Source organism: Pempheris klunzingeri, chromosome 12, assembly GCF_042242105.1.
Source record: "Pempheris klunzingeri isolate RE-2024b chromosome 12, fPemKlu1.hap1, whole genome shotgun sequence".
NCBI classification, from domain to species: domain Eukaryota; kingdom Metazoa; phylum Chordata; class Actinopteri; order Acropomatiformes; family Pempheridae; genus Pempheris; species Pempheris klunzingeri.
In genome coordinates this window covers 13,153,221-13,209,694 of record NC_092023.1, presented here as the reverse complement: position 1 = coordinate 13,209,694, position 56,474 = coordinate 13,153,221, and the positions used below count along the sequence as shown (strand labels likewise).

The window sequence follows — 56,474 nt, the reverse complement described above, 5'->3', positions numbered from 1 at the left end:
TCGCAGAACATAAAAACTATAGAGAACTGTTTTTAAATTGTGTATTCTTATCAAAAAACATTAGTATAAGGAGCAACTTAAGTGTTTGCTCTAAATTCAAGTGTAACTGTAACACAGAGAGATGTCCTCAACAAAGTGAAAAAGGTTTTTTCAGATTTGGATCAGTTACAGAATATTTTACAGGTATCTCACAATGAACCTATTTCAACGTAAATTTCAAGATTTATTTTTTTGTAAAATGTACGTGTTTTATAGCCCAACAGTGTAGCAAAGTTCAGGGTTTTCACAAGTGAGGAGTGGAGTCACTTTTAGCCGAGCTGCTCTCAACACAAATGGTTGATGGTTCCACTGTGTCGAGAATGTCAAAAAGACCCAAATGTTGTGCCAAATGTTATTTGAATTCGCTTTTCACTTTCCAATAGCTAAATGAAATTAAGTGTTTTTTTGGCCAGCAGTGTGAGGCAGTCTTATGAATATTGAAAATTTTAAAGGGCTTTCTGTAGGTCTCAGGATGAGAAATGTTTTGCTCTCCTCTTCTTTGACCAAAAAAAAAAAGTTAAAGAAAAAAAACTACTCCAAATGTGCTGAGATTTTTTTTAAATGAACATTTTGTGCATAATACAAGTTGTTTGTGGAATGTGTGAAAATGTAATAAATCTGAAACGTCTGTTTACTATTGCGTTTTTCAGTTTAGGATTACATTCAGAATCAATTGCAGGAATGTATTGACAAAGCGAAACACGTCAAGTTTTGGATGCAAACAGTAGTTTATTTGTGCCTTTCTTATAGTCACACACTCACTGACCCTGATTGATTTACAGTAACACACTTAAAACATCCACATTTACACTGATCCCATCTACCAACAACACAGTTACACCTCCTCTCCCTCCCGTCCTCTCTCTGTACTTTTTCCACATACACACACAAACTCAAAAAAAGACATATTTTTTTGTTCATGCACACACACACACACACACACACACATTCACATTAGCACAGGCAGCCACTCGACTCATTTTAACAACTCAGTAAACACAAGGATCTCATGTGAACTGCATGAACATAAATGTGGTTTCAGTTGGCAGAAGACAAAGAGACAGACGTATATGCCCACAGATTCTTACTGGGAGGTTTGTGATGCAGAGAAGGGATCCAGAGTAACATCAGTGAGCCCCTTGTCTCTGTTCAAATGTTCATATGTCACCATCCATGCATCTTCTGCAACTCTACAAACACACTGTAAACTTCATAGTAACAATATCACAAATCAGCAGCAATGTAACAGGCAAACAATAGCTGTAGTTTAGTTGTAGTTTAGGGTGCCAAACAACATGTAAACAGTTCAGTAGTGGTTATGACTTACAGCCTAGACTCTATCCCAGTCAGTTACATGTACAATATAATATAAGCTAGTTTAGGATTGTAATAGTCTTATGAAACTGAAAACATAAAACGAAATATTCAAACAGATGTGTTTTATATAGAAGGCTCAATCACTCAAATTCAACTACTCCAAAATCAACTACACATTTTTGCGTTCTTGAGGTTTTAAGAAACTTAATTTTAGGTTTATTTGGGATCAGTCACAGAAAAAAAACTGAGTAGAAAAGAAACTGCTTAAGTTCAGGTCTAGACTAGGCTGAATTCTTCAGTCAAGCCAGTGCCAGTTTTGGCTGGAAAGACAACGGTGCTAATTTTCCACCATGCCTGAGTTTAGTGACTCAACCACAACCAGTCCCAAACAAATGGTTCAACTTGACAGTGGCAACACAATAATACAGTGCAAAGATAACAAACATCTTCCGCAGCGTCATCACAAGAGTCCCGTGAGTTGCATAATTTAAAAAACGTGACAAATGTTATTATTCAGTCAGTGCAAAAGGTTGAGTGCAGAGCAGAAGTCTGTACTGCTCCAGGTCATGCAAGTAGTCAACGTAGACCAGAGTGGTTAAAAGACACAGCGTGCAAACTATCAAATATTGAATTAACAGGCAGATTCAAAATGATTTTCATCTGAAAAAAAAAAAAGATAAAACTGCATAAAACAGAACAAGCAGGCAAGAACGTCACTGGCCTTTAGTGAGCAGCCCTTCAGCTTATTGGCTAAGAGCAAACATACAGTACTATTGTTTTACTGCTCTGCTCTTATTGGCCTCTGACCACTTGCACACAAATGTCACATAAATAATGACTGTCAGCATGTCCTTTAAAAACAAAAGAATATTTGTCCATCACGTGAATCTGAGAAGTTCACTGATTCACAGAAATCCTGAAGAAGAAAAAAAAACAAAAAACACTTCCCTGTCACAGTCTGGAGAGCGACTCAGTCCTGCTATGATATGATCTTGAAGCTATGATCAAAGCCAGCTCGGTGCAGAGCGGTGAAAACATTTTTTTTACAAAAATGTTGGAAAAAAAAAAACACAGAACACTTGTTCCAGAGTCCGGAGAGATGAAGTACAAACAGGGAGATCTTGTTTTCTCTTTTTTCTCCTCCTTTCTCAACTGCCTCCACAACAACCTTGGACAAGCAGGCCGCAACCACCACAAATAGCCTAAGACACCTGTCAGTCAAAGCAAACAACTTCCAAAATCTGTCAACGCATCCACCGACACACACATTACAAGAGGCATTAGCAAAGGAGAGGACTTTCTATGGAGAAGCTGCAGGTCTGTTTCATTGACAATTCGAGCGAATATCTCATGGTCGTTGGGAAAACTGCCCCATAAGGCACTTCTGCTTTGGCACTTAGCCGTGGTGGTTGCTGCTTGGTACATCCTCCTTTTCTGTCTCCTCTTTCTCACCTTCCGTTTCTCCTCCTCCCTATCTTTCTCCCTCCCCCTCTTTTCTCCTCACATGTTCTGGGACCATCCCTCCCCTCCCCCCCCTGTGAAGCGATACAGCAGGGTGGGTTTATCCCTGAAGCTGTGCTTGCCTGTCAGGTGATCTAACACTCCTCCCTGCTGAAGACGGACGCCATACAGTTGGGCCTCGGCCCGCCCGGCGCACAGGCCCCGCTCAACTAGCCAGTCCACCAAGTCACTGCCCCGGAATACACTTTCAAAATGGGACTGGGGATGTTGGTGATGGGGTGGGCTCAAAGCAAGGTCATGCTGGTGTAGGTGGTGAGGATTATCTGGGTCATGAGCTTGGTCAGACTGGGGGTGGGAAATCTGCTCCTCTGGGATATCAGAGCTGGAAATATGTTCATTCTCTGGCTCATGGTGGGGTCGGGATGGAAGCGAACTTTCACCGCAGGATTCGGCCGGATCGTGAGATTGGTGAATCTGGTGCAGACACTGCGGCTCGTGGTTTAGTTGCTCCTGAAGATCCTGATGCAAGTCTAAGTACTGGGGCTGATGGGAGGGGGAATGTCTCAAAGCTTCCTCATCCAGCCCTCCGCCTCCTCCAAACCTGTCATTATCAGAGGAAGGATTCACCTGTCGAAGCGCTCACACTCTCCCCTGAGCCACTAGGGTGTGATAAAGGGCAAAGGAAAGCAGGGAGGAATAAAGGAAATATGAGGGGAAGTAAAGAAAGAATGAGGAATAATGGAGGACAAGGGGGAAAGGAATAGTGGAAAGCATTTTATGTTAAAATAAAAAAAAAAGAATAGCATCCAAAACTCATAAACATCCAGAAACAAAGTGTTTTAGTTAGTAGAAGATTCTGAAAAGTTTTGCACTGGAGTGGCTAAATTCCCTGTTCAACATCTAAAACCTTATACATATTTTCATTCTTAAGACTCAAACTACTACTATAGCCTCCATAATATTAAAAAGGTTACAACATTAATGAAACATTAGAAATGTTCAGTAGTTGAGTGAAAATAGCAGTAGTCACAGCTTATCTGTCTTTTCTATAACCATGGTGAAACTTGAAACTTTGTTTTAAGATAAAGAACAACTTGGAACAGCAGCAGAACAGGTCCACAAATAGAGAACATGCATAAAAAAAAAAACAAGGGGAAACAAAATAACACAACAGTAATAATGTGGAAATTAACTTCATGGTCATTTACTGACAGAAACAGAAAGAAATAATAGAATAAGCAGAAGATATGGAAAGAATTTGAAATCAGTTTTCATTTACATGTGAGAGAAGAGAAGACAAAACACACTGTATGTCCCATGCAAATGCACAGACAGAACACACACAAACCAGTGCTCATACCTGCGTGTGTGCACTATGTCTTGTACACACTGGTCTTTGTGGTAGCGAACAAACTGGGTACAGGTGAGCCTGACCTCCTCCGGTACACCTGAGGGACTCAAATCCTCACCCTCCCTGCCCTGCCACAGCCCGAGAAACCTGACACAGACACAAACATTATTCCACTTCTGCGTGTTCGATCTCAAAAGGAATTTAAAAACCGTGATGAATGAGTCAGACAGTCTGCCAATCATCTAGACGTCGCACCTCTTTTTAAAAGGCAGGATGATGAGGTGTCTGTCCAGACCGAAGATCCCAAACGACAGGAAACCCTGGGATAAAGAGAGTGATAAATTCACAGTTGAACACGTTGACACGTTTAATGCACACTAACAAAAGACACACAGTGGTACCTGTCCATAGTTTGCCACGGCGCAGAAGAACTGTAGTTCGAGGTAAAGTCTTCCTGGATCTTTGTTGAACAACCACCACAGACAGCTGGACAGGTTCTTCATACAGACAGAGACATTCACCAATCAGACGCCAGGACATTTATCTTTACAGTCAGCACTGAAGCTGAAAATTACATTTAGCCACCTAAAATACAACTCAGTAAACTGTGGGGACTTTCATGAACATCTCGTATCTGAACTGTGTTTATGTGTGATTTCCTTGGACTCCTTTTTGTGCTAATTTGATAATTACACACACACACACACAGTAAGTATCCTTACTGCTAGCAGGCTGACGAAGAGCAGTAGACAGAGCAAAACGTGTCTGACTGTCTGTTTATCATCTGTGGGTTGAAGCCCAGGTGGCGGCAGGTTCAGCGGCTGCTCAGAGGAGGAAGAACCCTGCTGCTGCCCGTCACACAGTGCCCCAGTGTGGTCTGGAGAGGGAAACAAGCATGACCGGTCGGAAAAATGTCACAGTTCATATTCATTTCCTGGAAAAGGAAATGCCTTTGTGTTACCTGTGTTGTTTGTGTGCTCCCTCTGCATGTTGGCTATCATGTCAGGTAAGGTCAGGACAGGCGAGCAACTATGGCCGTCTGGCAAGGCAACAGAAACAGTGCAAATATTTAATGTCGGGTCATTTGGTGAGAGTTAATTGGTTAAGTTATGGTTCAAGTTATAAGTTCAACTGTGCTTATATTACTCCTCCAAAACTCTGTCACCGTTTTAACGCTGGTTTCATTAAATGCCGATGGGATTTCAAACCTAAATTTGCCAACAGATGGATGAGTGCTTTTAATCCAGCCCTGGATAAACCAACTGAGTTAGCACAGAACTGAGCTACCTGAGTTGATGCTGCAGACGGGGGAATTTGCCAACTGTGGCTGCTGCTGCTGTTGTTGTGGTGGTGGTGGTGGTGGTGGATCCTCCAGGCCTCCAGTGGGTCTCGGTTCATCACTGATGCCTGTTACAGCAGCTCGGTTCAGGGCCTGGTAGCCTCTCTGCTCCCTGTCTCCCTGGCTGAGACCCATCAGAGATATCGCACCGAGTGCCAGGCTCACCGCAAGCACCACTGCTGTGCTGATTATCTGGGGTCAGAGAGGAGAGAATATCGATAGAACTTCCTGGACTAATTCATTTTGCAATTATTCTGAGATTTGTATAAAATTTCTGATTATTAATAATACAGAACTTATTGACAGATTTCCATAGGAAATAGAAAGACTTGAGCGGAGGGGAGGAAGGACAGAAGACAAGAAAAATACACATAAACAGCATAGAATAGAAGAAAGAGGAAGTGTAACATAGAATTGCAGCAGGTGTTTTTCTAACCTGAGCCCTTCCATAGAAGAAGGCAGAGTCGATGGTATCAGTCCTCTCTCCTAATACCAGAAGACCTCCGACCGTCAGGAAGGGAACCCTACACACCATGTTGTTCATACAGTTTTTATGTGTTTGTTATTATCTGAAATCCAAGTCATGTAACTTAACTGTGTCAAAGAACATGTTTTTTTTTTTTCAACAGACCTGTTGCTTTTTAATTTCAACCAACAAAGATTTTCACAGAAAAAATAGTCATATTGCATTTTGGTGTGCTGACCTACCCCCAACCCAGAATCATGAATACTCCTGGTCGGAGTCTCAGCAGATCATCTCTGTTAGTCAGAGCCAGACAGAGAGGGATTAAACCTGAAAAAACAGAACAAAACATTTACATTCAAGCACCAGTGTGTTCAAACTAAACAAAGTTAATTTTACTAGTGAGCCAAATGTAATCGAATTGTTTGTATCTGCTCACAAATATCCAGACTGACACTTGTTCACACGTACCTGTCCAAATGTAGGTGCTGTACAGAGACCCATAGAGCAGAGTGAAGGTGAGAACTTTGCCGAACAGATTATCCTCTTGTTTCACCAAAAAGTTCCACAGGATCATACTGACACACACCAAAAACTAGAGTAGAGTAGAGTAGAGCAGGTTAAGGTAGAATAGGAAAGTGTCTGTGAGAAGCTGATGTCCTCAATTAACATTTCCTTGATGCACTTTAAATCAATAAGCTGACTGGAGACTGACCTGGGCCAGGAAAAGATTTAAGGCAAAGAGGTGAGGAAGTCTGTTAAATTTCCTGCTTAGCAACATCACCACTATGGTCCACACCTGAGAAATAATAAAGAAACAAATAATTTTATATAAATAATACATTTTAAATCAGCATTTTAGTATGACTCCCTGTCAGACTGATTGAACCACTGGGGGAAACATACTTACCAGTGCTACAAGACTGACAATGCTGATGTTGAAGCTAACGTTTTCCAGCTCTGTCACCAGGGGGGTTGGGTCCATTAGAGGGATCGTCAATAACCAAGCCGACACGTACATGATCGGTGCAGACAGAAACGTACTGATTACCATCCCTGATGTTACCTAATGAAAGGACAGAGAGAAAGAAATACAAGACACACCACTTACTGACAGTGTTAACATGCAATCTGGATACTGAGCAAATTTATTTTTGTTTTATTTATGTTTTCTTAATATACTGTGAGCAAACTCTCGTCTGACAAAACTTATTTCAACACCGTCTTGAGAGGATTGGAAATCTTCTCTTTCATCTTTTCCCTTGATGCCAATCTAAATTATAACAATAGGTATTACAATACACTTAATACAGTTTGGTTCAAGTCAACTCAAATATTGGCTGGAAATTAGCAAACAAAGCTAGCTTGTGTTTCTACTTGCTGTGACACAGCTCAGACTTTTCAAACTTTCCTCTGCTCGCTCCAGCACACTGAACAGCTTTCTGATTCCCATGTTGATAGTGCTTCTTTTCCTTTTAGGTAAAACGGCATAAATTCTTAATCATTTACTAGATGTAACTGGGTGGTGTCAAAGCGTGGGGGATGAATACTCTATTGTATGAGTATTGTAGATACAGTTAAATGGCAGACATCTAGCGATAAATTTGAATTTTATTAACTTTTGTCTGTGTCAAAATGCTTCCAGCCACACTTCAAAGCTCAAGAGGATGCTTTAAAGTAGATGTTCTTCTTCTTTAAGTCCTGATTCATCCATTTCACAAAGAGTGCTTGAACTGTCCCTAAACATTTTGTTTCAAATATTGTTTTGTAGCTTCGGTATTGAATAAAATTTTTTTACAAATCGATGTTGAAAGTAGGATTACTACATCAATGGTACTCACCACTTCTAACTCCATGTTGTAGTGTCCAGCATAGATGGCCACACTAGGTGCGGTTGGGAAGACTCCATATAAGAAAGCAAAGTTCGACAGACTAGTGTGGTTGGGACTGGTGCTGTTCACGCCTACATCCAAAATATCCACCATGTCTTTACAGACCAGTGGCATCACCAGGCTGGAGAGACAAGCAGAAAATAAAGCTTCATTAATGACCAGTTAAAGTACATGTATTTAAAACACTTCCATATACAGTAATATACAGTACACTGTAAGTAATTCCAACCCAACATTATATCACAAATGCACACACCATCCCAGTCTCACTTACAGTTTGGCTGTAATGAGGAGAATCAAGGCAACTCCAGTGTCTCTGGTCAGTTTTCTTAGCTGGCCGACCTGCCAAAGAAACAGAGAAATTAATTTACTCTGATGATATCCTTCACGTTTACACAGAGTCCAAAACTGTTGAAATTAAGTTAAGCAAAATAAATTCTACTAAGCTAAAAGAAATGATTTACATTTGCCAATCAAAACACAATATGATCAAAATAGTCAACATTAAAACAAGTTGGTATAAAAGACTGAACAAAACTAAACTCACCATAGTTAGGCCGAGGTAAAACAAGGCCGCCCCTCCAAAAGAGTTAGCCAGGCCATCTATGAACTCTGATAGCACAGCAGGGATCTGCTGGCCCAGGGCGAAGTGAGCTATGATTCCTACTATTACCATGAACACCACTGGGTTCTTCAACACCTGGACAGGTGTGTGAGAGAGAGAGAGAGAGAGAGAGAGAGAGAGAGAGAGAAAATAACTTCAAAATACAGTAGCTAAGACCCACAAATCTAAATCTAAGCTTGTCCAACTAAAAGAAATGTATTGCAATCTCTCAGGGTGTAAATAGGGAGGAGACGGTTACGGGTTTCAGGATAAACCAGTTAGTTAATCATTTCAAAATGCATTTATCATTAAAACTGTGTCTGATTACCACGCTTTGAAAACTCACGATAAATGTTGTCCAGCACCAACCATAGTTATCAACTGTCTCCCAGACGCAGACACAACATGTTACATGGGATTGTTTGCTTCGATGAAAACGTAGCAGAGAGCAGTGACATTTATTTTTGACTATTTTATTTGTGTTTTTCAAAATAAAACACACAACTGTGTGTGTGTGTGTGTGTGTATGAGTACTTTATGAACATATTCATATGAACATTTTGCACAAACATTTTAACAATTTTTATTTTTATTTTGTGTCATTTCTTGGCGTGAAGGTGTGTTTCACTTTCTATGGTTTGTTATTAATCTGAAAAAACATCTGTATGTACAATACCTGTAGGACTACAACTCCCACGATGGCAAGAGTGCTGTGTTGTGAATGGCTGGCCTGCCTCCACCTCTGCACCTCACAAAGCGCAAAGCCGATGGGATTGAGTAGCATGAGGGAGACCGGGGCAACTAGATAGATGTACTGGAGGTATTCAGGATATGTGCTCCGATACAAAGCATCAACTGGAGACAGAGACAGAGAGAAGAGAAGGGTGCATGTTCTTTGAGCCTTAAATACAGTATTTTTCTTCACTGACAATTTGTATGTGGAGTATACATCTGTGTCAGTGTTGTGTGTCCTCCTCACCTATGGGGTATCCTAAGGCAAAGTCATTGCTCTGTGTAGCAAAGATGGCGTACAGGCCAGCCTTGCTGTATCTGCTGTCTGGACTGGCCACCATCAGAGTCAGCACGCACACCAGCACAAACACTGTCACCTACATACAAAAGGGCAGCATCAAAGTCAGGTCATCTCACATGACCAACATCAGACTTTCATTATCCGTTATCCCCTCACCATAACGATATAGAATATAAAATAGAAAGTACATACACTTTATAACTACACACATACACACAGATGCACAGACACCAACCTTGGCGACCAGGACACTCCAGAGAAATGCCCAGATGACGTCTCCAAAGTCCAACAGCACCATATTTTTAAAGAGCAAAGCTGGAAGGGCAAACTTAGACACAAAGTTGCCCAAACCCTTGGCCTGGCTCTCTGTGATGATATCTGCTCTGTGAGTAGGAATGGAAAAAAAAGACCACAGTAAAACCACAGTAGTTTTTCCCTTGTCACTTTCAAATTTTCATTGGGTATCTCTTTAATTCATACATTCATACATACATGATGGCTGCATGTAAAACTCAATATCTAACTGTCATATGGTTGGAGGCTGCTGTTTATTTTTCAACCATCCATTTGTTTTACGGATCCTTGGCAAACGTGCACCTGTTCTAGCACAGCCCTACCTGCCAGCGATGTAGCCACATAATATGATGCCAAAGCACTCAAGGAGAGCCGGGAAAAGCTTGTCGATGGACATGTGGGGCACTGCAGCAGAGGTATTGTGGGATATGTTCTTCCCATGGATCAGCACGTAGTTGCTGGCAGTCTCCATGGTGATGATGGGATGGGGGTCAGAGTGGTCAGATGATAGCTTGGGAATACCAGCACGCTGGCAGAAGAAAAAAGTGTAAAAACATACAATCAATGGCAGGACTAAGTGAAAACAGAGAAGATAAAAATAAACAGCTGTAATGATACAGAGCAAAGGGTAAGAGTGAGTAACTGAAGGCTCAAATGTAATGTAATCCCGCTGGAGGAAACCTGAATGAGACAAAAACGGATTGCTTTAAAATATATGCAGAAGGAGAGGCTGTTGGCTGAGTAACAATCTCTCGAGGTGCCAAGAATCCCTATTTATGCACCCGTACGTGAACATACCGTTGGCTAAATCAGCACCATAAACTGTGTGGTTAGCACAGTCAAGTTCATTGGCTTATTTCAATGACAGGAGATTTTTTAAAAACCTGACAACACTGTGATAACTAAAACTAATGTTATGTCACGTTAAAGTGCTTGAAGAAGCTACGTGCTTTCCATGATAACATCGTTGTCTCTACCAGCTGACCGTTAGCGCTAGCTAGGTGCATGCTAAAAACATCAGGGAATGTACACCGTTAGTTAGAGAGGAGGGAGCTACACCATCCACATCTGGCACTGATATATTATCTAAAATGAGTTGTTAAGGGGTGTGCTTACCTGTGTCACTTAGAAGATCATCTCTGCTCAACATACAAGGTTCGTCTATCCTGCTGTTTAGACAAACCAGTGTTTTTGCCGTTTTGCGTCCGAGGCTCTCCGCTCCTGAATCTGACAGCTGCCGGAAAGGCAACGCCCCGAAGATCAGCTGACAGACGATTCAGCCAATCATGGCCGAGATACGCTTGAGGCTCCGACTCTGATTGGATAAAATTGTGCGGTGTGGTGCTGCATTCACGTGATGAGGGAAATTATTAAATCTCCGGAAAACTCTGAGCTCATCATGTGTTTTATAGCAGTGTGACAGCAGCAATGTGAAAGGAAATACAATAACAGTGAAGTCTGGTTTCGCCATTCATCGCTTAAATACGTTCATAAAATTCCTCCGGTTGAAAGACAGCAGTGCCTTAAACAAAATAACGGGTTAGAAGTGCCGGAGAGAAAGTAAAGGTGTTGCGTTAATTTTCATCTTTAATTCTTTCCGACCATTTCGCAGAACAGTTCCAGTTCAGGTTTCATTAACCTCCATCAGAATATCAGCATGGTACATTGACATCTGTGTTAGTGAACTAATCCCTCGCTTCGTCCTCTTTTATTGACCAAATGTGAGACAACCAACGCTGTGAGTAGGATTTGAACCTACGCGGGGAAACCCCATTGGATTTCGAGTCCAACGCCTTAACCACTCGGCCATCACAGCTCCGACAACTCAAGTAATCAATATCAATAATCAACATCAATATGATTTATTTTTCTAGCATGTAGATATTACTTTAATCACCACTCAGATCTAGGAAATTTAGGACAGCAGTGGACATTTTACTGTCTTTTCCATGCAGCTTCCTCATTGTGTTCAAAGACTCATCGACACTTACCCTGTAGGTCAAACAAAGTGGGTCTTCTGCTGTCCTTTTCACTCTAATCCATATTTCTAAACGTTGTTAATGCTACACTGATGTCTATAAATGAGTAGCATATCCTGACTCAGCATAGTCAGGACAGTTAGGGTTACACTCTCTGCATGAAGAGTTTAACCATTGTATGGCAGCAAAAGACCTGGTGGCCTCCAAAGAGAAGAGAAGGCCCTTACAACCTGAACAGGCGCCTCTGACCAATTACAAGTCCAAACACTGTCAGTCCAAAACACTGAGAAATGTATTATTTATATGTTGCTAGACCGCGATAATAACACCAAATCCACCTTATTTTGCCTAATAAACTGAAAACAAAGTCATACTATGTTTGGGAAGATAATTATTTATAGGCAAAAAAAAATATCAGGAAGAAAACATTAGAGACTATAAACTGGTGCAAGCACTATATGTGGCAGAAATCTAAGCTATATAATATCATAATAAGCACAATCCTAATGTCTTGTATATCATGATACACTGTCGCATCAATGTATTGTCCAGCTTTATTGCACAAACATGTAAATTATGCATATTGTTTATCTGATAAAGCATAATAAATCACTTCTTCAGGATGCTGACATTACAATTCACCATCCTTGTCCTTGATCAAATGACAGTCCTTTGCACAGGAATATCAAATTACTTTATGTTTATAGTCCAATTAATAGTCCATTTCACCCCTTCTAGAGCACATAAAGCATCTCAAAGCATTTTATTTATTGATGTAAATAGTTTTACTTCCATATGATTGTCCTTAAAAAAATGTTTCTTTACATGATAATAATACATCACGTATACAAAAGACCAATCAAAGCAGTGCCGGGTGAAGCGAAAAAAACAAAAAAAAAACAACACATAATACTGAACAGTTCTGAAACATAACTTAAAATAATACAGTCCTTCAATATCACTTGATTAAATCATACAGAATACAGATACATACACAGGTCCTTCATAGTGAGTCAATGCAGCTTTTCACAAGACAGCAAAATAAGAATCAGTTCCATTGTAAACCAAGGCTTCCTAACACCATACAATGTCCTTTAAAACATCTCAAACACAGACATTAAATGCATGCTCACGTCACATTTAACAATCAAATGAAGCGTACCGTTCAGTGGTTCCAACAGTAACACACAGATGTAAATACACATACTGTGAAGGCACATGTGGCTTTGGCAAATAAAACACCCGTGTTTCCCCTGATGTTTCATGCAGCAGTGGCAAGAGGAGGCCAGTTTTAGATTGGTTTAATGTTTAAGACACTTTGCTATGCTATGCTGAGCATTCTACATATGGTGGTGATGGAGCTGCTGTATTGCTTCTGTTGTAATATTTACATCTGCAGAGGTGATCCGATCCATCTGAACAAACACACACACACAAGGCACCAGAGGCTAATTCCCTTAACTCTTTTAAGCAGCCTGAAATTACAATCCTGAATAGAAAAAGGCACAAGGGAAACACAAGTACAAAAAGAGAGAGACAGCTCATCAACACACACAATAGGAAAATGACCTATTGGCTTCCAAGTCCTGCACGATAACCCTTGGACTGTTGACAATAATAAGATGATTTGGCTTTACCTAATGCTGTCTGCGCAGTGTAAACAAGCTGGGAAAGTCACATGTGCTACCTGCCAAATACTGTTTTATTTGTCAAGTAAGACTTTGTATTATTTTCTAAAAGTGTAGTTGGCTGATAAAATATAATATGTCGCAAGCAATTTATGGAATCTATCAACAACTGTAAGAAAACGACAGCAAGTTCGTTAAAGGAATGAAGTCCATGTGGATCGAGGTTCATGAAAATACTGTTGGTAAGTGGTCAACAAAGCCCACCCACAAAGCATCTTCCAGCTACAGCATGGCTGTAAACCTGAAAAGAACTAACTTTTCTAGGACCTTCGGAGGTACAAGTTTTTTGTTTTTATCTGAGCACAGTGTACCCGAGTATGACCAGGCTTTGGTCTTTGAATGCTACCATGCTGCTGCTGCTGCAGAGGCCCACGATGTAAACTCCACATTGAGAGTCTGTCCTTTTACTTGATCTGCCGTACTTCAGGTTCTTTTTACATGTTGTAGTCCATATGCAGGTGGCTGCAGGTAAAGGCACAATGAGTGCCACAGAGAGAGAGAGAGAGAGAGAGAGAGAGAGGGAGAGAGAGAGAGAGATTGTGCTCGCTGTCACCTGTTCTTCACCTGGGCAGAGGAGGAAGAGGAGGAGCTCCTCTCTCCTTTTTACCTAAACCTAGAAAGAACACAGGCACATAGGAGTTAGTATTTTACTTTAGCTTTCCAGAGGAAAGTACATTTTCTTCCACCAGGTGGCACTGTGTCTGGCTACAGTGTGGCATATCTCAATAAAGAATATTTTGGGAAAAAGGTTGTCAGAATGAAAACAGGAATTCGAATTTGGTGAAAATCAAACAATCAAAGCAGAGGGAGTGTGTTTGCTCTAATTAATATACACGTTCTTCCACTGGTCTCTTGCAGTCTTCTTTTGGATATGTCTTAAATAGGCACATCATGCAATTTTTATTTCAACAATATATTTCTCAGTGAAAAGATTTCCAACAAAAAAAAAGTATTAACTAATTTCAACCAATTTTAGTGGACAGCAGGGCTCTTTTTTTAGTTCCTGAAAAACAGTTTGGAGATTAGACAAAAGGTGTGAGTGTGTGTGTGTGTGTATGTGTTATACTGACCTTTGCCGTCAGTCTTGCTGGCAATCTTGCTGGGGTAGGTCTTCTGGAAGGGCACGTAGGGCTCAGGTGGAGGAAGGTCCGACACTGGATGGAAAGTGAACCGACTTTCCCACTCATCTGTTTATAGTGAGAAATGGAACTTGGTGGGTCCGTCTCCATCAGACTGAGAAAACTCTCAATATACATTCGACACATCCTGAAAACACATGTAGTGCACTAACAAGACAGTGACTTTTTCCATCACAGGCAACACTCTTCCAGTCTAACAGAACATGAATGGAGGGCACTGGGTTTGTTTCTCACTTTAAACATGATTCTTCTGAAACAATGTAAAAAAAGACAAGCAAAATAAACAGGTCAGTTGGTTTCTTTCTTCAGCAGGAGTTAACTGCAGAGCAACTCGAAGATAAATGAATAAAAGACAGTAAATTAAGTTGCTAAACAACTGCCCACCTGAGAACTTAAAATTGTTCAGTTTGTGACAATCTGATATCAGTTCCAAATTTAAGAGACAGTTCTCTCAGTCACTAACATCCTATGAACAAAATTACATCTCGCACAATAAACTATGAATCTAATAGCACCCCATGTCACTTCTTGTCCCCACTGGCCTCCAAATCAAACCTACTCCCTTGGTTGAATGGAATAAAAACAACACAAACGGGAGGCCAGTGGGTTTCTCTGCCATAGCTGAACACATTGGAAAGCATGTGGTAAAAACAACACTGAGGGCAACGGATTTCCCTTGGAGAGACTGGGAGAGTACAGTTTTTGTAACAAGACAGTCAGTCCTCTAGTAAAAGAGTTTGTATTATTTGCCTGTAAAATATATATATCTATATAAACACACACACACACACACACACACACACACACATACATACATATACACATACACACAAATTATATGTATGCTTTCTGTTCCCCACCTTCCGACAGATTCTTTTATCGATGCTCAAATAAACCAAACTAGCACCTTCATGGATTTACTCACCCAGTATCTGGTTGTGGTGAGAGTTTTGAAAGCCGTTGCCCATGGGTGGTGGAGGAGGAGGAGGGGCCCCCCCTATCCCAGGCCTGTCTGGAGGGAGGGGAGGTCTACCGCCAGGTCCACCACGAGGGGGCTCAAGGCCTGGCCGACCAATAGGAGAAGGAGCTGCTGGCGATGATCTCACACTGCCCCCACCCATGCTACGACCTGAGGGAGGAGGGGGAGGAAGAGGTCCTTTGGGTGTAGAAATGATAGTCATGTTAGCTGATGAAAAGTGAAGTGATTCTTTTATGTGAAATTAGCTTCCATTGCAGATGGTATTTTGACATAGGAGGCATACAGTGTATCATAAACTTTTAAAAAAATTTTTATATGGTTTCTATGTAGCAGTAATCCATTGTTCAATTCATCAGCCATGGATGCTCACCTGTGCGTGCTGTCGATGGATTCCTTCCAAGAGATGGTGGTCTCTCGTTAGGTGGCGGAGGGAGAGGTCCTGCCCGACCATGTGGCGGAGCTGGAGCATGGCTGCCAAGGAGAAACAGAATTTCAATCAATGCATCATTCAAGCAGTTTTTGCAGTTAAAAAATAAACAGAGAACACCTCAACTTTGAAGAACAAACTATCTGTATATGTGAAACTCAACATACAGAATTAATCTGAATCTGTACACCTGCCTCAACTAAACAATCTGCAATGAGCCACATGGTAATACAGCCAGATGGAGCTAATGAAAACAACACATTATTTTACGTATCACAGAACTGATAGGATGCTGTGTACAGTTGTGGCCAAAAGTTTTGAGAATGACACAAATATTAATTTTCACAAAGTCTGCTGCTTCAGTTTTTATAATGGCAATTTGCATATACTCCAGAATGTTATGAGGAGTGATCAGCTCAACTGCAATTAATTGCAAAATCCCTCTTTGCCTTGAAAAAGAACTTTATCCCCAAAAGAACATTTCCACTGCATTTCAGCCCTGCCACAAAAGGACCAGCTAACATCATTTCAATGATTCCTCCGTTAACACATGTGGGTGTTGATGAGGACAAGGATGGAGATCAATCTGTCATGATTGAGTTAGAATAACAGACTGGACACTTTAAAAGGAGGATGGTGCTTGACATCATTGTTCCTCTTCTGTTAACCATGGTTACCTGCAAGGAAACACGTCCAGTCATCATTGCATTGAACAAAAAGGGCTTAACAGGGAAGTTTATAGCAGCTAGTAAGATTGCACCTCAGTCAACCATCTATCGGATTATCAAGAACTTCAAGGAGAGAAGTTCAATTGTTGCCAAACAGGCTCCAGGGCGCCCAAGAAAGTCCAGCAAGCGCCAGGATCGTCTCCTAAAGTTGTTTCAGCTGCGGGATCGGGCCACCACCAGTGCAGAGCTTGCTCAGGAATGGCAGCAGGCAGGTGTGAGTGCATCTGCACGCACAGTGAGGCGAAGACTTTTGGAGGAAGGCCTGGTGTCAAGAAGGGCAGCAAAGAAGCCACTTCTCTTCAGAAATAACATCAGGGACAGACTGATATTCTGCAAAAGGTACAGGGATTGGACTGCTGAGGACTGGGGTAAAGTCATTTTCTCTGATGAATCCCCTTTCCTATTGTTTGGGGCATCTGGAAAAAAGCTTGTTCGGAGAAGACGAGGTGAGCGCTACCATCAATCCTGTCTCATGCCAACAGTAAAGCATCCTAAGACCATTCATGTGTGGGGTTGCTTCTCAGTCAAGGGAATGGGCTCTCTCACAGTCTTTCCTAAAAACACACCCATGAATAAAGAATGGTACCAGAACGTCCTCCGAGAGCAACTTCTCCCAACCATCCAAGAGCAGTTTGGTGATGAACAATGCCTTTTCCAGCATGATGGAGCACCTTGCCATAAAGCAAAAGTAATAACTAAATGGCTCGGGGAACAAAACATAAAGATTTTGGGTCCATGGCCAGGAAACTCCCCAGATCTTAATCCCATTGAGAACTTGTGGTCAATCCTCAAGAGGCGGGTGGACAAACAAAAACCCACAAATTCTGACAAACTCCAAGCATTGATTATGCAAGAATGGACTGCCATCAGTCAGGATTTGGTCCAGAAGTTGATTGACAGCATGCCAGGGAGAATTGCAGAGGTCTTGAAAAAGAAGGGTCAACACTGCAAATATTGACTTGTTGCATGAACTCAGTGTAATTGTCAATAAAAGCTTTTGATACTTATGAAATGCTTGTAATTATATTTCAGTATACCATAGAAACATCTGACAAAAACACCTAAAAACCCTGAAGCAGCAGACTTTGTGAAAATTAATATTTGTGTCATTCTCAAAACTTTTGGCCACGACTGTACACTACCGGGCTTTAATCCACCTCATCCATGAAAACTAAACAAATATGGATTAATGACTTCGACTTCAGCAGTACCTGAGTGAGCTGTTCCTTTGGGGCAGACGAGGGGTGCTATGGTCGTCCCCAGCAGTCGGGCTGGGTGGGACAGGGGGAGGGCCTGGTCGGCCTGGCGGGAGTGGAGGCGCACCTCCACCAACTGAGGGGCGAGAGGCGGGTGAGGAGGACACAGAGGAAGAGGGTTTAGAGTTGATAGAGGGAGGAGGGGGAGGCACGTCGCGGGGCATAGATGGCCGATGACCTCCCATAGGAGCCGGTGGTGGAGGGGGTCGATCATCAGGAAGTGGAGGTCTCCCTCCAGGAGCAGGCGGTAAGGAAGGTCGGCTGCTGTTTGGGGGGGGAGGGGGAGGCGCAGAGAATCCTGGTCTTGGTCCAGCTGAGGACCCTCCTGGTGGGGGAGGGAGAGGTCCGTGCCTCCCTGGTGGAACACTAGGAGGTGGGTGTCCGGAGGCTGGGCTGGGCCTGGGTCCTCCAGGGAGTGACGGTGGAGGAGGGCCTCCACGAGACTGAAAGCTCTGGTTAGGTCGAGGTGTGTTGGGTACAGGAGGAGGGGGGCCTCCTGGAGTGTCTTGTCTTGTAATATTTGGCCGGCCCTTGGGAAGGTCAGGGGCATTGCTACGGAAACCAGCAGGAGCTCCTGGGAGTTTAGGCGGGCCTCCACTGCCACCAAAAGGGCTAGGCCCAGAAGAGCGGCCTCCTGGTGGGAACACGGGTCCTCTGCTGGGTCCTGAGTCTGGAGGAGAGAAAAGGAAAAACAAGTGTCACTAGATGCAGCGAGCACCCAGTGGAAACCCACACAGGCATGAGGACAACATGCAAACTACACACAGAGAGGCCAAAGCCAGCTGGCCAACTAGCGCCCAGAACAGTGCTAACTACCGAACCGTGGTGCTGCCCCCTTCATCATCATCATCATCATCATCATACATCATCATTACTATTTTTTGGGGATTTTACCATTGGAGTCTCTGTTTGCTGCGGACCTCAATTTTGGCATTCCTCCTGCAAACAGGCCTCCTAGACCTCCTCCTCCTCCTCCTCCTCCTCCTCCACCTCCTCCACCACCACCACCTCCTCCTCCTCCTCCTCCTCCTCCTCCTCCACCTCCTCCTCCTGCCTTGGATTCTGAGAGTACAAAGAAAACATATTAAATTAATTGTTCATGTGCAGGCTACATTTTCGACATATAATAAACTCTGCATCTGTGTAGGTATCCAGACCAGTGGGGGCCCACAGGTTATGTTTTATAAACATTTACAAACACTGATGTTGTCTCTGCCTTGAGTTTACTGTGTCGTAGTGACACAGAAATGTTTTATTTCCCTATTGTTGCTATAAACTCAGCCATGTGACTGGGCTAGTGTGGCAAACCTCGCCACAAACTAACTTTCCTCGCTGTGATGGTAAAGATTTACCTAATAAGTGTCATTAAAGTGATCTTGACCTACTTTCCAGTGAGGGTCCACTGCGGTCATTGGTAACAGCTTTCTTTAATCTGGTGCCTTTACAAATATCGGTCAACAGAGCGTTCCTTCCCTGCTGCCCTGAACGGCTTAGAACTGGCTTCTCTGTGTTGGCCTGAAACACACACACACACACACACACACACACACACACACACACACACACACACACACACACACACACACACACACACACACACACACACACACACACACACACACACACACACACACACACACACACACACACACACACACACACATACATGTATACAGTCACTGAGACCATGTAAAGACAGGAAGATATAAAACAATGAAAGACTTAATTGATCTTTGTATCATCAATCAGTTTAAACCATAACAGAAGAGGGAGTGTTTAGGTAAAACTGTGAATTACAGACAGCAAAGAAAAAACTTTACACAGACTGTACTGGAGAAGATATGACAAGATTTATCCACAAGATGTCTCTGCTGAGTAGGGTCAAGAGGAGAGACCAGCAGATTTGACTGGGAAGAGAGACAGACAGATAAATGACTTACAACAGCCAAGGTGGGAGGAGGGGGAGGCCCTGGGGGTGGTGGGGGAGGCGGGGCTGGCATCTTCCTTTCTCCACGTTACTCTATCTGTACTGGACGATGCACCCTGGAGGACAGATCACACACACGCGCTTCATGAAATAGAGGAATAGAAAATAAATACAAAAAAAACAGAGACCACCCTAAGACTACCTATCTACTCTTAGCACCGTAAGAGGAGTAAATATATGTGTTTGAGAGTAAACCTCAACTATTAACTTGTCTCTGGTAATCCACAAGAGGCAGTGGTCACAACAGTTATTCTCACTTCCTTAAATATGTCTTTGGGACAGATAGATTTCCTGGGAGGTTATTTCTTTGATCTTAGTCTCTCACGATCAGTAATGGTGGTTGCCGCTTGGTCACCACAACTAAGATCCATCCAGGAGTTATCATGGTCAGCAAATTAGGACTTTCTAAGTGGTGATCAGAGCATCCCTTACGAAAGCTTTCCCGGAAGTGTCAGAGATGGTGCCTGAGAACAAAAGTCATAGGGAGAGGAAGTGCTCCATTTTTGCTCTGTTGAGATTGTGGTTTAATTTTGTTGTTCTGAAATGGAATTTTTGTATGTGTGAAATGGCGGCTGCATTCTTCAAATCTGATCAATCTTTATGCAAAGTTTCAGGGATTTGTAAAACATTGCAACTTCTTGTTGCAGGGAGTTTTCACAATAAAGTGAATTCTTAGAGAGATGGAGATTGAGATACAATAGACATAGTCTAAGCAGAAATATGTAAGGAACAATGAATAATAGCACAACCTAGCTGATAGTGAGCTTACAGGCAATGTCACATGTACAATAAATGTTTAATCTAACCGGAACTTGACAGTTAAGTTCCCTAAAACATGACATGAGAGTTTATTTTTACAAGGACAGATTCCCCTTTCTTACAAATCACCACACAATGCGTAGGTATAATGTGCTGAGCAAAAAAGATGCTGGTTTATGTTGTGTTTTAATGCCACTAAGAACTGATGCTTTTCTAAAATGATTAAAACTGCATCTAGCAAAAAGATTTAAATATCCTAAATACGACGATATAAATTAATCTTATCTTATTTCATGATTATTTTTGGTACCACTGCCATGAAACCTTTTTGGTGCTGAGGCTCAAAGTTCACTTTCAAAATTAAGAGAAACTGAGTAATGGCCCATTCTATCAGCCAGAAATATAATTCAGACAAGCTTAACTGAACACAGCTGGTACAAAAGACAATACAGACAGATCACTGAATCTTGTATGGCCAGAAGTGCAACGTGCATTCAAATTAATGCAACAGCAACAGCTTTTGATTGGATCGATTCTAGGTTGAATATAAACCACTAACTTTCGCATCTTCTACTTTTATGTTCCTATTATTTGTTACAATATATGAATGATGTTACAGAGATATTACAGGATTTCTCATTTAGACCGGCCCTGCAAGCAGAAAATCTAACTAAATTATCTGCATTATTATAAATAGTATACAACCTGCATTTAACAGCCCAAAGACTTAATCTATATACAAGTTATAGACTATATACAGTTTGTCAAACCCCATTACTGACATGAGAAGAATCAGACAGAGAACAGTACTTCCCCACCTGAACTGTATGGTCTGGGAGACACTTATACAAATGAATTCTCAGAGTAGTATTCAGGTACCTCTCTATCACCCATATTATAAAAGCGTTTAGAACGAAACTTTGAAGGCATCAAAGAAACACATGAACACGGGGGAACTGTGACAACTGTAACAAATATTCTTATATCCTATCAACAATGCCAAGCTCAAGGTCAAAGTCCAATTCATTGACATCTGTGATAAAAAACCCAATGAATTATGTCCTGTCATATTTCTCATGATAACTTAGGAAAGGACACTAGTTACAACTACAGACCTACACTATCATTTCTGTAACATTAATTTCAGGTACATTTGGCAGATAAAATGCCGCGAAACACAAAAAAGCAGTTACACAAGTGGCAAGAAGAGAAACAAGTTTGATTTAAGTGCATATTACACACTCTCACTGCCACACAAAGACACACTCACACATTCAAATTAACACTGCAATAAGCCTGTTTCCCCTCGCTCTCACACAGCTCAGCCTCTTACTTCATTTAAAGTCACATACACACAGTCAGACCATCCTCTAGGGGCCTCTTGCTTCCTGTATGCTGCTGACAAACAGGAAGTCACCACACAGCTCCGGCACCGCAGCCATCCGGTTGCCAGGATGCCGATACCTCTACGTCTCAGCTAAGCATCATTTTGACATTCTCCTCCTGCCTTTCACTTTCTCCCAACCGGGCATCACTCACACACTGCACTTGTTTATCATCTCTGTCCCTCTTTTCCTCCTTTTGTTTGCTCTCTTACTCTTTTTGCACCATCTTTGCATCCTCTATCAGCCTTCTTCTCTCAGTCTCTGTCAGTTTCATCCAGTGACCCTCCTTTATCATCTAATCTCACTCGTTCGGGCATGGTTTGTTACCCTCACTCAAGATTGATATTGAGATTTTGTCTCTCTCCTTATTCAAACACGATCAAGAATCCACTGCTCACAGCATGCTGCTTTCACCTCCTCTGGTGTAAAGTGTGCACCTAAATAATCAAAGAAATAAAAGAACAGAAGAAACCTTGAATGTCTGGTTCTTGCATGAAATTAAAGGTGTGAAAGATCTACACAGCCCTTAATTTATTATTACCAACAATAGAAATAAGTCCAGTTATTCCTGCTTTTCTTTACACACAGTTAAATTGAATTGATTGCCTTGAAGTTTTGCACAGATGTGTGGATGAATTGTAATAACTTGTAAAAACTAAAAACATCAGCATGTTAGCATCCTTAGTTCCAGCATGTTGCCATGCTAGCATTAGCATTTAGTTAAAAGCACCGCTGTAGCTGTTAGCATGGCTGACTATTATTCTTGAAGGTAACTGAAAAAATACAAGTCTCCCACTGCACTTGATCAAATGTGTACAAAAATATTTAGACCATAATTCTCTAGTAAAACCCAGACTGATGACAATCTGAGTTGAGTCAGCGGGGTGACTTGCAGATTTCACATTCAATAACCTTATCTCACCATATAAGCTGTGGACTACACAGACTAATATGCAAAGTTGATTGAAAATATCAATAAACTTTGCTGACCTGACCTGTTACAGAACTCCAGCACGATGAATCACAGGCTGGTTAAGGTCTTATTATAGATAATCTGTTTACATTTATCTGTAATATGACGGACATTAGTTTCCCAATAGAGATCAGTATGGGAAAAGCATTGAAAACAGCACAGCATGAGAGCCGAACATAAACAGACAACATAGACATAGACAACATGTACAGTGCACATGCTTTAGCATGAAGAGCTTAAATATACAGCTTTAATTTACTTGGACACTGAATGTACAGGATCTCTGCATGTGACAACACTAAGACAGAATACTTAAGAAGCTTGAAAAATATTAAGAAGATATTAGAGTGCATGGAAACTTGATTCTTACATTACAGTTTGTGAATTCATATTTCAGTGAGAGAAGAGAAAATTCTTGATTTTTAATATAATCTGGTAGAAACAAATGAAAACACAGACCCTCTGATTAAAGGCCTGACATGTTTGAGGGACTTTACATTTGATATTATCTGGTTAAACATAAACACACTGTGTTGCTGTTGAATTTACAGACTGTTACTATTTGAGGCTAGAATCGCTCAGAATATATGATGAAGCTTTACTGTGTGGAGCAACCACTAATACAAACTCCTGAATTCCTACTGATCTTGAATACCAGCAGAAAACTGTCAAAACTTGCCAGGTAGTACTTAAACATGTCATCAACTCTCAACATGTTACAGCTCTTAGCTCTAATACAGAGCAAGAAGAGAGCTCAGGAGGCCTGGAGCTACAGTACGTACAGCCTAGGAGCCCAAACTTCTGGTTATACTGATGATATACAGCCAAGAAAAGTAGGCAATTATTTGCATCTGTGAAACAGCAAATATTTGGCTTTTTAATTTAATTAACAACAATCACCAAGACATTGTCAATAATTGTTTAGTCATATATCAGCTGAGTCAAGCAAATCAACCATAGTTAGTGTAAGGCTTTGGCTAAATAAGAGAAACATTATCTTACCAGGAAAACGTCACACTAGCAAACTTCTCCACAAAAGCTGGTTGTTCAAGCTACACCGGCAGATTTTAAGCCAAATGCACATGTGCAGGTTTCCACTGTGCTGACAGTTACAGATGTTTCTGTTTGGCCTCCACCATGACTGAACCCTCACTGACAGAGAAATGCATTTCTATCAGATTGTGCCGAAGGAACTTAACTGCATTTTAAAATATGCTGAATTTATAAAGTTAAAGCAGACCACTCTGAACTTACTGGGTAAGATGGTCTTCTGGAGGAGGCTGAGAGTGAACACACAGTGGCACATCTAACTTCAGTCTATGCTGAAATGTGTTCAAATATGACTATGATTCACTAGGTTTCATCAGGATTTAGAAACTAACATGCATCAACTCATTTCCTGCAGCAGTGATGAAATGACACCGACACAACTGCAGATGAAAGACCGGCAGATGAAGTCAGGCAGGAGGACGCAAGTTAATGAGATTGAGTTTTTTAAGTGTTGCAAGGGAGGGGGGGCTGCAATGGAAAACCCCCACTTGGTTTCTCATGGCCGGCAGTTGCCATTTTAGCAGCAGTCACCCTTGGAAACGGAAATTTGTACAATGAACTTCAAAATACACCTAAATGTAGTGACTGTCAACAAGCAAACTGAGTCCATTTAAGAGCCGACTGTCACTTTGCTGATGATACTGAAGGCGCTCTGAGTGAATGTAGACAGACATCAACTTCCGCCATAGGAAACAGGCGTGTGTGTTGAAATTTATAATGCACAACACAACTTCTCTCGCTCTCCCTCCCTCTATCTTTACTCACGCACGCAGCCTAATATTAGCTAACCATTCACAATGGCTCCTTTGACAGATAAAGAGAGAGAGTAGTAGAGATGGAGGGAAAGAGATACGAGGGATTCCAGGGTGTGGATCCTTTGAAGACACACCGTCAGCACACACGTACACACACTGAATGAAGCTCACATATGTTTCAGTTTACAAATGGCCATAAAGAGGTCTCTTCATCCTGCCACTGAACCTCCTGTGCTCGTCGACCTCATTAGAGCTACTGCACACACACACTCTGACAGTATAAGCGCCACAGAGCAGATGGATACATTCAGAGGTTGAATATAGTCCTTTGCATGAGTACTTAAATTCATAGCTAATTTGACTGATCTCACACACTGTGTTCACTTTGGAGGCTGTATAAAAATTAACTGCATTAGCTTGTTCAGTGATAACAACATAGCACAGTCCTTGTGTCTCCAGGTTATTGAAAGGCAGACAGAACATCAACTACAACCAGAACCACATTACATATTGGCTTCAACTGCTGTAGTGTGCACTGAAAAAGCCTTGCTTACTCCCTTGTTCACGGCCATCCATCCACCAGGTTAGAGAACAGCTGGTTTTACATTACACATTACATTACATTAATGTGCAAATTGGGGTAGAGAACTGTCTGACTTCCAAGAGCCCCGTGATTGACTGGTAACCAGTCCAGGCGGTGTACCCCGCCTCTCACCCAATATCATGTGTGATTAGCTCCAGCCCCCACACATCACTTAGGGATAAGCCGTATAGATAATGGATAGATGGATGGGTGGATGGATGACTTCCAAAAGCTGAAAAAAAAACGAGTCAAAATCAACAGCTGAAGCTTAACTATTCAACCATCTTAAGTATGTAACTAGCTTACCTTAAGCTATTCTTTTAGAATGACTAAAAAAAGACTGTGTTTCAATGCAGACGTGGTTTTCACAGAGGTAATGATGGGTGGGAGTGGGTATACCATTGAGTGGAAACCTCCCATTACTTTAGACTCCACTCCGCCCAAGCTCAACAGTTAATATGAAGGTTTCAGAAACAATAAACGCACCTTATGTATTTCAACAATTAACAACATTCAGATGTAGTTTACTTATAAACCTGTCTTCATCATCAACTCATAGTTGGTCACTTCAAGGTTCAAAGTCTGAGTTGATTCTGAACAAGTTTTGAACATTTTCAAGGTACTTTTAGACATTTTGAATGTGGCCCAGCAGTAGTAATAAATGTGTCGGCCGAGCAGGAACAGTGCTGAGTGGCTAAGATAACATCCTGTGGTGTGTTCACATGCACTTGCTCACACAGACGCGAGCACACACACATACATAGAGCAGCTGTATCTGGCAACAGATGTGGTTCTACTGCTGTTGATTCAGACTTCAACTCAGCAGGTTAATTTTACCTCTTCGACATTGTTCAAATAAATAAATTAGTGCTGAGTGCATTTTGTGACTGAAACATTTACAGATGAACGTCCTCTAAAAGCCCTATTTGTCTTATTAACTAAAGAATTTCTTTTTAGCAAGGATTCTGTGTATGTGTCCTCTCTTGACATGTGTACACATTAATTGTGCAGATGCTTTAATAAATAATGAGACGTCCAGCCCTTGCAGATCAAATCACTGAGTAACATGCAGTACAACAACCTTTACTTTCCTACTTCCTACAAGGAACAAAACATTGCAGTCTCCTTTACTTCTTGTTACACTGCAGAAAAGGTGGTTTCTGTGTGATTTTCCAAGTGATCTCTGATTTCACTTTTAGTGATTCTGGGTAATCAAAATGCAATTAGCAGGTGCCCTGTTGCGCTCTGATTTCTTGTTCAGTAACTTGCTCATCTTTGTTTTATGTTTACTGTCTACCTTAGATGAGTGGTTAAGTGAATACCAATATAGCCCTCTACACATCTACATTCTACAGGTCTACATCCATTGCAGTAAATCTGCACTCGTATACACCAACAATTATACACAGCATACATGCAATGAAAGACCTCCTAGTCTGTGTATTTGCTTGTTGCTACCATGAACAGTACTGGTTAAATATATTGAAAAAAGAATGAAAGCTAAACTTTGATTAGGACCTAAATCAGTGAAATACATGATTTTCTCCAGAGATGCTGTTCAGTCAGCTGAACTTGACCTCTGATCTTCCTGTAGAGTGGGGGCATTAGTTGAGATGTCCCCTTAAGGACTGATGCCATATCACGTTACTAAAATCACACTATTTATTTAGCCTGACAGAAACATTCACATGATGAATGATTAATCACCTCTTTGTTTCAGCTTCAAACGCAGGAAACAAATTCACTTAGAAAAATTCACAGACTGAATTTGTTTTTTTATAAGATCTTTTCTTCAGAACAAAGTCACCACAGGCAAAACTGCAAAAAGTTGTCAGAGACTGGTTTCACGTTTCAGATGTTGCCTTTTCTTTTGTATTTTGTTACCAAAACACACTCCTCAAAAAATGTCTTCTCTAGTTTTACTGCAACTTTAATGTAAAAAAAAAAACCATAGAGTCTACTTACTCAATCTGTGTCCATAGAAGAATCAGCAGTACATTCAGAAGACAGTAGAAGAAGGACCTTTGCACATTCCTCATAAAAATGCAAAATGTGAACAGCAGCCACATACAACTGAAATCAGAAAAAAGCGGAAGATTAGCAGCGTCGAAAAATCTTTAAAAAAAACATTCTGCACCAAGTTCTTGATTCCTCTTCCTCTTAGCTCACACCTCACATTCAGAGAAGTCCAACTACAACACACACAAACCTTATATATGGCACATGACACTTCCCCTTTTTCAGTTCCCCACCTGGGGGAGGGGGAGGGGTGGTGGGGTTCTCATTGGGGCTGGGGTTTAAAATGAAGTCTGCAACAAGGTTCAACAAGCTGGCGAAGCAGAAATCCACCACATTTCAGTCATTCAGTTAATAGTGCAACAAAATATAAAACTAGAGAACTAAGGAGGACTCTACCTGCAGACGCCAGGAAAAACGGCTCACTAAATATTTCTAACAGAGAGCTAAATCACTTCTCTCCTCACTTAAACCTTTAACTAGTAATAATGTTTCTCTTTGCACTCTGCTTTGCACTTAAAAACAGGTGCTGTTCTTTTAAAATGTTGTAATTTACGTGATTTTTTGCATTCTATGAATGTTTTGACCTTTTTTCATATTATTATTATAATTATTAGAGTGAATTCACAATACTGTAAATGTATTCTAAAATTTTGCCATGTATGACAAAATTCATAATGACAGTCTTCTCAAGTAAACATGTTATTTACTTTGATGCATGACCGCCACTGTCATCATTTCATCTGAATTCAATCAAAATCAGACCAGTGACTAGATGTTGAGAACTTCTGAAATTTAATTACAGTACCACGTCAGATAAATCAGTATATCAGAAAACCACAATATGAAAATCCATCATCTACTGAAAAGTATTGTGATTGTTTACTGTACTTCCTCTGTTTATCCAGGGAAAGAAAATCCATCATGTCAAAAGGATGAGACATCAGAGCAGAGAAGTGATTGGTCACTCATTTGTTTTACACGCAGTCATGAGAAACAGTTTGGTTATATATATATGGTTTTGACCAAGTGTGAAAACATGCGCACACACACGACCACAACAGAGAAGTAAAGGATGAGAGGAGAGATGAACACAGAGACAAGATGGAGAGGAAATTATGGAATAAATTAGAGGGAAATCAGTCAAAATCAAACTGCAACAGGGGTATTATGTACTCAATAAATTCATTTGATTGCCAATTCTAATTGTCTCTTGTCTTTCAAATTCTCAGAGCATTTCAGCAAACGGGTGAAGCCCAAACATTTTGTTTTCAGCTACATTTATAATATGCCTACTGGGAATTCATCCACCTCAGAAAGTGGATTTTCTTCTAAATGCATTCTGAAATATATTAGAAGGCTTTGATACATCACATGTGTGAAGAACTTTAAAGCAAAGCCATCTCTTTTGTTTTATTATGAGAAAATGAAGAACAGCTTCTATTTAACTGAGGGTGAATTGATCCCAGTCCATAAAGCTGTTGGATGAAAAGGGGTTAGCATAGCTCGCAGCAGCCACTTCCTGTGCTCTCAGTGTCACACTTCCTGCCTCGCAACACAGTCAGCGGCGGTCTGCCAACCCCATCGGCTGCACTTCAATACTCTCCCTCGTCTCCTCCTCTTTCCAGCCAACTGCAGCCCCGCGTCTTAAAGAGACACCTTGGCTTTCTCCGCTGTGCTCAGCTGTTTTTCTTTACCAGGCTCCAGTCTGAGGGGAAAATGTGTCTGAGCTGGTACTTCAGTTAACCATAAAAAAGGCCAGTGTTCAGCACAGAGGCCACTGCAATTGGCAACTGCATCAAGACAAAATGCTCACCCTATTAGCACCTAGCCTGAAGACAATACAAATGTGCAGAGGGAACTTCATCTGACCCCATATTTTGAGCTAAAAGAGACTTTTCAACCATTGCAGGTCCTGCTGGAACTGATACCGATAAAGTGACTGAGAATGAAACATCCAAAAACCAAACACACATCCACATCCCCTTGAATTGTTTCCTAAATCAATCACTTACCTCATTGTTGCGAAAAAGAAAACCCAGATGTCAAAATCTTTGGATTTTTTTCAAACTCTGTTTATGTTTGTTGGTTGGACAAAGAACAGGAAGCAGAGACACTTTGTATTGTAACATAACGCCATGCACCAAGTAGCAGCTCAGTCAAATTCATATTGTTCACTTTGTCTGGATTGGACTCAAACAAATGTGAGATTGTGGATACAGAAATGTCAAGCTGTTATCCTATAGTGTGTCATCAGTGTCTGTGACTTTCTGCTGAAATGCAGTTTATGTGCTGTCAAGACATCTGAGATGCCCTTAGCACATTACATCATGATGCAGTGTTTTGTGGCTGCTGAATCAGCAATTCAAGCGCCAACTACAGTAAATCCTAATGATGATTTAAGATTAATTTTAGTTGAATATAAATTAATAGGTCAGCTTTAAAGGAATAGCGCAACTAGGTTTCGTACTTCACAGTGAGACATAGGGCTGCAACAAACAATTATTTTCATTGTTGATTCATCTGTTGGTTATTTTCTCAATTTTGTTGTTTGATTAGTTGTTTGAGCAATAAAATGTCAGAAAATTGTCAGCAATTGTTGCTTAAAGCCCAAAAAGGCATCCTCAAAAGGTCTTGTCCACAACCCAAAGATATTCAGTTTACCATCACAGTGGAGTAAAGAAACCAGAAAATATTTGCATGCTGGAATCAGAGAATTGTGCCTTTTTTTCTAAAAAAAATTAAGTGTCCTTTAGGACTGCTCATTGGAAGGTTTTATCAACTTTAGACTGAGGCATGCCAGCTGTTTCCCCATTTCCAGTCTGTGTGCTAAGCTAAGCTAAGCTAAGCAGCTGCTGACTGTAGCATCATTTATTCATTTTTTGAAAGATAGTGGTATTGATCTTTTCATCTGAATTTGCAAAAATTTCAAACTATTTCTTTAACAGAGGGTTGCTACCCGAAATGCTGCTGCACCAGTTACAAACACTGAATCATGTATTGTGGCAAGGAAAAAAAAAAAATCTAAAATCATGACAACATAGGCTAAATGCACTAAATACACAACAAACAGCTCTAACAATTCTAACCAAAAAAAGCTTCATCGGATTGGTCTTTCAGGTCTGCTGTATTGGACTGTGTCTTGTATTGCGTGCACACATTCCTCAGAACCATAATATTATCATTGCATCTCAGGCCTCGAAAATCTTACAAAAGAGCACTAGAGCCTGCTGTTGCAACAGGGGCAATATTGTGTCTTAATGTTTTCAATATTTCCTCTCTGTGACCAGCACGAGTCCTGCAGAGTGCCTGTGGCACAACAGACTGAAGTAACGTCACCAGGTTCAAGTGTTTCTTGGAGTTTTCTCATCTCACCACAGAACCTGGAATGTGGAAGTCGATGACGTTATTAACAGAAATCTAAAGGGCACAGAGTCATTACATTCATTCGCCTAAATGACTACAAAAGGAGACTGAAGAGGAGGATAGACAGAGGATTGATAGCCCCCCTTGTCCTGTATGTCACAGTCACATGAACATGAGTGCAACTCGCCTGCAGGCTAGTCATTCACTTTAGATGCTTTGTGATCACACATCACACCACATGACTCATATACTGTGGGCCATGCAGAGATGCCACAAAATGTCATTCGAATGCTTCAGCTGTGTGAAAACTAACTCTGACACACCCAACAAAATTTTATTTTAATGCCAAGACTGTCTTAAGATTTGAGAATTCATCATAGCAGGTTCATTGTACGTGTATTCAAATTAGTGAACAGCAAGAAGACGGGACAAAATGAGTGAAATGTCATCACTAATATCATTTTTATGAGTCTTGGATTTGCTGACCACATATATCACTCGTGTTTCGCAGTTGATGATGTTGACCTGTTGCATTCACGACACATGAGGCACATGGTCATGAGTTTCAAAGCTGGATGGACACAGAGATGCCAGGATCACATGCTTTACACAGGAAACACAGCTGAGCACAAAGAGAGAGAGCAGAGTATTGCCTGATGTTTCTACCACCTACACACGCTAAACAAATGCACACGCTTCCTTCTGACCGCAAAACATGCCTAATAGTGTTGCAAATCTTTTCACATCACATCTCTGAATGCTTAGCAGGAAAAGATGAGAGGCTGTTTAGGACATATCTGAATTCATTTAAAAAGGCAGGACACAAGATAAGTTTGAATAAATGGAGGAGCTGAGAGACACAGCAGAGATTCACCCGGCCCCTCACTTCCTAACCAATGCTGGCCTCGTCCCACTGTGCTCTTGAGGAATGCCAAGAACTCGAAGCTACAATGAACTAAAACTAGTTCTGTGACAAATCACATAAATGAGAACACAACCAGAGGCAACATGAGCACGTAAACAAGACTCTTCTCTGCTGTGCAATGACCTCAGCACGTTACTTGATGAAAGCTTAACATAAACTGACGAGGTCTGAGAAATATTAAAAAGCCTCTGCACAGAGCTGCTGCTGGGTGACAGCCAGCACAGGAACCAGCGTAGCATATCAAGACGCAAATATAAAGAAACAAACACAGACCACGGGCCTATGAATAATTATTCCATCCAACTGTCCCATGCCAACTTTGTCAGGACCGGACCCTGAAAATCCAAATTTGGGGAACTGATGTGGAATAGAGGCAACTACTGCTGTATGAGCTGAGACACCTGTCAGTCAAGGCAAACACATCCTGAAGCATGAACATCTTTATATTTAAGTTCCTCTTACAGTAAATTTCAAAATGATAACCAGGACAGACACAAGATAAATGGACATTAGTTGATATTTCTGACTATTTTCTTTTTATTCAACAGTGCTAGCACTGTATCGGTTTTTAACACAGCACGTGTTCGCTGTGAGAACTTTTCATCTGACTAGTACTTCTTTTTCTGAGAAAAAACAAGGTGACAGAGAGAGAGAGAGAGAGAGAGAGAGGCATTATTAAGTGCTCTGAACTGCACAGCATTAAAACACTAAAAAACAAAATATTACAGTGGTTGTTGTTCGAAAAAAGCTGAGGATTAATGGCAATGGATCCTTGTTCATTTTAAATGGACTGATCCAGAAACATACGACAAACAGTGAGACACAAAAGTCAATATAGTCACACCCTTGTGAATCAATATCCCACAAGTCTATATGACTGCCAAAGACTCCGAATTAACTTGAGTAAATCCGTCTTAGTCATCATGATCAAAGCTACTCCAGTTACTCCAAATTTCTCTTGCTCAGGATAATCCCACTGTCCTAACACCAAACTGCACTGTGGCTCCCTTCAAAAGTCCAAGTCCACTTAATATAAACGAGATGTTGAGAGAAATTGATGATTGACATTTTCTGTTCTTCAGAGCTGAAAATAGACGACTCAATCGGTGAGAAAACAGAGGCAGATGAATAAATAAATTCAGTAGATTAATAAACAGACTAATAAACATAGTTTCCTCCATGCTGAGCGTGTAAATTCACACAATAAGAATGGCCGTCAGATTATTTTTATGCTAATGATAATTCAATACAATATTAGAATATTTATTAACTTTCAGTGTTATCTTGTACTGATAATATGGTTACACCACAAATCAAAGCAAACTGTAATAAAAACTTGCATTTTTAATCATTTCATATTTTTTTTGTTTTTTTGTTTCACGTGCTAAATTCCATCTGATGTGGTGCATGCAAGTATGTAAAATAGTGTCACACTCTGAACAACAGCTAGATTATTATATGGGATTTTCCCCTTCATATTGTGCCGTACAGGATATCACTATCAGGAAAAAAAATCGTATTTATATAGGGATCCTCGTGTCAACTGTGCTGCCCGGCCCTTGACTAGCATGTTGCATAATTGCATCTCCCACATCGGGCACATGCACCCATTCTGCAAAAGGAGGATTAGTCCAAATAAGTTAGAGATGTAGTTGCACAATACTGAGAAAAATCACCCCGGCTAAACAGAGAAGCATGAAGTTCTGACTTTAACAGTCCAGCCAGAGCAAAGACAAGCCAGTCGCTGATCTGCTGAGCTGCTGTGTAAGAAGGTGAGAGGACGGGCCTCTGAGAGGAGGAACGCTGTTTCGTTACTCTGCTGCCCATTAGGTTGGTGTCATATCGCCATGTGTTAACTCTAAATTCCTCCATTCAAAGCAAGCAGTTCTTTATAAACTCAGTGTTTACAGAACAAGCCCAGCCATGGAGTAAATAAGTGTGTGGAGAGAAACTGTTTACAGCCAAATGGCATTCTGACAGGCTGAGAACAAACAAACACACACAGATACAGTATATACAAATTTCTTTCCCTTGGCTCCATGACTTAAATGCTGTGGATGATATATCCAACTGAAGTCAAGAGCATTTCTTTGAGTGTGTGTGCACCCTCCAGTGGTCCCTACTCCCTACAAAGCTCTTTGAAAGTAAAACCCAAATATGTGGAAACACTGCAGTCCATTCCCCCATCTCTCTCTCTCTCTCTCTCTCTCTCTCCCTCTCTCTCTCTCCCTCTGCAGCCCTCTTGGCAAAAACACATGCCTTCTGTGACGAGCTACATCCTCACAGCAGACCAGTCTATGAAAACACGGGGAGTTTTAAAAGAAAAACAGTCAATACCAGACTCGCACTGACCATCATCATGTGTGAGAAAAGGACAAACCTTGGCCTGGTGCCAAGACCTCTGCCAGAGCCCTGTAACCAGTTTGCAAGACGTTTGTAACCAACTAAATGCCTCTTTAGCCGGTGAAGTACACAGTCGGTCTGTCTTCACTCGCCATCACTGCTGGAATCAGCTGCTTTCTGGAAGATGACAACTTCTTTTTGCTTGTAAAGCGAACTCGGGTCTCACGGTTTCCGCTTCACTGAGGCTGTTCTCCACACGCGCACACAAACACAAAACTTGGACAAGACTTTAAGATAGCGTTTGCTTAACCCACCTCTGGAAGTATGAAACGCTGTGCACGGCTAATAATCTTCCATCGACCGTCTGTAAACTGTGGTCGGCGTTGAGGAGCTCCGTGCAGCCAATCCTGAGGTCTGCAGAGGACTGGCAGGCAGGCGGGCAGACTAAACTGGCCTCGTCTAGAGCCGTACACACACCGGGCTGCGCCAAGTCTCTCCTGCTAAACACTGTGTGGGGAAATAATGTCACCTGGAGGAATGAGAGGAGATGAAAGGTGGCACTGACGCCACGGGATGTCTAAGTCAGCGAAATGAGACCATAATTAGCACAAAGCTCACTGAAAAACATTTTCAGGCAGTTGAGCTAAAGTGGCTGGTTGTTAGCTTAGTTTGGCACTCATAGTACAAGCTAACAATTAGCCAGTTAACGCAACTTTTCAAGCTTTGGCAGCTTTAGCTAACTTTATAATACTACAGCACATTTATCATATTAGTTCAGGGGTTCATTGTCTACAATTAAACTACATTAGCTGCTGTTATTTCCTAGGTTTTGACTCTCTTTGCATGGCTAATGCTGCCTTTCTCTACATGCTCTCAGGCATCAGTGTCATAGGATTTGCTTGGCTCCTTTCCAGACAGATAAATCCAGCACTCACACTTAATGCTGTATTTCTGTGTGTGTGTGTCCGTGTAGGCTGCGTTACATTTCGAGAAGCGGCTTCTTCTTGCTGCTCTTCATCCTCTGACGACCTTTTCGGTTGACTCAACTCAGAGTAATCACGGCTCTGGCTTTGGCTAATGCAGCTGTGCCGGCTGGGTCTCTTATCCGGGGTTTTAGCAGTGATGCAATGTTTCCAGATGTGGAACAAGGGAGAAAAAAATCCTTATTAGTCTAGCCTGAGGAAGAACAATTATTTCCCCCTGCAAACATGTATATACCCTTGGTCTGTACTGTACCACTAATATAGAAGCTCTATGGTGATTATATTCATTATTCCACTGCATGTTGAATATGTTTTATAACCCCCTCTAGCATCAGCAATAATTTTAAAGGTTTATTCTGCTGGTCTACATTATTTTTTAAATACAACTTCTGGATTAATTTATGTGTTACGTAATTGCCTACTCTGGATGCCTAAACTGGTAGTTTGGATTGGAGTACGAGTGGCTCCAGAAGCACACTCACAGTAGAAATAGTCAATAGTGGGGTTACATAACCATCTTTGCTGGCTTTTGTCTTCTATTTCCTACAATAAAGGCTGCACAACAAAATGTGTGTCGGCGTGGTGTGAGTCTCTATACCACATGAACTTTTACGATGACAAATGCAGAGCAACTTCAAATAATATATATATGTACAACCTCCATGGGAACATTATCAAAGTATCTATATCAAGAAAACTTTTCTATTTGGTGTTTGTTGGGCTTCTGTGAGTCAACCATTTATAAACTGCATGACAAGAGTGACATTTTAGATTAGGATTTATATTTGTATAACTCCGTACAACCTATTCTGTCAGACAAATTTGTAATGGTGTTTTGTTTCCTTATGTGTGTAAGGTTTTAGTTAATTTGTGTGGTTGAATATGATTTGAAGGAAAGCCTAGCTGTGTCAATGACGTGGGAGTGGGTTGACAAGCAGTTTGAATGATCCAGTGTGATGGTTTGCTCTGCAGACTGCCTCCTCAGGCCTGATGGACAGAAACTTGTCATGATCAGCCCACCTCTGACTTTACAGGAACAGGATAAGGGCGCCTCCTGCTGGCTGAAAGCGGACACTAAAACTGGCTGTTTAATGTGTGCATGTAAAAGGACAGTCAGTCTTGCTTTTGCCATAAGTGTTTGAACACTTGTTTGTCTTCATATTTGTGAAAAAGATGAAGGTGAAAATGACATTGAAATGAGTTTCTATGCAGTGCTAATGCATTGTGAAATATCACTACACAAATTGTATCCTGATTATTATTGTTTCTGTTAATTTTCTTTATCTGCAATTAATCTAGATCATTCATGTTGTAAAAGTATCACATTTATATTGTCTGCATCTTTGATTTTCAATTTATGAAGACAAGTGTACAGTCACTGAGAAATTGTTTCAATAAGGTACAATCAGGAGCACTAGCTTTGAGTGGCTGATGAAGACATCTGATCACTGCAGTCAAACCAATTACTAGAGACAAAATGATGTGGCCGGACAGAGCTTCTGAGCAGCTCTAGGACTGTTTCAGTAGCACTGCTTGTTTTTTGTTTTTTTAAAACTGCATGGATAATGTCACCACCACAAAGGCCCAGAAGAAGGTCTTTCAGTCTGGCAACGAACAGCAGTACAGTGTGGCCAGGTCAGGCCTGAAGAGGAGCATCAGACACATAAAACCAGAAAACTGAGCCACTTTGGCAACTCAGATGCCCGCAGTGCATAACAAGGTCTGCTTCACATCACCAACCTGCACAACAATATTATCCACTCAGCCACCAGCAGCAGCAGCAGCAGCAGCAGTCCTTCACTGGGGACACCAAGGAAGGAGATCAGAGACCACAGACCACAGACCACAGACCACCACCCAAGCTCCAGATACCAATGGCGGGGTACTCATTAAAGATCAGGTTGGTACAACTTGTGAGACGGAAACCAAACGACTCACCGTAGACTTGAATGGAAAATATCGGTACAAAACAACATCAATAGAAACACCTGAATGAAATGATTTGATAAATGACATCCCTTCAGTCTCCAGCATCAGGCTGGTGGATTCAGTAACACAATCAGTGAACAGAGGTGTCCAACAACGATATCTGTTTTGACCTTATTTAGTATCCAGGTCAGCAAATGACCACTGATATATTTTACCTTTCAGTCCTGCTCTATTAACAGTATGCTAGCTAGCAACAACACTGTGCGCTAACAGCTGACCTAGCTAACGTTACTATAGGCTATAAGTTGGCTTATGTTAGTTTAGCCTGAGCTCCAAACAATAGTTAACTGTTAGTAACCTATAAAGAATACGGATTCAACTACGAACTATTCTTTAACAAGCTTTTTTTTTTTGCAATTATTAGCTACTTTGATTCAGCAAAGAGGATGAGCACCCAAAGGCTCTCTGCACGGCATGTGGCTAGCAGCATCTATGCTAGTAGCATTAGTCCACAGCTGTTAATAATAAATTCGTGGAAATAGTAAAATTAACTTGGCTTTACGTCCCTGACTTAACTAAGCTGACACAGTGTCAAGAAACACAAATGACTTGTTTCAAACATTGGCAGATGAGCGGAATAGCAGCTAACACAGAGTATACAGCGTTAGCATGTAGCTTGGCGCCATAAAGCCCCTCTATTAGCATCTTTTTAAGGACATGGCAGCGGAACAAGTTAGAGATCAGCGATGTGGGATTTAATCTTGGTGCAACCAACTCCACAGCATCTCTTTGCTCTAGCGATATTTATTTAAAGTGGATTGTTTAAGTGTGGATGCTGCATCAATGTGAGACAAGGGTTTGTGGTGATGAGAGTTAATGCCGATCAGATCAGAAGTCTATGGTAATGTGGCTACTCTCTCTTTCAAAGGCGCTGCTAGGTAGAATACAAGAGATCAGTCTTCAGCTAAATTTGACACTCACTGCTGTGATCCTTAAATATATAAATTATTTTAATGATTGTAATTAACTGTTGTACTTAAAAAGACATCATTTAAGCATTGGCCCAAGGAAAGAAATTAAAGTTCTGATTGACAGAAAGAAAGAAGCTCTCTGATTGGCTGAAACTAAGGGCTCTCTGCTGGCCAAAAGACAGAAGCTCTCTGATTGGCTGAAACTAAGGGCTCTCTGCTGGCCAAAAGACAGAAGCTCTCTGATTGGCTGAAACTAAGGGCTCTCTGCTGGCCAAAAGACAGAAGCTCTCTGATTGGCCAGACAGTCAGTCAGAGCACCTCTGTCCTTTGGAAATAGACTACAAATGCAGTGGACTGATGACAAGCGAAAAATCCTAATGGGATGCCTTTAAATTCATACAGAATTGGAGCAAGGAAACACACAGCAACATCAACTATTTTCCCCGCACTACAAAACAAATAAAGACAATATTGCTCCAAGTTGTATGTCTATTATGTTTTTGTCAAGCAGCAATCTTTGGCTCTGGAAAATGAAGCTGATGCAGAAGTGTCTAATACTGCAATTCCTCCACTGGCCGGCTGAGGTTGACTTCATAAGACAGACAATCCCCCCAGATCCATGTTAAAATGGCCAACTTAGCAGAAATAAACATATTTACAGCCCAGTGCAGAAAACGCTTCTGGTCTCAACATCTCAACTTTTCCATTCATGAAAGCTGTACGGGGATGAATCTTTATGTAACTCCCCCGTTTAAATTATATTAAGGCTTAAAGTCCTGCTCTTTGAGTGACAGGTGGGTGCTGTGACCGATGGCTGGTGGCTAGTAGGTAGCCGTGTGCAAGGCCTCAAGTAGAGACTTTTTCAGTCAGACGGTCAGGGAAAAGGCAATGAATGCAACTTTATAGGAATATATGATATTGTAAGTCATTCCCATGCATACTGTTCACAGTAACCACAGTCTGAGGCTCTTCTGCTCACAGCCTCTCTCCCTCTCCTCTGCGCTATTAGCAGGCTAACAGCCGAACGATCTCTCCCCCTTGTTTTACTGTTTTAATCTGTTCATCTTCTGATACGGTTTCACTGGTACTTCAACGGTGCTAGTGTAGAGTTAGATCACTTGATAGGTTTATTTATAACCGATCTTATTTGGTGTTAGCTGAGGGGCTAGCCTGCTGCTAATGGACATTGGTTTATTTTATGCACCAAACACGTGTCCGGATCAAATTCAACCCTCAGTGGCTTATTAATATATACGTTTTGTTAAAAGTCACTACACCTGGTGTAACCAACTTTACAGCATCTCTTTGGCATAGTGATATTATTTTAAATTGGCTTGTTTTAGTGTGCATCACACACCTCATAGACCCCTGCTCTACATATTTTCACTGTTATCCAGACAGTATTTATATACACATATTTATACCACATCATTCATATATCTGTTTAATATACAGTATAAGGCAATGGCAATAAAGGAATCTTGAAAGTGTACATTTTAAATAAAATTTAATTACAGATTTATTAAAATAAAAAAGGAATTAACACTGAGTGACCTGGGCAGAGTTCACACTGATTACCTCAGAATTCACTGGTGGAAGTATAATTTCTTTGCTTTGTTCAAACTACTCTCCATTACAAGTAACAGTTTGCATTACTGTCCTTAGGTGGACACATTGTAGAATTTCCCCAGTACTTTTCTCTGGGAAACAATGGAACAAGTTGTATGAACTCTGTGATCCTGCCTTTTTTTTTGGCTGCATCTGTGTCCACCAGCTGCAGCTATCCACAGCTGGATTAAACATGGGTGCATACAGAGCTCGGCAAATGCATCTCAGAAGGCAACAAAGCCGATTGGGTGCTCAGGCGCTCCTGGTGGACAGGCACTGGTTGACCACCTCCAGCAGCGAGGAGTTCTCCAAAGCTGCTGCCACTCTCTCTTTGTCTGCCAGCTGTTTGTTCACTGCACACACAACATAAATCATGCAAGCAAGGACATTTTCATTGCAGGCTGCACAACCATAACACGTTGAAAATAAAGTCCTCATATGCAAGAATGAGCAGTAGCTACACTGTTAGTGGGAAATGTGATCAAATTTCCCATCATTCCCTCTCTGTCTGTATCAGATTTTTTACCTGCTTCCTCTGAGGCGTGAGTCCCAGGAGTGATGTGGACATCAATCTGAGTAGAAACAGAAAAAAAGTGTTGGAATTGACCAAGAACACATTAACCCATAGAAATCCCATGCTGTATTACATGCTGTTTATATTAACTAACACTCAGTCAAAGACGATGATGTTTAAAATGCATCCTTACTACCAACACACACACACACGTACTTTGAACCTGTCTGGCAGGGAACGTAGCAGTTTGACTTTGATTGACAGACCAATGAGTGTTGCCATGCTGCAATGGGGAATGGTGGGTGTGAACTCAACACCCACCATGTTCTCTGCATCATCAACCTGAGGAAAATACAAACAGATAGAAAAATGACTTAATTAACAACAAATGCAATCAACACCTGCAATTCGTCTTTCCTTTAATTGTTAATGATGACGGGTGTTTTTGCAGTGAGATACGTGGTTTCAGGAGCATTTCATTGAGATCAAGTAAATAATGCTTTGCTGACGAAGGCTTGAGTGTTAAAGTTAGTTTACTTCTTGTATGTCATTTTTTAAAAAGAAAAATAACTTGTTTTGTAATTGCAGTAATAACTTTGTAAATGATGGAATATCGGGATGAATGGTGGCCAAGTTCAACCTTGTTTTAATGAATTCTTTATTAAACTTGGTCCATACAATTAAAAAGTACATACCTTCACTCGGACTTGCTCCACAACGTTGAGTTCCTCCAGAGAAAGAGGATGCTCAGGGTCATTAATGGATCTGATCAGATGTAACTTTAGTTAAAGAATTTAAGACAACATAATAAATACAACACAAGGTCTTCCTCTATGTACTGCACTCTAATGTAGTCAGGTAGTCATATTATTATGTATGCCATAATTATGTTATTCACTGTAAATAATCTAAAAACAAAGTGAATGAAAAAATGTTTCACATTTATTTTATTATAAAAAGTATTCATCTTACTACTGGTCCTACACACGTTTACAGTCTAGCACCTGCTTTTAAAGGAACATTAATTAAACACGGTATCAGGCAGCCTTCAAAGGCGTCAAATGTGAGCGTCAAAACAAAGATAAGGCAAAGATGAATGACAAAATGTCTTACAGAAAAAACTGACACACATCACTTAAATACTCAAACAATTTGGCTTATCAAAGTCATAAGATGTCTGGTACAAGGTGCAAACTTGGACTGTAGGTAATTTCCAATAAAGTTTGACATTGTTAAAGGGCATGTAATAATGATTATTACCTACTCATCTGTGGACCATATTCTCAATTATTATATAATTTAGTGTATTAAAGTGTCACAACTTCTCAGAGCTCAAGATGACATCTTCAAACTGTTATCTCACCTCAGATGTACTGCTTGAAATACTTAAATGTTTAACTATGACTCCCTCTCTCATGGTCAACTAATCAGTTAATTTAATCAAATTAGTCAAATAAGTTATATTTTCAAGATATATGCAAACATAATGAGATTTAATACAATACGAGTGATATAAACTGTAAGCGTGCTGCAGTACTTAACGATCTACATGTTTACTCTAAATGTTTCTCCTATTAGAAACACCTGTTAGCTGTTAGCTGCACACTAACAGCTCATCTGACTGCTGACTGATGCAACAACCAGCGTTAGTAATGTAACATAATGACATTTGCTGTGCCCAGCAGTCAAAATGCAGTTTAATGAGCACACACATACTTTTCAGGTGTTAAAAAGCAGTCTAATCCAGAGAAGAAGGAGTTAGCTGAAGTAATAAAAGCAGGATATCGAATATTTCTCTGTCGTCGATAGGGTCATGGACGTCCTCATCCTCCTCGGTCGCTGTCAGCAGCCTCTCCCCGGACCGCTGGAAAATCACAGGGTTTTCGTTCTCCAGACGGCCTCCTCCAGACATTTTATACGTTAATTAACCCCAAGTTAAACTTGAATTATTGTAAAGTGAACCAGGGGGAGTTCCGTGGGCTACAGTCAATTTGCACGCACCAACACAAACACTTCCTGGATAACGGCAAGTCATAGAGTCCAAAAGCGCTAATGGTGGAAGTCTTAAAGGGACAGGCCACCTAACTTTCCTCTCTTTTAAAGGATTTTAGCTCTGAGTTTGCACAGAAGGTGGAAGACATTGTTAATTATTACTGTGTGAAACAGTGTCCTTATTTAAAGAGTAAAATACTTGCCAAGTGTTTCAAGCTGTAGTTTTGTGTCTTGTATTTGCGTGCCTGCTTCTGAAACACGCTTCTTTCTGTTACTTTTTACATCATTATTTACAAATGACGTGCCATCTTGTGCGTCTCTCATTTGTTTTAGTTGCCTTAAAATGTACTGTCTTGTGTATGTTTGGGGGTGAAATGTCCTGTTACCAGCAAGTTGTAGCTCTCTCTTTGTCCTGCAGATGGCAGAAACTGTCCATTTTAGTCCACAACAGTAACGCCACTAAAAGTCTGTCTTGTCTGCACTGGCAATATACAAACAAGAGCCAAAATTAACTTCCAGAGGCCACAAGCTGGAGCTCAAAATCATCTGTCTAGTAACAGGTAAAGGCCATGCTGTGGGCCATAGTGTGATTAATTAAGTTGCCTCCACATTATGGCAGTTTGTGATGAAAAAGTGTATTTTTCTAAAAAAAAAAAATAAAGGATCGAGAACTTAACCTGGAAAAAACGTTGAAGTTTAAAGCTTGCAAGCAGAAAATGATGACTTACTGTATGTGCCCACAGTCAGACCTCTCAGTTCTATGGTACAACTCCGTCTTTTGAACACATTGCCATTTTACCGATACCTTAAGGGACAGGGACATTTTTTCCATTTACAGTGTGACTGATGAAAACATGATTTATGATGTATGCCGACAATATTAGAGCCAGTCAACAGATCGAGGCCTCAGTAAACTGAGGCATGAACCGTCATCACCTTCTACCAAGAAACTACCGCACTGTCGCAATCAGAGCCTTTCAGATGAGTGCGCAGAGAAAAATAGAAAAATGGGTGAAACCACTCTCCTGATAAAAAGTGCCTGATTTTAAATGGTTCTGGTGTGTCTCCCCCGCCTGAGATTTTCTGGCACAACTGGATGTAAGTGGGGTAGGGGTGGATTAACTCTAATGTACTGTAACTCACTTTTATTCTTTTAATACCTTAATGTTTACCCATTAAATAAATATAGCTACACATCCCACAAGTTACAGATAAGATACAAGATACAGCAACAGATATACATTAAGCTTATCAATCAATCAATCTTTATTTATATAGCGCCAATTCACAACAGCGGTATCTCAAGACACTTTACATAAAGAGCAGGTCTAGACCAAACTCTTTAATTAGAGAGAGACCCAACGATTCAGGAATTCAAAATTAAGGATTCAAGAATTCCCATATGAGCAAGCATCAGATATTATATTGAGCAACAGTGGCAGGAAAAACTCCCCTTTAATGGGAAGAAACCTCGAACAGACCCAGGCTCAATGTGGGCGGCTTCTGTAGGGGTCCGCGTTGGGTGGAGGTTGGACAGAGAGAGAGAGAGACAGAGAGGGATAGAGAGACAACACAAACAGCAACCAACATACTAGCAGTGACTACAGCACTAACAATAGGAATGTGACTAAAAGATTAGCAGTATGATATTATTGAAAAACATGACGAGTGTCCGACGATCCGCAGCAGTGATTCATGAAGCAGAGAACCACATCAGCAGGACCAGGACCAGGATCCACAGGAACCTGAGAGATGAGAAAGCACAGAAAGGCTCCAGGGAAGATAGCAAGTTAGAGGCAGACATTAGGCTGACATGAGACATAATGATGGAGAGGAAGAGGAGGATAGAGAATAGAGGAGCTCAGTGCACCATAGGAGTCCCCCGGCAGTCTAAGCCTATAGCAGCATAACTAGGGGCTGGTCTAAGGCCTGATCCAGCCCTTAACTATATGCCTTGTCAAAAAGGAAGGTTTTTAGTCTACTCTTAAATGTAGAGAGGGTGTCTGCCCCCCAAACCCAAACTGGAAGGGGGTTCCACAGGAGAGGAGCCTGATAGCTGAAGGCTCTGTCTCCTGCACTACTTTTGGAGACTTTGGGAACCACCAGTAGACCTGCAGTCTGGGAGCGCAGTGCTCTAGTGGGGTAGTACGGTACTATGAGCTCTTTAAGATATGATGGGGCCTGACCCTTAAGAACCTTGTAGGTGAGGAGAAGGATTTTAAACTCTATTCTAGATTTTACTGGAAGCCAATGAAGAGAAGCCAGTACAGGAGAAATGTGATCTCTTCTTTTAGTTCTCGTCAGAACACGAGCAGCAGCGTTCTGGACCAGCTGGAGAGTCTTTAACGACTTATTGGGGCAGCCTGATAGTAAGGAGTTACAATAGTCCAACCTAGAAGTGACAAATGCATGTACTAATTTTTCTGCATCATCAGTGGATATGATGGACCTGATTTTAGCAATATTACGTAGATGGAAAAAGGCAGTTCTAGAAATCTGTTTAATGTGGGAGTTAAAGGACAAATCCTGATCAAATAAGACTCCCAGATTCCTCACAGTGGAGCTGGAGGCCAGAGTAATGCCATCCAGAGCAGTTATATTGGTAGAAAAGCTGTCTCTGAGGTGTCTGGGGCCAAGCAGAATAACTTCAGTTTTATCTGAATTTAGCAGCAGAAAGTTGCTGCTCATCCAGGACTTTATGTCCTTAAGGCAGATTTGAAGTTTAGCCAACTGATTGGGTTCATCTGGCTTTATTGATAAATATAATTGTGTATCATCTGCATAACAGTGGAAATTAATGGAGTGCTTCCTGATAATATTACCCAGAGGAAGCATAAGATAAAGAGTATTGGTCCAAGCACTGAACCTTGTGGAACTCCACGTCTAACCTTAGTGTGGACAGAGGATTCATTGTTAACGTGTACAAACTGAAATCGATCTAATAAATAGGACTTAAACCAGCTTAATACAGTTCCTTTTATACCAATGAACTGTTCCAGTCTCTGTAACAGGATGTAATAGTCAATGGTGTCGAAAGCAGCACTCAGGTCTAACAAGGACAGAGACAGGACAGAGAGAAGTCCTCTGTCTGATGCCATAAGGAGGTCGTTTGTAACCTTCACCAGTGCTGTGTCTGTGCTATGGTTTGCTCTAAAACCTGACTGAAAATCCTCAAATAGACTATTAGAATTTAGAAAATTACATGCTTAGAATATGGACAGAGAGCCCAGGAGTCGTGTTTCTGATTTTCTTTCGTAAAGATTGACTGTAAAGAGAGAAACCTTGTATAAAAAAATAGCTTTTGGCATGAACAGTATGACATTTGTGTACCATACGAGATCTTAGGAGATCATCGACTGCAGAGCATGCAGCCACATCCAGAATGTTGATTTCATCAAGACAGGCTCTTGATAATGAGCTGCTGGTGTCAGCAGACATGCAGGAGACCTGTCAATATGAAAAGCTTCATTTCCACATCTTCACCTTTTGAAAAGTGTGCATACAATATAATGAGGGTGCATAAGTCTGCTGACACCTGCGTGACACTTTGTGGTAGAAATGTCATGCAGAAGGGCAGCAGAGGAAAAGGGCAAGTGACAGTTTGGACTAACAACCTAAAGATTCATATTTCTACCTTTCAGATGGCAAGCTGTTTAATGAACGATAACATTCTCTGTAACATTTACTAATTTTACAAACTATGGTCAAATTTGTTTGAAGAAGAATGTTGTACGGTTCCTTGAGGGACTACAGTTATCAGTAATGACAATGTGCAGCCATCAAACTGTGACTTGGTTGGCAAAGAATCTTAATGAGCTGCTGAAGCCAGTGAAAAACCAGACAACCGATCAATAAAAAAAATCAAACCTACATCACACATATGTTTAAAATTAAATACTTCGAAACCCTAATTTCGAAGGAATCCTATCAATCACAACAGAAATGATACCTACTCCTAAAACATTGAGCAGTTTGGGAGGAAAACCTTACACTCTGAAGCAAGATGTCCCCATAATGCACAAGAGCGACACAAACAGGGAGAAGAAAACCTTAGACTAATGCTGTGCACAATTAGAAGTGACAGATAAGGGTTTGCTGCTGCAGGCAGTCGAGGATCATGGGGGGCTTTTCATAGTTTGACACTGCGTCTTGTGGAAAAACAATACTACATCCTGTTTGAAGTCAAAACATTTGTGGAAAATGAACAATGTTTGTGTCTAGTCAACAGTCACAGGGGTATTACTTTATCATGTCACTGCATATGCATTTAAACCAGTCTTTTTAAAATTCGTCACAGCATCAATAAACCAGTGGGGTTGACGACATCTGTGGAGACTGTCCTGCAGCTGTGGTGCGCCAATTAATTCTGGTTTGTTTCAGTACACAGTGGGTCTAATATTTACATCCAGATCTTAATCTTCAGCTACTACCGCTGCTGATGGGCCCAGAGCAGTGCGCCCGATGTGCATGTAATGACACCATGATACTGTTGACAACCAGTATATGACTTGTAATATAAATAGAAACCATAAGCGCGACCAGATACAGTTTTACCCGTAAGAGTAAAACTCAGACTGTGCTTCAAAACAGCTATAAACATCTTGGCTTTTAAATGTGGTCAGCATCCTCTGACATTCAGACTTTTCTAATCCAAGTGAGATGACTGCATAAATATAGAGACTGATGCCAACCCCTCTCAAAAGGCTGCAGTCACACCAGGACTGAAGCCGCCGCTGACGCTTGACATACACTATGCAGTGTACGTGGAGTTAACTTCCAAAATAAAGTCCAAAAAGGAACCAGGCTCTGGCAGATAATTTGCTCCCCAAATGTCCTCTAAAATGACCCTTTGATTTAAAAAAAAAAATATATATATATATATATATATATATATATATATATATATCACCCATCCTCTGGTCTTTAGAAGCCCACTCTATGCACAATACTGCTAAGCAGTAAGGTCTTTTGGCCTCTTTGGCACACATTTGCCTCTTCCTGTGGCGGGACCACAGCAACAGATGATTTTGTTGCCTGTGATATCTCTGTAACACACATGCTCATTATAATAGGCTTTGAGAACTTCTGATTTTTGGACCTTGTGAGAAATATTTCCTGTTTAGAGTGTGAGAATGAAAGGCCTCTGGATTCTCAGGAACAGAAAATCACTGCCGCAACATCGTCTAGACATGCTTGTATCCTTATAGGTCATACAGGTCTGTTGGTGCTTTAATGTAAAGAGGATCTTTTTAAAAGCTTTTTGTAAATTTGAACAGATTCCTGCCTGTGTGTATATGTACAGTGCAGCACTAACGCCATAATAAGGTAGTATCTGACCCAATTTTGGTATGAATCCATCTTTACTGTCTATTAATGAATAAAGTCAGATATTTCAAACTGACAAGTTTAGATTGTTTAAGATTTGCTACCAGGTCTATAATTAAGTCCATAGAGACCACAGCCTTTTATAGCTTTTGGGCAGTGGAGGAGTACACAGAATGTATTATACATATTGTATTTTGTTGGAGGGTTTGCTGTTCCATAGAGATCTTCGTTGTTTTCTCAGAAAATGAGATACTCTCCATCATTTATGATTTTCTGAATTAAATATAAAATCGCAAGGTCAAAGTTAAACTGATGGCAGCAAAATATAAACTAGACACTATTTTTTATCTCTCAGACCAAGGTATACCAACTGAACAGTGACAGTGAAGTTTAGAATATGTTGAATATAAAGCAAGTATAAAGCTGGTCTGGGTTCACTCACAGGAAGAGCTACTGCCCATCATTTGTGGTTCGTTAAATTAAACATTCAACTGCAAGGTCAAGTCAAAGTCTGTCCCTGAAAACACAAAGAAAATGCTCAATGATGGGATGCCAAACAATGCACTCCATTCAAATAGGAAACTTCATTACATGACGTGCTCTTCTCTCCACAAACTCTCCCCACTTGGAAAAATGCAGTGGCACCAGGTCATGTTTCCCACTTAAAGAGGAAAGTATTAAAATATTTACTGTAGAAAACATGTACTAAACAATACATCATTCAGTCAATGCAGAAAATGTTTTGTTGGTGTTGAAAAGTTAATAATTGCAGCAGAGACCTTCAGATTTGACGTAAGAGGAGTTTGTTCACTGTTTCCTGTTTATGTGCACATTCGGAAACACTGCAACAACCAAGACGATACAGCTGAGGATGACCTTTTTAGAATAGATTAGCTAGATGAGTGTTTCCCAAACTTTCCTGCCAAAGGAACCCCCCACAGCTCTGAAGAACCCCTTCAATGAGGGCACTCATTTTCCATTGTTCATTTCAATACACTGGATTTCAACTAATAATAATATAGAGTTGGAAATAGTTACAATACTTTTAAATTAAACTGTCAATGTTTGGCCACGTTTAGGTAACTGTTTTAATCTCCCTTCTCGCTTGTTAAAAGTTTTCAAGCACTCTTAATCTCAATTTTCAGTGTTCAGATGTGATTGCTGACTGTGTTTTTTTTTAATCAAAATTCAAATTTTTTTTATAAGCTGAGCTACTCACTATTTTCCATGTAACCTGGCAAATACAGAAGTACCTCCTGGGGTACAAGTATCCCTATTGAGGACTCAGTTCGCTAGATTAGGAGTTTCAATCAAACTCGAGGAGAAACACCAAACAGTAAATGTGGAAATGGTTCATTTTTTGAGTCTAAAAATGTCTGCATGACAGTTGTTATGGCCTTGTGTAAACCAGCTTTGCAGCGTGTGTTTGATTGGGCTCTGCAGTGGGATGGGGTTTCCTCCTTGAGTGAGTGTTATTCAATAATATCATTATTTCATTTCAGAAGAGGGGGAGATGTGTCTACGGTAAGGAACAGAGAGAACCAGAGACAAAGAGAGAGGTGGAAACAGAGGGAGATGAAACGGGTCGTTCATTTGGGCTCTTGTCATCTCTTGTACTGGTTAGGGTTATCTTCACTCACTGCCCTCCGAGCTGTCCTGAATATCAATAGAGGTTAATAATCAATAGAGGGCTGCTGCTGCCCACCAGTATTTTGTTATTTGGTAACATTCTACAATAACGACACTACACATGCAGTCACATATTACATATGTTTGGATGTCTTTCAGTTTCTTAGATGGTTTTCGTTAAGTTTGCCCTTTGTCTGTCCAGGACTGTCATTCGAGGTCATGTCTGTTCAGTTAGGTTGTCTTAAGTTGATCGTAGAGTCCTTATTGTTCAGGTAACCCCTGTTTTAGTTAGGGCCCAATGCTCGTAGTTTCTTTTTCTAGTGGTTTTTGGTCCTTTTGCCTTTTTGCTTGGTTCCTCACACTGAGCATCACAGAGGCCAGAAACACAGAGAAGAAGTAAGCTCCACTTCAGAAACTGGAATATCCCAATTTGGAAAGGGAGTCACATTTTGCCCAGTTTCACATAAAGGGATTTATACATTTAGTTCAGCTCTGCTGCTATGTCCAGCTATACTGTTGTTAATGAGCTGAATGCCCTGGAAACCTGAAGCCAACTTGGTGTGTAGACAGAAAAACTCAGATATGACCTATGCAGTCCTTGGCCCTTAGCTATTTCATTACATTTTCATTGGAGACATCGCTCCCAGGAGCTCCCAGTCAATTTGAATCTCTGCCATTCTCCGAAATATTTCCTCTGCTGACAGCCCTCGCCATTACTGACAAGGTGAGCTTGTTTTCTGTGACAGCTCTGTATTACTGAGACATCTACTTATTGTACACCTTAAGCCTTCTTTAGCTGCCACAAAAAGACAAATCATTAAAGACCAGCAATTTTATGAAACCCATATTCCACTGCTAGAGGCTGCCACTCGTGGTTCTCTTGGTGTCATTTAGCTCCACAGACACAAGACCTGATTCCCACATACTGCTTCATCTTCACAAGGTATCATCCTCAGGAGGGGGGATTTAGTGTGACACTTGCCAGCATGTGGGACTTGAAATGCTGACTGGTGGTCTCTCTGCTCACAGTTTCACTTTCAGTTTATTTAATGACAGTCACATAGACTCCAGCCCCCAGCTATCTCCACGTATGATCTCCTATCTGGAGAGCAGTGTTTTCTGGCTATTCTTTGGCGCCTGGATGGCACTGAGGGGAAATGAGCCTTCACAAAGGGGTGAGTGACATGACAGCTCCCTGATAGCAACATGTAATTGTTTATTGCCACAGATCTGCTCCAGATCAGCTCCTCCATCACTGGCAACATTATCCATCAATCACTCACACACACACACACACACACACACACACACACACACACACACACACACACACACAGACACACACACAGCTCATTCATTCATTTTTCCATTCTGTTGGGAGAGGTAGCAAATGAACTCACACATCGTCAGACTGCTGACTGTCATTTCATCATGCACTGAAGGTGTCTTAATAATCTCAGTATGATTCAGATTTATAACTTAAGTACTTAAGTGGGCGATATTTACAAAATAATAATGACAAATTGACTGTAGGAATGCACAACACTAAGTTTATATTCTGTGGTGGAAGAAGATCAGATCATTTGCTTGAGTAAATGTATCAGTACCATATACTAAAAATACTTTATTAAAGCCTTTCAAAAGTACAGATGTATTAACAGAAAAACATACTTAAACACAACACAAACACAAGTACACACTATGGTACCTTTCAGTGTTTTAGATTTTAACAACTGTGTTATTGATTGATTGAAAAACTAAACAGCAGTTCAACTCCTTAATTTGCTGCTGCTGTAGTTTAATCAATAACCATGCATAGCTCCTAATAAACTATCTACAGCTGTCAGATGAATTTAGTGAAGTGAAAATATAATATAAAAAACTAATATATGTGATATACTAAAAAAGTAAATACAGTGGTTTGGAAGTATAATGTAGTATCAAATGGAAATGCTTAAAGAAAAACTGTCCTGAAGTACAGTACTTGAGTTAATGTACTTTTAATGTACTTGATTCTGTCACCTACTGACATTCAAGCAAAACATGGTATTTAACATTACAAACATAACAGACCATCTTCTTCAGTTCTACCTAAAAATAAACACTTACTTACTATTTTTTGAACCACCCCGTGTGGTCTGTCCAACTAAGTTCTGAATCTATAATAGCTCATTAAATTCCCAACACAACCCGTGAGGTTCAGTTTGATCTCAGTTTTGAAGGCTGGCCTAGGCTGAGCCCTTGGAGGTCATACATTTCCAGAAACAGCCATATGAGCTAATGCCCAAAGTCACGCTGGCAAGAACAGAGGATGAGTTTGTTTTATTTTATCGATGCTTTGACTTTCCCCTGTTGCTTTGTTCCCTTGTGCTTTCTCAGAGTGACTGCTAAACATTTGGACTGCTCTTGTGTGTGGGATTCACAAAATAGAAAATATTTGCTCTTGGGAGATTGCAAAAAGCTTTTTGATGCCTCTTATTCTTTCTGCAGTTACATTTCAGAACCTTTTGCTTTGACTAGACTTTTGATTTCTCACTGCGAGGCATTTGGCTTAGTTTTACATTGTAAAACCTTTTTTAAAAGACCTCTGAAATAGCCATGGCTCTGAGGAATTATCTTCTGAAAGCCATAACTGTAGAATCTTTGAACAGTCACCTCCTGTCAGATCTCCCTATGAGAGGAAAGTATGACAAAAACAGATTACATGGTGGTGAAAGAGACTCGCACTGAATTGTGAGAACATGAGGTCAAACCCTGACGTTTATACTGTAAAGGTGCAATTCGTAACATTTGTCCACCTGCTCCAAATAAATATGGGACAGCATTTCACCTCTTCCTCCCACTCTTGCCCTCTCTGAATACATTTTGCAATGTCAGCATCTCGAAAATGTACAGCGTCTCAAGCATCTCTTACCCAAACAGCTCTTCTCTCTCTCCTCTGGAGTGGTCGCCATAGGTCCCTGAACAATGGAGCAGGTGGAGTGGCTTCACCCCACTATAAGACTTGGAGGAGCAAACGGCTGTTTTTGCACCTCCACTTTTTGATCAGACAACTTTGCTATTTTTAAGCATTTTAGCAACCTTGGATCAAAACTTGTTATATCTGTCTGCGCTACATGTAGTATTTGAATTAAAAATAAAATTTCCTGTCCTTAACTAAGCAGTTTTCTCATATAAACTTAGGGCAATTCGGTACGGTAATGGTAGTCTGTAGTATGGTACGGTATTCTATGTTAATGTATGGTATGGTAGTCTATGTTGTATCTAGTCTATATTGGTTGTGAATGGAAATATGTCCAGATGTGTTAAGTAGCTTTGCAGTTTTATATTTGCAATGAAATATATGCATTACTTACACTTTGAGACAATGTTTAAAGTCGCTCACTGCTGAAACTGGTACAGAACACATTAACAAACTAATATTTCATGGTACAATATAAATTGAGCTTTATACTAGAGGAGCAGCTTTATTGTTCATTATGGAAGACACTGAATTGTAGGAAATGGCATTTTCACGTGTTAAATGAAAAATTTCCTGCTATACCTTCCCTTGCCCGTCACTAATCATGCACCCTTACTTTTAAAAATAACTAAACACCCATGGTGGTCGCACCACCCGCTGTAGCGTTTGGTCCAGCTGTGGGCAGTGATTCATTCACGGTCTGCTGCTCTTAAGCCACAAAATAATACGCCCACCACATTTGAAATGTTTGTTGACTGTTATTTATTGGTATTACAAGACAGTATGCACCAGGGATGGCTAGTTAACATGTTCACTTCAGTGGATATCTCTGCAACACAGTATAAATACATCTTTGACATAACATCAATACTATTGCTTCACATTCTATTGATATTGTGAGTTGATTTTCAAATGTTTTAAACTAAAATTCTGGCTAAAGCTTACGTTTTGAGCCTTTAAAGCCACTATATGTTGTATTTTTATGTGATTATAAGATCTTTACAGTTTTTGTTTGTAGAAAACGTAAAATGAGGTGATAAAGGAAAACACATCGTTCTGACTGGGCAGACAGAAGTCTGTTTATTTTCTGAAAGCAGGGAAACAAGAGAGATATACTCTGAAAACAGACTGACAGGCAACCAGACAGACAGGCCCGCTTACTCAGCAGCCAGCCAGTGAACCTCAGGACAGCTTGATATGAGGGTAGTTGTTGTTTTTCTCTCTGTCAATCAAATGCATGTAAGGAAGACTATGATGAATGTACCTGCTTTCTGTGGAGAGATGAAGGAGAAACAGAGAGAGAGGCTCTCAGAGGCAGAGTTCAGTATTAAAGGATCACAGGTTTATGGTAGAGTAGGTGCAGACAGTGACACATGAGGATGTAGAGGTACAAAGGATTTCATGTTTATTCAACCTTGCACGCAAACAAAAATAGACATTAGCTCACTAATGGCTCTCCAAATGTGTTTACTGTTAGTTTGTATATAAAGTATATAAAGTCACAGCCAAACGACCAAACTATCCGTTATCAATTGATGAGCTCAGACTGGATTTTTATCTTTCCATTGCACTGAAATCACACTGGCTGGGGTTACAAATGATTTTCTTTTTATTTGTTACCGATGACTTCTCTGCCCTCACCCTCTTCCATCAATACTGTTGATCCCAGTGTGCTATTACTGTCTCCAGAGGTGTAAAGGTTCGGCGTTAGCATGGTTAGACTCACTGAATAGGATACTGTAAAACCAATTTGTCTGAAATTTTGAGACTTGAAAAAATAACAACAGTACTTCAGGTCAATCACCTACAGTATGTGTGAATAATGCAACCCTGGACCAGGGTGACCCTCAGAGTCAATCGTTAGTCTGGTTGTGTTATTGTGTGCGACAAAAATATTTTGTTGGAAATATCACAGAAGAATACAAACAAACTGGGTGATATAGGCAGCAGTAGGTCAGTATCTCCCATGCTCTGGAAGGTAAAATGATCGTTTTTTGTCAATTGAGTCTGGTGGCTTTGAAGAGAGGGATATAACAGCTGTTTCTGGTTGAACAAGAGGGATTTTACAGCTCGATCTCAGTACGGGTCTTTTCTGTAATGATGTCAGATACTGACCATCAGGGCCGCCGTACTAGACAGATATGATCTGGTATCATTCCTCTCATGTGACTCTCCAAAAGAAAGCAAATAAGTTGATTTGCTAATATGTCATATTATTCCTTTAACAAAACCATAGACATCAATCATTAAAACAATTGCTACAAGAATTCATGCTTTTTAGCAGTTTCAACCACCTTGTGTCTTATTATGTTTGTCAAGAAATACAAGAGCACACAAGCACTGTTCAGATGAATTTATTATCGCTGCCTTACACCAAGACACAGCATCACTTTGTTGTTTAGAAGCTGCCAGCTGAGGTGGATTTCAAGAAGAGAAAACAAAAACCCATGGCAAATAAAACATTGATACTTTTTCCTCTATTTTTGGTGTGTATTGTGTCCACTGCATGTTTGTGCCCATGTGCAGGTGGGCCTCCTGATAATGCCTATTATTTAAATAATCAGAACTGGTTTGTTCTCATGATGTGATTCAACACAACAGGGATTCAAACTACGCCTAGCCCATTAAAGTTTCACAAACAACCCCATGTTGTTTGTCTTCATAGAGAAACTTCATGAAGTGAATGCATTTTTACATTTCCAGCAGCAGCAGTCCAGCAGCGCGTCTGGCATAAAAACATAAAAACAAGACAGTGTAGATAGTTAGCGCGAGCAGTGACTTCCACCTTGGTTAATCAGACACAGGCTGTGTCACAATATTAATTCTAAACAGGTTTGGAGTATGTAATGAATTCATACTTGAGTAGTTCACTCAAAAAGTTGCGGTATGCATGCTAAAGCTGTTTTTGAGTTGGCTTTTGATGCTAAGTTCAGTTCAGTTCCCTGTGCAATATGAGGAAATTTGCAGTGAGGCAGCAAGACAAAGCAATTAAAACACGACAAAATAGTGAGGCAATAGAAAGCATTTTAGATGTGAAATCCATAATAGAAAATGCAATAGAATCCCTGTACAATGGAAACATTGGAGCTACAGCTGCGATAAAGTTGAAAATGAATAAGTTAATTGCAAATGTTGTTAAGACAGCCTTAGAAAAAAATCAAAAATTGGAAAAACATTTTGCATGTGTTTTGCCAACAGCTAGTAGTTAGTAGTACTCCAGTAAAGTACTGCAATTTCTTGCATGCGAAAATGGTTTATTTTAAAAGCAGTGTATCAGGAAAAAATTAAAAATGAGTGTGGTGCATATAGTTCACTATTAGATTGTCTTATGGAAGCTGAGGAAACAGGAACTCATTCATCCAGAACAACCTCGTGGCACCAAAAATCATCAGCCAATAACCAATACTTAGAATCAATTGCATCAGTGTATTAGTGCATCAGCAGCAGTGTGTTACAGCGATACAGGTTCATCTGCTCTTCTGTAAAAGAACAGGTTCTTTAGCACGAACGCTCTGGTTTAAACAGCTTGGTAACCACCAGCAGCTGCATCTCTGTCTCTGCCCAGTGTGTATAACACTCTCTGGCTTGGCCAGCATTTCCCATCCTGTCATTAGAGCAGATTGGGTCTCTGTTGACCTTTTACTGTAATTATGTTCTGTCAGTGAGGTCTGTCTGTTGCTCTCTAATTCCTTTTTGGCTCGACAGAAGGAACTGACTGACCGCTGAATTAAATCTGCAGTAATGGGCATTTTAATCAAGACGGCGAGAGCAATGATGGATGGCAAAGAAGACAGTTATAAAATTAACTTCAGAAAGAAAGTCTATCTATCTATCTATCTATCTATCTATCTATCTATCTATCTATCTATCTATCTATCTATCTATCTATCTATCTATCTATCTATCTATCTATCGTTAAACAAAAGGCATCTTTCTTTTTCATGGCATAGGAAACTTCCAGCTGACTACTGACCTATTTTAGTCCAAAATGAGACACCGTTAGCAAGAATCTGTTTTTAAGGACAGCAGTGATGTCGCTGTGTGATCTGTGAGGGTTTCAGGGCTCAGCACCCCACTGCCTGGTGGAGGAGAGGCTGAGGAGAGAAGTACCAGGGCAGCACACAGAGTTTTAGAGGAAAATCAGCTCTGTGTGATATATAACTTTGCCATTTCTCTGGTGGTAACTGAAGATTGCGCCTTGGACATAACACATCTAGCACTTTTCAGAATAAAAGCAAATCAAGTGATGAAAAATGAAAGTAAGGGTAGTAGCTATAGTGGGAAAGTAGTAAAGCTTCAATTTAGTAAAGGGGCTTCCATATTTTAGTCATAGGGTGCATAAATATATTGTGAGAGTTACCGTTAATTGTTCACTTGTGCTGGTCTTTGGATTTTTGGCCAATTAAGAGCATGCTGGCATTTCAAAACAG

At 40.7% G+C, this 56,474-nt stretch overlaps 3 protein-coding genes and 1 non-coding gene across 5 annotated transcripts; all 4 read right to left on the bottom strand.

Moving 5' to 3' along the window:
• Positions 1-3,341: 3,341 nt before the first annotated feature.
• Positions 3,342-10,277, bottom strand: gpr155b (G protein-coupled receptor 155b). Of its 2 annotated transcripts, XM_070841214.1 has the most exons (19): positions 10,117-10,277; positions 9,735-9,882; positions 9,446-9,575; positions 9,143-9,321; positions 8,410-8,562; positions 8,137-8,204; positions 7,812-7,983; positions 6,881-7,036; positions 6,686-6,769; positions 6,442-6,565; positions 6,216-6,300; positions 5,944-6,031; positions 5,456-5,699; positions 5,130-5,207; positions 4,891-5,045; positions 4,570-4,665; positions 4,424-4,488; positions 4,178-4,315; positions 3,342-3,476 (listed from the first exon to the last, which is right to left on the bottom strand). In XM_070841214.1, the coding sequence occupies exons 1-19, from the start codon at positions 10,263-10,265 to the stop codon at positions 3,428-3,430; spliced, it is 2,361 nt and encodes a 786-aa protein (XP_070697315.1). In that variant the 5' UTR covers positions 10,266-10,277; the 3' UTR covers positions 3,342-3,427. The 2 variants fall into 2 exon arrangements, with proteins under 2 accessions (XP_070697315.1, XP_070697314.1); XM_070841213.1 differs by lacking the exon at positions 3,342-3,476 and having other exon boundaries at positions 4,040-4,315.
• A 1,250-nt stretch (positions 10,278-11,527) lies between these two features.
• Positions 11,528-11,609, bottom strand: trnas-cga (transfer RNA serine (anticodon CGA)). Its single transcript has one exon. It is a non-coding gene; the product is annotated as a tRNA-Ser (tRNA).
• Positions 11,610-12,312: 703 nt separating this feature from the next.
• wipf1b (WAS/WASL interacting protein family, member 1b) lies at positions 12,313-34,568 on the bottom strand. The gene is made up of 10 exons (XM_070841259.1): positions 34,446-34,568; positions 27,447-27,554; positions 19,930-20,032; positions 19,375-19,504; positions 18,884-19,051; positions 17,945-18,659; positions 15,949-16,049; positions 15,525-15,755; positions 14,531-14,647; positions 12,313-14,073 (listed from the first exon to the last, which is right to left on the bottom strand). Exons 3-10 carry the CDS (start codon positions 19,987-19,989, stop codon positions 14,021-14,023), a joined length of 1,575 nt encoding a protein of 524 aa, XP_070697360.1. The 5' UTR covers positions 19,990-20,032; positions 27,447-27,554; positions 34,446-34,568; the 3' UTR covers positions 12,313-14,020.
• Positions 34,569-39,504: 4,936 nt separating this feature from the next.
• ciao2b (cytosolic iron-sulfur assembly component 2B) lies at positions 39,505-42,147 on the bottom strand. Its single transcript, XM_070841382.1, has 5 exons — positions 41,922-42,147; positions 40,832-40,911; positions 40,353-40,478; positions 40,149-40,194; positions 39,505-39,975 (listed from the first exon to the last, which is right to left on the bottom strand). Exons 1-5 carry the CDS (start codon positions 42,046-42,048, stop codon positions 39,875-39,877), a joined length of 480 nt encoding a protein of 159 aa, XP_070697483.1. The 5' UTR covers positions 42,049-42,147; the 3' UTR covers positions 39,505-39,874.
• Between the last annotated feature and the right edge of the window lie 14,327 nt (positions 42,148-56,474).

Coding starts and splice junctions, on each gene's coding strand:
- ciao2b (XM_070841382.1), bottom strand. CDS start 42,048: ATGTCTGGAGGAGGCCGTCTGGAGAACGAAAACCCTGTGATTTTCCAG. Junction 40,479..40,831: donor TGGAGCAAGTCCGAGTGAAG/GTATGTACTTTT, acceptor TATTTTCCTCAG/GTTGATGATGCAGAGAACAT. Junction 39,976..40,148: donor TCACGCCTCAGAGGAAGCAG/GTAAAAAATCTG, acceptor TTGTGTGTGCAG/TGAACAAACAGCTGGCAGAC.
- wipf1b (XM_070841259.1), bottom strand. CDS start 19,989: ATGCCAGCCCCGCCTCCCCCACCACCCCCAGGGCCTCCCCCTCCTCCC. Junction 18,660..18,883: donor AGCAAACAGAGACTCCAATG/GTAAAATCCCCA, acceptor TCTCTCCTCCAG/ACTCAGGACCCAGCAGAGGA. Junction 14,074..14,530: donor CAGCAAGACTGACGGCAAAG/GTCAGTATAACA, acceptor TGTTCTTTCTAG/GTTTAGGTAAAAAGGAGAGA.
- gpr155b (XM_070841213.1), bottom strand. CDS start 10,265: ATGGAGACTGCCAGCAACTACGTGCTGATCCATGGGAAGAACATATCC. Junction 6,770..6,880: donor TTGTCAGTCTTGTAGCACTG/GTAAGTATGTTT, acceptor ATTATTTCTCAG/GTGTGGACCATAGTGGTGAT. Junction 5,046..5,129: donor GGAGCACACAAACAACACAG/GTAACACAAAGG, acceptor TTCCCTCTCCAG/ACCACACTGGGGCACTGTGT.